At 29.5% G+C, this 68,633-nt stretch overlaps 4 protein-coding genes across 9 annotated transcripts; 3 read left to right on the forward strand and 1 right to left on the reverse strand.

Annotated features, from left to right (window-relative positions):
- Positions 1-6,970: 6,970 nt before the first annotated feature.
- LOC149878460 (steroid 17-alpha-hydroxylase/17,20 lyase-like) lies at positions 6,971-14,636 on the forward strand. 3 transcript variants are annotated; one of them, XM_090073281.1, is made up of 4 exons: positions 6,971-7,346; positions 11,014-11,217; positions 12,696-13,666; positions 14,263-14,636. In XM_090073281.1, exons 1-3 carry the CDS (start codon positions 7,037-7,039, stop codon positions 13,661-13,663), a joined length of 1,482 nt encoding a protein of 493 aa, XP_089929407.1. In that variant the 5' UTR covers positions 6,971-7,036; the 3' UTR covers positions 13,664-13,666; positions 14,263-14,636. The 3 variants fall into 3 exon arrangements, with proteins under 3 accessions (XP_089929407.1, XP_089929405.1, XP_089929406.1); XM_090073279.1 differs by lacking the exon at positions 6,971-7,346 and adding an exon at positions 8,054-8,608; XM_090073280.1 differs by lacking the exon at positions 6,971-7,346 and adding an exon at positions 9,877-10,284.
- Positions 14,637-30,724: 16,088 nt separating this feature from the next.
- On the forward strand, positions 30,725-37,823 carry LOC145192813 (steroid 17-alpha-hydroxylase/17,20 lyase-like). 3 transcript variants are annotated; one of them, XM_090072777.1, is made up of 4 exons: positions 30,725-30,744; positions 35,778-35,917; positions 36,038-36,517; positions 36,680-37,823. In XM_090072777.1, exons 3-4 carry the CDS (start codon positions 36,241-36,243, stop codon positions 37,645-37,647), a joined length of 1,245 nt encoding a protein of 414 aa, XP_089928903.1. In that variant the 5' UTR covers positions 30,725-30,744; positions 35,778-35,917; positions 36,038-36,240; the 3' UTR covers positions 37,648-37,823. The 3 variants fall into 3 exon arrangements, with proteins under 3 accessions (XP_089928903.1, XP_089928902.1, XP_089928901.1); XM_090072776.1 differs by having other exon boundaries at positions 35,778-36,517; XM_090072775.1 differs by lacking the exon at positions 30,725-30,744 and adding an exon at positions 31,636-31,973 and having other exon boundaries at positions 35,778-36,517.
- An 8,352-nt stretch (positions 37,824-46,175) lies between these two features.
- Positions 46,176-52,760, forward strand: LOC145192746 (steroid 17-alpha-hydroxylase/17,20 lyase-like). Of its 2 annotated transcripts, XM_090072774.1 has the most exons (4): positions 46,176-46,313; positions 47,115-47,434; positions 47,536-47,736; positions 51,746-52,760. In XM_090072774.1, exons 2-4 carry the CDS (start codon positions 47,125-47,127, stop codon positions 52,717-52,719), a joined length of 1,485 nt encoding a protein of 494 aa, XP_089928900.1. In that variant the 5' UTR covers positions 46,176-46,313; positions 47,115-47,124; the 3' UTR covers positions 52,720-52,760. The 2 variants fall into 2 exon arrangements, with proteins under 2 accessions (XP_089928900.1, XP_089928899.1); XM_090072773.1 differs by lacking the exon at positions 46,176-46,313 and having other exon boundaries at positions 46,664-47,434.
- A 1,852-nt stretch (positions 52,761-54,612) lies between these two features.
- LOC149878461 (uncharacterized) lies at positions 54,613-60,512 on the reverse strand. The gene is made up of 3 exons (XM_090072778.1): positions 60,347-60,512; positions 59,883-60,004; positions 54,613-59,486 (listed from the first exon to the last, which is right to left on the reverse strand). Exon 3 carries the CDS (start codon positions 59,468-59,470, stop codon positions 59,138-59,140), a length of 333 nt encoding a protein of 110 aa, XP_089928904.1. The 5' UTR covers positions 59,471-59,486; positions 59,883-60,004; positions 60,347-60,512; the 3' UTR covers positions 54,613-59,137.
- Positions 60,513-68,633: the final 8,121 nt, after the last annotated feature.

Consider the following 68,633-nt stretch of genomic DNA (forward strand, 5'->3'; position numbering starts at 1 on the left):
ATTTCAAGTGTAGAAACTTTCAGGCGTGTTGAATTTCAGAGTGTTGGGACATCATTTTTGAGCCCAAGCCTGTCAAAATTGTTCCTTTGAATTGCTCGTTATTTGTAAAGCTCAGAAGGAGTTGTAATGAGAAGCAAGAGTGCAAAGCTTTCAGCACTTTTCTATCAAGCTTACAACACTCTGAAGTGAAAAAAGTTTTTTTTGACCACGCAGGTTAAAGAGAACAATTAAGACACTCATCAGATTTGTAAACACACTCTGGTTCTTTGAAAACTTCTTTTTTATTTTCCGCATTTTCTCTTTAGCAGATTTTGATCTTGTCTTTTAGCTCCCACTCTTTGCAACATTCTAAAATATTTGAAAAATATTTGAAGTAATATGTACTTTATTAAACTAAGAACATGAAAGGCAGAATTTGATTCGCTATTAACTGTCTGAAATGTAGTGTGCTATCATGCCTAAGTATCCATGATGAAAAGATGACCTAGCGTCAGGACAGATGGAAACTGTTTTCGTTCATATTTTTTTTTTTTTGTTGAACATATTTTTTGTTGCAAGATTTAATTTTTCATATGCTGGATTAAGCATGCTGCAGTAGTATTTTTCACTTCCAATGTTAAAGCTTGGTGTAAAAATTGTATCGTGACGTAAAAATCTCAGATTGTTCATTACTGACCAAGGCTGTAAGTTGAAAACAATCCTTTCAAATATAGACCGATAAAATTCCAGACCTTTTTCTGAGTTTAAATCAATTTTTAAACTATAATCAGCCTAGCCAGCCATTGTAGAGTTTAACATTTCAGTCCTCTACCGTTTTTATTTGATGTCAAAAAAGGGTATTGCCCTTATTTTAATTGTAAGACATTCTGGCTGACCTGAAGTTGGGGTATTTTCAGGGCTATTGTTATTTGTAAATTAAGCTTTTCCTGTTAAGAAATTTTTTGAAGTAAGCTGTGGGAGCCGAATTCTTAAATGAGATGAAAGTCTGCTAAGTGATTGAAGTTTTTGATCGATATGTAACGAAGTTTCAATTAAAATTACTACAATTATGGTTAAAAATTGTTTTACCCCCAAATGATTAAATCACCAATAAGAAAATATCATGGTCACACACAATGTTAAATACAAGTTATCTAATTTAAAAAAAAAACTACAAAAAAAGTTTCAAAACAAAAACGAGTTTTTTCAAAAACAAAAACGAGTTATTCGTTATGAACCGTTCTTCGACTAAAAAAAAAAGGAATATGCGGTTAGAAAAAAGAAAGCCTGGTTAATGAATGAAACCAGTGCTTGTTTCTACAGGTTTTCTTAAACAATTTATACAAAATACAAAACAGCACATTAAAGACTTTAAATTTGAAACTGTGACCTTAACGCTTAATAGAAAAATTTATCATGCAACACCAAACCATAAAAAACAAGAAACTAAACAAAAACCTATATCAAACCATTAAAAAATTTTAATTGATTTTGTAGAATAAAAACTTACCAAACAAGATCTGCAATTAACCAAACTGAGATCGATGTAATCGTGGTTTAGCTGCAGATTTTTCAATTAAAATGTTTCAAGTAAACAAAGTCTCTTACATTGAGATTAAACTCAGTTGTCATTTGTTTTTAAACAGGTGTCAGATTTTTATATTTTACGTAACGATGGCCATCGATGAGTTACAGTCTCAAGCAAATAATAGAATTGAATAATATTTTAAAAGCGTAAAATATGTAGAAGGAAGTATTCTTATTGAAACGGACTATTTGTAGCTAAGGAGGATTGCCAAGAAATCCATTTATAAACTTCATAGAAAAATATTTTTGTTAATTAAGTTGGTAAGTTATAATAATGTTAATTAACATCAAAACATGCTTTTTTACAGTTAATAACAAATAAGTATGAATATATGTAATAACAAATAAAAATGAAATTGAAACAACATTTTTGAGGAAAAGTTTTAAAGGAAAAATCTGGAGGGAGAATTTTGAAGAAGAAATTAGAGAGAAAAAAAAAAGTTTAAAGAATTAGAGTAAAAGTTTAAAGAATTAGAATAAAGTAAAAAAAAAAGCTATAAGAATTTAGAGAAGAAAGAAAAGAAGAAATTTTGAAAAAGAATTTTTGGTAAGAAATCTAAAAAAGAAACACATAGAGAGAATTTAAGAAAAGAAATTTAAAAAATAATTTTTATAAAAAATTTGAGGAGGAAATTTAGAGATGCATATTAGAGATGAAATTAGTCGAAGATATTTCAAAAAGACATATAGAGAAGAAACTTAAAGAAGAATTATAAAGAAGAAACTTAAAGAAGTTATTTAAAGAAAAAATTTAATGGAAAAATTTAAAGAAGAAATTTAAAGAAAAATTTTAGAGAAGAAATTTAATGAACGAATTTAATGAGAAAATCTGAACAGGAAATTTGATAAAGAAATTTACATTAGGAAATAAAAAAAAGAAACTCTATTTAGAACTGTTAACAAAAGATAAGAAGAAATTCTGTTAAAAAATTTAAGTAAGAAATCTAATAGCAGAAAATAAAAGAATTTTGAAGAAGGAATTTACACAAGGTATTGACCAGAGAATATTAAAGAAGAAATTTAAATGTTCCTCTTATTTGAAATTTTTTTAAGAACTTATATCTTTTAAAATAAAGCTCTGAGATCGGATTGTCGGAGATTCTAAGGGGTTGATATGTAAAACTGTTGGGATTGCTCAAGAATTTGCATATGGTCACACTCTGACTTATTTCTGCTACATTTGTACTTTTGTTTATTATTGATTGTTTCTGATATATCTAATGAAAATTTTTCTTATACAACCATTCCTCCTCCTAATTTAACCCCTAGCATCAAACTTTAATGATAAAACATTTCTTTTATATCTGTTTGTTCATATTATCGTTCTTAATGAGTAAAATATTATTGGTATTTCGTACGGCTCCTTAAACCTAATTAGTGGGTATTAACTGATATATAGGGCTCAAATTTATCAGTAAGACCCATTAGATTATGTTTAAGGAGGCATGTAATTAACTCCAATTAAGCATTTTATTGTCATACAGAATAGTGTATCTAAGTTAAAGTTGGCAAATAACTTTAAGGCAAGTGTAACGATTCTATTGTAACTGAGATATCTGCCCATCACCCGTTACAACTTTTATGTGGCCGGTGTATCTAATGCTACTTACAATTACTAAAGTTACTTACAGTTTTTTATAATTGCTTGTAATTATTGCAATTATCGTAATGCCAGGTAAAATTCATAATAAATAGCATTTAAATGAAAAAGCAAATAACAATTTATGTTAAATCGACTAACTATTGGAGATCTGAGCAAAAAATATTGGAAATTACTTACTTTAAGAAACTTTGAATTTTCGAAATTTTAGAAGAAAAAAAAAAAAGAAAGAAAAGAACGATTATTAATAATGATTCCTAAAAAATATAACGAAAGTATTATTTATTTATTTTTTTTGATAATTGAAATTTTCTCTTATCTAACAAACTTAATTATATTAAAAAAGTCAAACTTATTTAATCAGATTTAATATAAATTAATAAAACTTATTTAATACAATCAGATTTCTTAGATTAGACATAATCAAGGACGATTCTAAATCAAAATTCTATTCGCAACAAATTTTGGAGTACAGATACTGTATATTGCATTATTGAATCCATTCAGCACTAATTGCTGAGAGATTAGGCAACCTCATTAACGAGTTTCAATTTCACTAATTTTCATTTGACCTGTTTTTTTACATGAGCAGGTCCAAAAACCTTTGAACCGAAGCTTCAATGTCAATTTATTTCCGCGGACGTAATACATGTATTTCAAAATCTCCGCTACACGATGTGGGTACACGTCTACTATCATCCTACATGGGTGGCGCTCTCGGGTCAGCTACTCGGACCCTATCCCCCAAAAAAACAGTGCTTCGAGAGTTGACTCAAATTTGGTATAATCTACCTACATAATGGCAAGACAATACTTGTTTAACTTTTATTGTGAATTTAAATGAAGTTAAAATGTCGTCCTGTTGGTCTTTTGCTCTTCTGTAAATCTGTAAAAAATTTTTTTGTCGAAATTAGAGGTACAAAAGTCCAAAATAACTACAGACGGCCTTATTCTTTTGCCAAATTTTTTTTTTTGCTTATTTACCGTCAACCGGGGTAACTTTGGTCGCTGGGGTAACTTTGGTCAATTGTTGATTTTTTTTTAAACTCCTAAAATTTAACAAAGATATGTTTTAATTTTTTTACAGATACCAACAATAAATCAACTATGAAATCAACAATTCGTATCAATAATTCATATCAACAATTTTGGTATATCAACAATTTTTGTAAGTATAGCACAATTACTTCAAAGACTACATTGACATTATTTTGGCGTTTTTTGACATTTCTGATACATTTATTGAACCATTTGGATTCTTAGCTGGTGAAAATGCCGAGGAAATATAAGCGAAAGCCTGGTTCAAGAGCATGTGCAACTACATACAGTCAAGAAGCGTTGTCCAATGGTATGAAAGAATGTTTAGCTGAAAGAATGAGTGTGCAAAAGGCTAATCGACAGTTTGGAATTTCAACACCTAGCAAAGCGATAACACCGCAAGATCTGGTGAATAACACAACTCCTACCACATCAAAGAATAAAAATAACACCAAGAATAACAAGAAAAGGGCAAGAGTTAAACAAATATAAAAGTCATTTTCTAGTAAGTCATCATCCTCAGATGACGATAATGACTTACTAGAAAATGACTTTTAATCACTTTTGCACAATAACAGGGAGCTAGTTGTAAAATTTTTTGTTCATTTAAATATTTATTTCATGTTTCTTTAAGTGTTTAAGGACTGATAATTTTTTAAAAATCCAAAAAAGTGACCATTGTTACCCCATAGCAAGGGCATTATTGATCAAACATGATAAATAATAAATGACCAATGCTACCCCAAAACCTGGGGTAAAATTGGTCACTTTTTGGCGTTTAAAAATAAATGTTTGTAATAAAAAAATAAAAAAAAAAAAATATAGAGGTCTATAGCCAAGACCTATAATGTTATTACCACAAGAGAAACCTGTAAAAAAATTAATAAGATTCAGAGATCTTTAAAAAAAACTACCGAAACTGACCATAGTTACCCCGGTTGACGGTAACTGGTATTGTTTATGGTAATATCTTGAGAATGAATGTTCACCTTCTCGAACAATAGATTAATCGTATTATCAAATCAAGGCATCGTTTAAGAAAATTAATATTTTGATATTTCTGAATTTTTGGTAGAAGCAGCCTGACAATTCCTGTTATTAAGTAATTGCGGTTCTTTTGCATCACTTTCGATATCAAAACATAAGTACAAATCCAAATTAATGATTTTTACAAAAAAAGGTATCAGCATAACTAATCTGTCCCCCAAAGAATACAAAGAGTCCCCTGCCATCTTCGTTGCCTTCAAGGTATTAGCAATATATTTGTATAAAAACTGTTTGTATTGATAAAAATAATGGTTTCGTTCGTTGATAAATGATTTACGCAAAAGGTCTTAATTAAGCAAGAACTTTATTTGAATAAAGAAAATGCGGTAATATGGAAACCAGTGTGCGTATGATGGTAAAGAGGAAAAACATTTAAAATTTCTTAATAATAGAGATGGAATAAGTAAAAACTCCCCACAAAATGTGTTTCAATTATTTCTCTCAATCAGCGTAGGAACTAACGCGTAGAACTAACGCGTAGAGCAATCAGCGTAGAACTAACGCGTGGGAATAGTAAAATAAAAGGTCGTTAATAGACGTCGTAAAAAACAAAGATGTAGTTTATTTAACTGATATGCATCATTCTTTGGATGAAACGGAAAGACACTAGCATTTTGAAATGGTTGAACACACATGATTCTCACTCCCTTTTGAGAGATTTAAATTTCGCAATCTAGGCGCAATACATCACGTTCGATTCTAGTAAATGGTTTTTACTATCAAAAGGCATTTCTTCGTAAAATATCCCAGAGCACTTTGTTAAAAATGGGTATGAAAGTGAAGATTTTTAAACGTTTCTCATCAGCTTCTACACTCATTCATTTCTGAAAGCAGTTATCCACAATTGCTTTAATACAGGTCAAAGTTTTATTTTTCGTTTTAAAATAACCAGAAAAAAGATTAAGTGATACTTTCGCACGCTGTTTAATTTATTTATAGAATTTAAAGTGCATCTGGAGTAAATGGAAGTTACAGATCTTACTTGATAAATTAGAACCGGTTTTATCTTTGATAATGTAACGCACAAGGTACAGTAACCACAAGTTGCAGCCTCCGCTCTTGCAGTCAACAATTATCCAATAAATGATAAAAACAAATAAAAAATATAATGTAAATAAAAAAAAACCGAAAACCTTTTATTGTTTAATATTGTATATTGTATATTTTTATTGAGCGCTTGAAAGAGAAGCAAGAAGAAAAAAATGGAATCGAGGCCGAAAAAATCACGGATTCTTATTTTGGTTTAGTCACATGATTTTTTAATTTTTAAATGTCTTTGTTTTTTTAGAAAAAGGAAATCTTTCTCCCTTTGTCTCCCTTTATTGTCCTTTTTGTTTTTCTTTATTGTTTGTTAGAATTGTTTAACTGCTATAAGCAATTTTTTTTTACTTCGCTCTTTTGAAAACGACGGTTAGGTATAAATACAATTTTATGTAGCATTTCGGCCGAATTTTTTTATTTGAATTTATTTACTTGAATTTGATACAATTAAGTGTGGGTGCATAAAGTAATTGTAGGAAAAATTTGCCGAGCAAAAAAGCCTTCTGTTAAATTTTCTTTTTAAGAGAAATTTACCCAAACCCTAACCTAAACAGAAAAAAACATTTTCTTGATTCCGTGTAAAGTAGTCATTAATTCGTAATCATCAACGAAAACTATTGCTAAGCTGAACAGATTTTTAGAACGATAAAACCGTCTTTGGTTAAAAATATATAAATTTCTAACTTGTAGCACGTTTTTTTCAATTATATTTTGATTAAACAGAACAAAGAATAGAAGATAATTATGCTTCTTGAAGTCGCTGGCGCTCTTCTGCTTCCACCGTTAATTTACATTGTTTTCATTTACATCAAACATCTTATCGACTGTTGGAGCTATCCGCAAGGGCCATTACCTCTACCAATAATCGGAAACATCCATTTGTTAGGTAAAGTTGAATCTTATAAAAAGTTTGTTGAACTTGGAAAAACATATGGCGATGTTTTTGGTTTCAGTATTGGCTCAATCAGATACGTGGTTGTAAACAGCTTCGAAGGTATTCAAGAAGTTTTGATTAAGAAAGGCTCACAATTTGCTGGTCGTCCAAGGATTTCAAGTAACTTTATTTATGTTTAAGTGAATGTAATACGTTAGCTTTTTATCTTTTCTATAACCATATATTCTATAACCATATATTCTTCTGCTTGAAATCGAAGAAAGAATTATAAGAACGAGTAACGCAATGAACCACTTTTTCAAAAGTATTTAGGTTATTAATTTGCTTGAGTTCTTGAAAATTTCAAAGCCGAAAATTCAATTTGTACCAAGTGCTTTAAAGACTTTAATAAAACGCCTTTAAAAAAGAGAAACTGCAGTTTGAATTTTATTTTGACTTTTATGAGAGACTTTTATGGTGTCTGAATAAAAAAAAAAGCTAAAGTTTCTCTTTTATTCAGACACCATAAAACTCTCAAAAGCACTTAAAAAAAACTTTAATTTTCAGTTCGTGATCTTTTTCAAGAACTTTAAAAGATAACTGATTTTTTCAGTAATTTTTGAACGAAAATCCATCAGGTTATAACAAGAACAAAGAGTTACAAAAAAGTCCTTAAGTCACATAATTTCTGTAAAAATACAAGGGACTTTTTTTTTCGGTTGATGTTTTAATAGAAATTAAAAATATATTTAGAATATCAAAAACTTTATTTGTGTATTACATTAGTGATGAGCAAGGAACGATCAGTTTCAACTTATTTTAAAGAAGTCATGATTTTATTTTACGGCCTCGGATGCGGATAAATTTATTTTCATGATACGCCACTTGTCTTATTTACTCTCGCTAAGTGGAGTGAAAGCAATGAACTTCTAAAGATGCTTTTTGTATAAAAAGTTTTATTATGAAAAGTTATGTTTAAAATAAATATGAAAAGTTAAAATTTTACAATTTATTTTTTTTTAATATGACCATCAAGATCTCATGTGATAACTTAATACGAAGTCTTTATAAACTTTACTTCTATTCAATTCATAAATTAAGAGTGAATATGCTAAGACTTAAATCGTTTTAAATGAAGTCATAAAATCTCACAGCAAAGTTCAAAGATCTGAGGATTTTCAGAAGGTTTACATTCAGAATTTTTTTAATAAAAAATTACAATCAGATTTTCTAATGTAAACCAAATAACTAGAGGAGGAATTAGGAATCAAAGCTCCGAGGAATGTGACACTGGATAGAAATACTCAAACCTAACACGTTAACTGATTTTCTGAAACTTATAATAATGGAAACTTTAATAATGCTTCAGTCATAAAACATATACAGGGAAAGCTTTTCGATGAATTGGGTACATAACAAAAATGTCATATACCATCTTCAAGGTATTGTTTTTATTTTATTAGCATGTTAAAGATAAGTTCAAAAAAGTTTTCTAGGATCATCAGCTATTATTTATTTTTTGTAACATGTTTACCATATTTTTACAGAAGATATTTAGCCTAAAAAGGAAAGAGTTAAATGCTTAATTGGCATAAAAAATTAAGAAAAGTTATTGGTTTAATTTTCTTAAAATATTTTTAAAAAGTTATACACAAACCTATGCTAAGAGTAATTATATCCTATTAAAATTTCTATATAACATTCCAAATCTTAACAAAAAACAATACATTTTTTTCTACATCTTTACTGTATATACAAAAAAACAAATAACTGTTGCCCAAATTTTTCCATTCAGGAATATTTTGTACAAACTTCTTTCTTTTTTGAATAATATCCTAGATGTTGCAGGTAATAGAGATTTTCCTTAAAATAAATTATTTCTGAAAATTCATTAATATATTTTGTCTATCTTTTATATGATTGATTAGTACTTCTTCAAAAATTCAATTTTTTTTTCAAATAAGAACTAGAAGTTGGTTTAAATTATATAATAGTAAAGAAAGTTATATTGCTTTAAAGCTAAAAGCTGACTGATTTTTATATAAGAGTTGTAAAAGAGGAGGCTTGATTACATTCATTCTAAATTTTCTTTTGACATATGCTAACACAAATATGAAAAACTCCATAGAAATGTTTTGATTTTTTATGAAAAGAAAAGCCAACAATTAACAATCTGGTTTGTGCAACTGAATATAAATAATTTTAAGGTGTTAAAAGTAATAATAAAGTAAAAATAGTACCCTATGAAAGCATTGACTTCTTTTTTCATCTTAAATCAAATTTTAATAACACTAGGGTAAAAGATTTGTTTTTTGCTTTTTTTTTTGTTTTGTTTTTTGCTTTTTTGTGGTATTCTTTTTTTTTTATGGAGAATTGCATAAAAATCCATGTAAAGCCTTTTTAAACAAATATTGAACATTTATCATATCATTTTAATTTAATTTTAATGATTGGAATTTTCATTTGATAAAACTAAATTTGTAATTATTCAGAGTTTTTCTTTTTCTACACATAATGGAAATTCTTATAAAATGACAATAAATATTTGAGAATACTAAATTATCTTTAATATTTTTGAATTATCAACAGGAATAAGTTGTTGGTTTATTTGATAAATGGCTATAACATTATATAAACATTGAATCTGTTTTTTGCAAGAGGAAAAAAATTTTGAAGACCATTTTTAATTGAAATAATTTAAGTGATTTATATCCTAATCATGGAAAATTATAACAGTTTTGAAGATGAAACAACAATTGCTACTGTGAATTGAAAATGTAAGAAGCTCTCAAAAAAAAAAAAAAAAAAAAAAATCTGAAAAGAGAATGATACCAGAGAAAATAAGTAGTTGGCATTTAAAGAAGAAACAGAAGAACAAAACAGAAAAGGTTTGTGAAAAAGTGGTCCTGAAAATGTGTTAACTAAATTTGAAGAACAATTGGTTGAATGGTTTGATGATTTAATTCAAATTTGAAGAACAATTGGTTCAATGGCTTGATGATTTAACAATTGGTTCAATGGTTTGATGATTTAATAAAAGGCTGCTTCAGATGAATGAAAACTTCATATATCTTCAGTTACTCAAAAGTTTGAAAATGGACTTTTACCTGAATATTAGGTAAAATAGATAATAATTTCAAAAAATTGTTTGAATATTTTTTCATACCCCTTAGTCTACTAACAGAGTACCAGTAATAGTTTAAGCCAGGATGAATTTGCTTCATTTACTTGACTGTCCAGATGACTTTAATTTATGAGACAAGTTTTGAATTAAATCATGAAAAAAAGCTCTTTTAACAGTTTAAAAAGCAGATTCATCAAGACTTAAAGAGTTAAATATAATGCCAGAGAAAAAATATATTGCCGGAGCATATCAAACAAATAAACATGGAAAAAGTGAAAGCAAAATTAAAGTCATCTGAATGTTAAACAGAAACATAGAAGACCAGCTAAAAATATTCAATAATGTGCATTTTCTGCTTATAGTGTAACTTTAAATATTTTGAGAAACAAAATTAGCATTTCTTTCATTCTTGTAAGCTAAAATGCAATAAACTACATTTAATCTTGATGTTTTAACTTTATTGCATTTTTTAAAATACAGTATAAAACTTTTTTTACTGCAAAAAAACAGATTTCATGCAAATAGAGATTGGTTAGTTAACTTCCTTTTTTTATTAAGATTATTAAGGTGAAAATTAATGGGATACACACTTTTTACACTTAAAAACTTAGGCCAATATTTAATACAGCTGCAAGATAAATTTTTTTTTTGAGTTTATTTATCTAAGTATATGATTGGTTAGTTTTTGAGTTTGTTGTTTGAAAGCTTTAAGTTTTGTTTTAGGTAATGACAGAAGTATGAGTGGCCTCATAAACAGTGACCTAAACCCACATTTTAAAACGTTACGCAAGTTAGCATCATCTTCTCTAAAGGTCTATGCAGAAGGTTTAATGGGAATGGAAAAAATGGCTATTGAAGAAAGTAGTCACTTACATGAAAAGCTGTTAAAAACAAAGGGGAAGCCATTAGATCCACACAAAATGATGGGTTAGTGAGTAAAAACATTTTTTAGTCAATCTTGCACAATAAAGGAGTCAATGTTTTATATATTACAATTTATTTTTTTACATTGTAAAAATGGTAAAAATAACTCTTTTTCCCAGATAAAAATTAGCATATATTTCAATATTCAAAAAATAATTTTTTTTAAATATTGAAAAAAAGAAAGTGCTCTTTTAAAAAAATTTAATCACAACAAAAGTTGTACTTAAAACATTTAAAATTCTTTCTTTAAGTTTAATTTTTAAGTATTTGTTTTAAAATAAAACATAATTTATAAAATATTTACACAATATTTATAAAAATAAGTTATTAGTTTCATAGACACCAATTAATAGCTACTTATGTGACTATTAGAATAAACCAAAAGTTTAAAGTAACATTTTCATAATAAAAATGACTTAATTTAAACTTGAATAATTTTGTTGCATAATTTCTTTCATCTTCAAAATTACTGGAGCTTTCATTTTAGATGTTAAGATCTCTAAGTTTCAGAGTATTAAAGTCAATCAAGGTTTTCAAAACATTGCATTTGAAACTCAACAAAAGTTTTATTTTAAATTTGTGTCTTTTCTGGATATCTTCTATACATTTTTGTTTTTGTTTTGGTGATGATGAATGAAGAAGTTATTTGTTTTTAAACCACAACTCTCCATTTCAATTCTTGAACTTCTCCAACTAGAACAAGATTAAGATTCTTGAAAACATGGAAGAAGTACTAGTAGTAATTTAAAGAATCTAATAGTTAACACTTTCAAAAAATCAAAAAAATTCACTTAAGTTGACAATGATTTTCTTTTCATTTTTCTATGCTTAAATGAAAATAGGAATTTAAAAATATATATATAAAAATTATATAATGAATTACTTTTCTCAATAGTTTGTTCCGTTCAATTTAAATAGCATATTCTTGTTCACAATTAGTCTGGATTCCTTGATTAAATACAGCCATTTAATTTTAAAAAAACCTAAAAATTTTGCAATAAAAAATGAAATTACTATTTTTCCAAGGTGAGAGATTTTGTCTGCGTTGGTCTTTGTAAACCAGCATTAGTTTTACAAATAATGTCCTCTACTATTGGTTGATTTTAATTCCCATTCAGGTATGGTTGTGCAATAAATAGCTGTTCTGTTAGTGGCATCAGTTGTGTCATTTTGTTGTAATGAACTGTAATGAATCCTGCACCATTAAGCACTGCCAAAGTTTCAAAAGTTCCAGCATCAAATTGCAGAGAACTTTTAAATTCCTAACTTTAGTAACTAAAAATGAAGGCTAAAAATCATTATTTTATTTTTCAGAAACTGTTTTCAGCCAACTTTTCATTACTTTTGGTAGTGTAAATAATAAGTTTTGGCATTATGCAGATTTCCTAATCGTTCTCAATGAACTAATATAAATATCGTTTTAACAATTTCGCTGAATTATGAAGTATATTTTCTTTGCAATTTTTCTTTTTTTTTTAAAGAAATGAGTACCTTCAACATCATTTGCTCCATCCTTTTCTTTCATCGGTATGATGAAGATAATCAAGAGTTTCAGGATATCATTAAATATTTAAACTTATTCATTAAAACCTTTAATGAAACCAGTTTAATATCTTCAGTTCCATGGCTGCGCTACTTTCCTTCGTCTGCTGCTAGGAACATACGTGAAATTGAAAGGCTACGCGACCCAATTCTCCGAAGAAAACTTCAGGAACATAGAAATACTTATGACGAAAACAACTTACGTGACTTGACTGATGCTCTAATAAAAGTCTCATCGGATGCAGAAATGGGAAAAGGTCGCGTGGAGAAAATTACCGACGATAATATTGAGTTTCTTTTAAACGATTTTATGATAGCTGGATCAGAAACATCGTCACACACAGTTCTTTGGTTTATTGTATACCTCTTGCATTGGCCTAAATACCAAGATAAGCTTTACGATGAAATTGTTGAAGCAACAGGGGGTGAGCGGTATCCGTGTTTAGATGATCGTTCAATGCTTCACCTTATGCAAGCCGCAATTCATGAAACACTGAGACTCTCGTCCGTAGCACCATTAGGTTTGTGTCATAGAGCAATGGAAAACAGTAGCATTTGTGGCATATACATTCCAAAGGGAGCTCTTGTACTAACAAACTTATGGAGTATTCATCACGACGAAAATCATTGGAAAGACGCCATGAGTTTTTATCCTGAACGTTGGCTGGACGAATCCGGGAAGTTCAATTATAAACTAGGAAATGCATTTTTGCCGTTTTCAGGCGGACCACGTAGTTGCTTAGGGGAGACGTTAGCGAAGATAGAGTTGTTCATCTTTATCTCACGACTAGTAAAAGACTTTCGATTTGAGAAACCAATTGACGAAGAGTTACCACGCTTAGATGGTCGTTCTGGTATCACTTGCACTCCTTACGATTTTAAAGTTGCGATCGTTCCTAGGATTTAAACTGTAAGTATATTTTTGTTATTCATATTTTTTTTGTTGCATTTTAGGGAAATCAGTTCTCAATCTTTAAAACTTTATTTGGGTAAAATTGACGCGCAGATGGTGATACTTAATGTAATTTTTCGGATTTGTTTTCCATTTTGAAAGTGTTCAAAATAACTTGTTTTCAAGCCTTATTTAGTTGCATACAAATCCTACTCCATTAATTACTACTCCACTCTGTATTATAGAACATATTACAGAGTGGAGTAGTAATAACAATGAGACTAATAACTTAGATATAATAACGAAGATAAAATGTCAAATAATAATCCAAAGTCTTACAGTTCTACTCTTAACTCTACATTACAATGGCAACATTTGTAGACTTTTTTCAAGTTCAATAAAAACACGACTATAGGAAAAGTTAAATGAAAAGTAAGGTCACTGGACAGTCAGAAAATTTTTGCGTAAGAAGTTGATATACAAGTGTAATCTAAATTAATAAAACAAAGTATTACATTAGCCAAACGTTTAAGTTTCAACTTACATTTAACAACGCTCTTAGTGTTTTTCGTCACTCTCTCCCTACTTTAAATGTTTCGCTGTTCTTTTTTTAGGCTTCGAATCTTACGATGGTATTATTCCTACGTGAACTGTTTTTACAACATTGATATACATTCGTTATTTGAAGCATTTCGAGTTAAGTATTTGGACACGAGTGTAAAAACGTGTATCTTTCAATTGTCTAAAAGGAATAGTTCTTCGCCAGATTCAGAGGGAGCTGAGTTTGATCATTCATGCTAGTCCGCATGTGAAACTCTTCATTATTTTTATGTAGTATAAAGAAAATATTTTTTCGTTCTTAAATTTTGTCAATTTTTTAGCTTAGTTTTTTTGCTATGTCGAGATTGTGGAATGTTTATTAACTTAAATGTTGAAATAATTTGTTTCATTTGATCTCAAAGAAGCTGCGCATGATCTCAAAGATAAATGTATGTAATCTTTGTAATTTGAGTCTATCCAAGGTATTTTGATTCTATCCAAGGATACCCAAAAGTAACATTGAAGTTAGCGTTTAACGTTGTGCAACGTTGTGATAGTTTGTCACATCCGTATATAATTTTGAATATAGGTTTTATTGATGTAATTCTTTAGGAAAATAATTAGTTTTTTCTTTTTATGAGAGTAGTATAAAATTATTAAGACTCCGAACGAAAAAGATGTTTGAGAGGATACCTTAAAAAAACGCATCAGGGGCTAATGCACAGTGATCAGGAATAACTTAAAATTAGGCCAAAATTAGTTTTGTCAAAAATATTTATTCAAAATTGCTGAAAATTTACTCTAAGATGTAAAAAAAGTAGACAAGGAAAGGAGACTCAAAATATTTTAAAAATGGTTAAGTATGGTCAGGGGTAGCAAATTTTACTTGGCCCCCCTCCCCACCACTTTGCCCCTGAGTAATTTTAACTAATTAAGTTTTAAACTAATTATCATTTGAAAACCAAATGAAAAATTATGAAAATAATTAGTTAACATGATCTATACGTTTTATATTTCACCTAAATTGAAAAATAAGCTTAAAAATAAATCAGCATCGTCTTATTCATTAGAACTTTGAAAATATTTCAGAACTGTGAAGCAATGACTTATGCATAGATACAGGCATATAAAACCAATTATATTTTTCACAATAAAGCTTTGCTGCTTTAGTGCAATATTCACTGAATTTATTTGTATCTATTTCATAACTTGAATTTATTATGTTCAAAATGTTTGCTAAACGCTCTATTAATTCTTTATCTATGCCTGTAATTTAAGAAAATAAATCAAAATGTTTAAATGCTCGTCTGGCAGTATTACCATCATTTGAAGTTCCAGAACCACCTTGCCTAGGAAATCTACTCTTAACCCTAATTCTCCAATGAATTTATTTTGTATGATTCGTTTTTTTTTCCACTAACTTCTTTGTCGTCATTACCAAGAATTTGCCATTTTTTTTATTTCAAGTCTGTAAGAAATGTGTGACAAACATTCAAAACACCTTATCCGAGCATGCAATAGAGAAAGGCCTAATTCAATGTTATCTATATTATAAGTTGGAGTTGGTTTTGAGCCACATGCAATAGAGTTCATTTGTTTAGGAGAATCTGAACATATATTACAAACTTGTTGTGAAGAAATTGAGCATATTGCATTGGCAGCCTTACCGTCAATCATTGTTAATTTTAAATTAAATTTAACTTTAGTTACAACTACTTCTAAACCATTTATCAAATCAAACTCTGAATCCTCTAGTAAATTTATTTGAATATGTTCTTTTTCAAAATTCAAAGAAGCTGCTGATTCCTTTAGATATTGAACTCGTATTGGTCGACAAAATCTAGTTGACGATGGTTTAGGGTTTGTCCAAACAGAAATGTTTCCAAATGAAAGATCCAAAGGAACAAAAGTGGTACTAAATAAATCAGAGTCTTTCGAACTATCATTGTCAAATTTTTGCTTACATTCACTTTGAGCAGATGCACCATCAAACCCCCATTTACAACTTAGTATTCTTTTTGTTTTATCGTTATTCTCTAGTTGCCTATTTTGAGTTATGATTGAATCCATTTGAAAAAAACGATTTAATGTGTGATCAAGAAGACTTTGAAGTTTAATTTCAGCACTTTGCTCACTAAATATAATGCCATCAGGATAGCATTCCTTTCTTGCTAATAAAATATCACTATATAAAGGATTTATATTTGCATTTCTTTCTCAGCTGTAATCCTTATTTTCTGATAAGCTCTTTGGGACAAACCAGCTGAGATCATCAAAGCCAAACCTTCTTTTGGAGAATTTTATAATAGGCTTTTCATTTTTAATCATATTAGCGACTTTATTGGGTGGACTGGGAGAAGTAACCAATTGGTTTCGCAAGTCTGTCTGATTAACTTCCAAAATGTAATCAAAAAGTAAATTTTGAAGCAATTCATTTTTATAGGTTAAAACTCTGTCTTTAATAACTAAATAAAGCTGATGTTTGGTAAACTTTATATTCATTTTAAACTAAAAAGAGAGATAAATTATTTTAACTTTTGCATGCATATATATATATAAATATATATACAGTACTGTGAATAAGTTTTAGCCCACTTATCAAAACTCATGTTTTTTTAACATATTTTGAATAATAGCTTCTGAATATTTTTTGATGTAAAATAATGTCTTACTTTAAACAATACTAAACACTATTTTAACAAACAAAAGCATTATTTATCAAAATTTTAAATAGATTTTTGTATTTACATATCTAACGTGTTAATTTTTATTATATGCTGATCTGAACCCAATTCGTATCAGCTCGTTTGTTTTTAGTTTGCTCTTGCATTTTTGTTTATTTATTTTCGTGAAGGCTTCATTTTAGATGATAGTACAGTTTAGAAAGATATTTCATAGATGCTGTGTGTTTAATATCATTTTTTATTTTTCTAAGAGCAAAACTTATTCTAATTCAAGTTTTTTTTTCTTTTTTCTTTTTCAAAAGTTGTTTTTCATGAAGAAGGTTATTCTCAACTACAAATTGTCTGAAAAGCAAAATATTCAAGGACAGCCGTTAGAGGAAAATTATAAAAATTAATAACACGGGATCTCTTGAGGATAAAATCTGAAATGCAAGACCTCTAAAGCTTACAAAACATGACATGAAGTATTTTTAAAATGTGTCTTTGCGAAATCGGAAAAAAAACTCCAGTGAACTAGCCCAAGACATTCAGGCTGTGACTGGGACCAATGTTTCCTCATCTTGAACTCGACAACATTTACTAAAAGCTGGCTTAAGGGGGTGTGTTATTGCCCTGATTGTCTACATCCAACAATCAAGCATGGGGGAGGTTCTGTTTTAGTTTGGTGTTGTATTTCATTATATGGAGTAGGTGATTTTATCAGAATTGATGGCAAACTGATAGGAGAACAATGTATATAAATTTTAAGACATGATGCAATGCCATCTGGAATGAGACTAATTGGTAATAATTTCATTCTACAGCAAGATAATGATCCCAAACATTGTTCCCGAGTGGTAAAAAAATATTTACAGGACATGTGTGATGAGGGAGTTCTCAAAGTAATGAACTGGCCTCCTCAAAGTCCAGATTTAAACATTATTGAACATGTTTGGGATTATTTGGATAAAAAAAAGGCTGATTATAACCGCAAAAATGTCGAAGAATGTTTCCGAATATTGAAATGTTTCCGAATATTAAAACTACATTATTTCCAAATGGGGCAAGTTGGGTAGCTAACTTTTTTGGTTTTTTATAGAATGATACAGACTCTCATTAAAAAAAGAATTGGCTTCGTGAAGGAAGTCTAAGGTAAAAAGTCCTAGCACCATGAAAAACAGTTTAAAATCCTTAATCCCTTAATGACCCCAGGTATCAGATCTGATACACAAATTTTAAACCACTGTATTTTTTAAATGGAAGCTTGTTTTTATCTGAAAACACCCATTGTTACAAATGTGAGAAGTGAGTATTCGATTTTGTACAATTAGTACTTTTTATCCAAGTAGATTTTTCAGTTTGTAAACATTTGAAAACGGCAATTGCGAGGAGTGGTTCACGTGGTGTTTACCAAGTGTTGTTTTTACTTCTATTTCATATTGGTTTTATAAATTTTTGTGCTGTTTTTTACTTTTTTTTTTTAGAATCAAGGTGCAGGAAAACTTTATAAACTATTTCATGCCTTTTGGTTATCAAAAATGCATAACATTTGCTAATTGCATTTGTATGTATCAAATTTGATACAATTGCCGTTTAAGTATGAAAGCTTTTTCAAAAAAGTTCAAGTTTTTATTTTTATTCATTTAAACAAATATAGAAAAAAGTTTTATTGTATATTTGTTTAGATGAATGGAAATAAAAAGATAACTGTCTCTGATATTTTAAACTATGTATTTGATGGAGAAAGTGATTTTAGGGAGAGTGATGAAAGTGACAATGAGTTTGATTTGGGAAATGATGAAGCCAATACTAATATTGAAGAAGTAAGTGAGAATGAATATGATTCAACAAGTGGTGATGAGCCATTAGCATGTATAGCATCAAGGCCAGTTGAGAATGCTAATGAGACACCTATTAACAAAAATAATACTACACCAACTACTTTTATATGGAGAAGTAAGAACTTTGAACCCCTAGATGACGTAAACTTCAAGGAGCCTGGAATGACACCAACACCAGATATGGAAAAAACACCCTTTCAATATTTTAAATTGTTTGTTAGTGATGAGATGCTGAAAAACACCACAGAGCAAACAAATATTTATATTTTGCAATCAAAAGGTACAGAAAAAAGCATACTAAGAAAGGATATTGAGAAGTTTATTGGTGTATTTCTCAGGATGGGTTTGGTAAGGCTTCCAAGTCGAAGATCATATTGGGAAACATTTATGACCTATGATGGGGTTTCTTCAGTTATGGGAAGGAACAAATTTGAAATGATTCTTTGGAATATTCATTTTGTAAACAGTTTAGAAATAGCCGAGGAAGAAAAAGCAAATGACCGCATATGGAAGTTACAAAAATGGGTGAAAGAGCTTCGCCAAAACTTTCTGAGAGTTTCACCAGAAGAGTTTCACGCTGTTGATGAGATAATGGTTCCTTTTAAAGGGAAGTCCCTGCTGCGTCAGTACTTGCCTAAAAAGTCACATAAGTAGAGGTTCAAGCTTTGGGGTCGTAGTGGCATTTCAGGCTTTTTGTATGACTTTGATATTAATCAAGGGAAGTTAAAAAGCATTTCTGATACAAGTTTAGCTGTCAGTGCAGATGTAGCACTCATTTTGACTTCTTCACTGCCTGATAAACACAACTTCAATGATGTTTGAATAGTTTGATAGTCGAATTGAGGAAGCGTAACATTTACTTTGTAGGAACAATTAAAGGTTCACGAATAAAGAAGACACTTCTTCATTCGTGAACCTCTAACTGTTGAGTGTAATTATTTATCTTTATTCCTTAAATTCCCTGGCCCTACAATTTGAGTATCTACAATCATTTGAAATCTGCTTCAACGTAGGACCTTAAATAGGCTAGAACACTTAAGATAAAGTCAAAAAAATTAAAGTTGTTTAAAATATTAGTACAATTATGCCCGTTGTATCAGATTTGATACAACTCAAAAAAGTGCATTGCCGTTGTTTTTATGACAAGGAAAATTTTTCCCACTTTTCTATAGCAAGTAGGATTACTTGTACCAAAAATCAGAATTTTTTGAGCATTTTATGCTGCTTTGGGCATTTAAGGGTTAAAAAAGCATTTTTTAAATGCATTTTTTACAACTTGTATAAATACATATTTAAATTTTTTTTATAAATTAAAATAGAATTATTTTTTATCTTTGCATCTTATAAAAACTAAAATAAAAAACTTTGTATATAGGGAGAAAATTAAGTTTTAATAATGATAAAATTTTAATTATAAAAAAAAGCTGTTTTCGATAATAGTTCTAAAAAATAGTTAGCTAACAACATTATTGAAATAACTCTACTCAAAATCTATATTTTGGCCAAATTTTTAGTGTTTCTGAATCACTGTGCACTGCTATAAACAATTCGAAGTTTTTTTCGAGAAAAAAATTTTTTAAGTGAACTATTTTTTCGTAAAAAAATTCGAAAACTCAAAGAATTTATCGCTGTTTGTTTTTTTTTCGGCAATTGCTATAAAGCATAAAACGTATACGTCACTAAAATTCACGCACTTTTTTTATCCGTTATGCGTTATTGATAACAACAATTTTTTTAAAATTTTTATTAAGTAGGCCTACTTAATAAATTTTATTAGTTATTAAGTAGGCTGTGCTGTCTAAATACTCCACTAAATATTCTATAATAATATATTATTTTATGATTAGAATCATACCTAATAAAGCTTACCTATATTTTATATATATATATATATATATATATATATATATATATATATATATATATATATATATATATATATATATATATATATATATATATATATATATATATATATATATATATATATATATATGTATATATGTATATACATACATACATACATACATACATACATACATACATACATACATACATACATACATACATACATACATACATACATACATACATACATACATACATACATACATACATACATACATACATACATACATACATACATACATACATACATACATACATACATACATACATACATACATACATACATATATATATATATATATATATATATATATATATATATATATATATATATATATATATATATATATATATATATATATATATATATATATATATATAAAATATAATGTAATTATGCATATTTTTATTTAAATAGTTTTGCTAATTAAAACCATAGTCATAAGAAATAGATAGTCTGGTCACTTGGGCCGTAATATCTGGATTTTTCTTATAATCATACGAAACACTTGAAATTTGTCGGGCGGCCAGGAACTGAGTGCACAAAAAATGGAAACGCAGAAAGAACTATATGGTGAATTTGATAAAGAAGCATTATTTTTTTCTTTGGAGAATGATATTCTTTTTGAAGACGAAAATTTTGTTAAAGATTTAGATGCTTTGGTGTTGGAGTTATCTAGTGAACAAGTTGATTGCACATTTTCTTGCACAATTTGTTCTAAGAAGTGCATATCTCAAAGAGGACTTACAAGGCATACAAATTCAAAGCATCAAAGTATTCCTTTAGATTTAACGATGCAAAGTCCTAAACCACCTATTCTTCTTGATGAATTTAAAAATCTGCTTGATAAAAGTATTACTACCTTAATCAACGACGAATGCTATCCTGATTTGTATAGAGATGAGTTAAGGATTAATCATGCAATAATTTTAGATACTTCACAACAAACTCTATCTCTATTAGAGACAGTAATAGCTGGTTTTAAAGCTGATGGTGATGCTGGAAGATTTTATCCTAAATTTTACAAAACTGTTAATCAAGGAATTTTATTTAGCAATCTGACTAAAAAATCAACTAGACTTCTTGGCTATGAACTATGCAATCATGTTTTAGCATTTCTCACAAACTCACTTTACAATACTTCTTTTTTAAATTTAAATGGTTTATCACCTGTTGAATTTTCTGATAGAGACAAAGAAATTATCTTTTATCTAACTGGTTATGTATTTAGCACATTTTATTGCAGAATTCGCAGTTCTCGATTATGGCAGCAAAAGTTAAGCACAGACTGCCTTTCACTTCTTAATGCTGGTAAAACAGAACAATTATTTGAGAGTCCAGAAACATGCACTGAAGCTTATGATAAATTTGTGAATGCTAAAAATCGTGGTGGTTTGTGGAAAGTGTCTCCTCCAGTTTTAGAAATTTTTACAAAAGTTGAGTTTCTCTTTCGCCATCAAAGTAAAAGTTTTGTAAAAAAAATTGATTCAGAGTTAATTGTAGCTGAAACCTTAAAAAACAGTGGAGTTTTGGCTAACATATCTGAACTTCGTAGTCTTTGCACAAATCGAGTTTCCAAAGAACTGTCTTTAAACTTATTTTATCATCTGATTACACTTTATGTCAGAGTAAGATCTTTTTCGTATGCAAAAGAAAAACTAAGTATCCACAAAATCAAAGAGAATCAAACAAAGTCAAAATCCCTCCGCTCAAAAATGAAAAAAACATCAATTGGATTATAGAAGTTTAGTAGAATATTACACTTAAAAACGGTTATTTTCATAGCCACAAATCTCATGAAAGCATGCTTGGCATAGTAACTTTAGCAACTATTTGTCATTAAAAAGATTAGTTTTTAAAATTTTTGTTATTTGTTTATAGAAATAAAAGCTAGGTAAGGGACCCTCCCTTATCTAAAAGAAAACAAAGAATAGTTAAAAATGAAGTCCAAAATTAACTATGCACACTAGTTTTATATTTATAATAAACAACTAATAACTCATAGATCAAAAACAACTCAAAGATCAATTCTACCCCTAATATATATATATATATATATATATATATATATATATATATATATATATATATATATATATATATATATATATATATATATATATATATATATATATATATATATGCATACATCAACTAATCTTAACTTAGATCTGCCTGTGAAATCACTAGTTTTTTTGGGGGAAGTGGATACCTGTGGAGGTTTTATAAAAAGAATAATAGGTGCCTGTTTATATTGTAACAAAAGTAAATGTAAGGAAATGTCTACAAAATTAACTGAAATTTAGTTTATTACAAATATAAAAAAAATTCTAATGTAACTAATCAATATTTTATGCCATTTAACATTTTTAATAAGATTTGTGGCTATGAAAATAGCCGTTTTTATGTATGTTCTTTTTCTTTATTTTCAGCAGTACAAGGAGACATAAGGGAAATTTTTATTGAATCACTTGAAAAGTCAACTTTTCATATTAATACATTTTTCAGAGTTGGTCCATTTTCTGCGTGGTATACGTGTTGTACTCTCCCTTGATATTTTGTTTGATTCATTGACATTTTGACAGTTACCTGCAATTGGGTGAAATATAAGTTGATTTCGAATGGTATTATCATTGAAACCAAAATCAAACAAGGAAGGATTATCTTTTCTTCTACCAATTGACCGTTGTTGTCCAAAGTAATTTTCTAAAGGATCCTGACAAAACCTTTTAGTTAATACATAACTTACATTGTTGTTAATTAAAAATTTGACAAGTTCAATAACAGAATTAACTGTGATTTTTAAACCTTCATGAGTTTGCCAAGTAATAAACATATTACTTCTCTCACTTTTTGAAAAATTTCCAGATCTTGATTCAATAGAAAAAAGCCAATCAGAAAGATACTTTAAAAATGTTTCTCTAAGCCATGTAAATCGAACATCATTTGTGTCAGAAAATGGTTTCAAAAAAGAGTTGCATTTTAATATACAATCATTTGTATTCCGAACATTTAAGCAATAAAAAAAATCATTAAAATATTTGCAAAATTGTGCTGTCCCAGCTGTATCTGATGGTGCATAGATTTTTAATGCAGTACTACATGAATCACTTAAAACTTGTGCAGCTAAACGAACATTCATAGCTGAAAATGGAGTTATTTTAATGTGCTCAACAGTTAGCTTTGGACATGCATGTAGTTGACATTTTAAATCTTCATAAAATAAATCAGAAATATGGGACCATAAAATATGTTGACCCTGATTCCACATATAACGATTGCTTTTACCAGCTCCAGAATGGTAAAGGTTGTTCCTTGCTGTTTTAATTAAATGAGGAACATCAGAAATAAAATATATAAATCTTTTATCATCATCATCAGCAAATAGATTATCAGTGCGGTAAGTCACATCAACATTACCATTAATATCTTCTTCTTCAGTCAGATTAAAATGCATTTTAAAAAATTTTCTATTCGATGATGCTCCATCACAAGTAACAGCAACTACTTTTAAACCAACAGAGATTTCTAAAATTCCTACAGCTTTCCAAAATAGAGAAAATAATTGCACTGATGTAATATTTGTAGTAGCAAAATTTGCAAAACTGTATTTAAAAGGATTTACAATACTTCTAATTAAAAAAACTAAAACATGAGAAGCAAGCTTATCAGCTTGTTGTAACTTTGCAAAATTAACACTAGGATCACCCAAATCAACATAACCAATTAATTCTCCAGAATGTTTGTCCCAAACAAGATTTTCTTGAATTTTCATTTCATCAAGAACTAGGACTATAAATTTCTCTTGAACTGAAAAATTAATGACTTTATCTTTTAATTCTTCTATTATGTTTTTATTGAATCCCAACTTGGGCTTTACATAGTTTTTATAGTCACGCAATCGCCTACGACTTGGTAAAATTAAAAAACCAGAATGAGTTTTCTCATTTAACCTTATTGCTTCATAAGCAGCTGGTGATTTTGCAGCTAATCCCAAACAGTAACGTATTATTGCTGGATGATAACGAATCCCTTGCTTTGAGCATTTTAAATATTTTTGCTGCTCCTCCCAAAACAGGTTCATAAATGGAGAAATCTGACTTTTATCAGCTTCTGCCATTATTTGAACTAAATCACTTTCAATATTTTTACTAATAGCTAGTGATGAATTTTCAATCTCTTGCTTCATCAAAGCTAATTCTTTTTTTAATTCTTTATTTTCTAGACGAACACTCTGTAATGTAAGCTTCAGACGATCTGGAGATGTAAATGTAATTGGTGCATTTAATTTAGCAGGGATACTAGAAGTAGCTAATCTTTTTTTCAAACATTTAATTTCAATTTTTTCAATACTTTTACATTGTGAACAGCATAACATCCACTCAATCAGCATAATACATGACTGAGATCGAAAATACTCTGTCTGGTTTAAGGGAAACTCACTCCTAGATTAAAATAAATCAAATTTTTTTGAAATACAATGTTTAATATAAAGATTTGATTTTAATGCAAAGACATCAGTTATTCCAGAACAAAGGTTAAAAGAAGTAACAATAGATAAAAGATTAGATGCTGAAATATGTCGCATAGATCTTCTGTATTTTGTATATATTAAATGATCATCTGGAATGAGCCAAGAATATACACGAATGGTGAAAGCAAGACTATCATCAACATATATTTCATATCGAGGACATGTGTGGATTGTATCATAAAGTTTAAACTCTGCCACAACAGGACTCACACTCATGGTCCAGTCACTAATTTTTAACTTGCTAATACGATTTAAGAACTCTTCAAATGATTTATATATAGGCTTAAAGGCAGTAATGTTATTTGAAGTCGTTAAAGCATCTTTTTTAGCAATGATGGCAGAGGCAGATTTTCTTTGTATAGGAATTGATGGTGTGAAAGATTTTTTTGGTAAGCACAGAGTCGGCAATGATCCAGGTTTTAATGTCTTTTTTTTATCATTATAAAGTATCATTTCTGGAAGATAATGCTTTTCACAAATAAACAGACGCTTATTTTCTATTTGAGTCTTCAAACTTAAATCTTCATAACGATCTTTGAGAATAATGGCAATCAGACTTTCCCTCCAAGACGTATTAAAACTGTCGTTAGAAGCAGGAACTTTAAATATTGAGACTCCCTTATGCCTCCTAGAAGTACTGCATCCATAAATAGAACAATTAGCACCAGGCATTCAAAATATTGGATGAAAAAGATGTAATTTAAACAAGCAGTTCGTAGATAAACAATCGATGAAAACAAATTTTGTGCACTCTGAAGCGGACTGGACACGAAAAAAATGCGAACAAAGAGTTGATCAAAGGAATACCGCAAGTGGCCAGACTATCTATTTCTTATGACTATGTTAAAACATACTAAGCTTCCCAAGAAGGACCTCTTTGTTTTCTCTGATCTTTATTGCTAGTAGCATTTTAAGTTCTTTAGACAGCATTTTATTTTGTTGTGTATTTGTGTATTATATGGCATATTTGTCGACTATTTATACTTTTCTTTAGTCAAACATTATGAAAAATTTATTTAACCAAAAATACTATCGAAAACCTTCATAAATAAGCATGGAATGTTAAATACATGCATGCATTGTTAACGAAACACAACAAGGAACTGAAAAAACTGAATAAATGCAGATTTTAAGTAATTAGTTTATTATGGAGTTACCAAAATCCTTTTCAGTGTTATCTACAAAGTATCTACATAAAAGCACAAAGAATGTTCAATGATTTTGAAGCGCTAACGTTGTTCCATGAATGGCCGCTAAAAATCACGAAGAAAATATCTAAAATAGTAGGTATGTGTGCAAAACTTTTAAACTATTCAGCTATTTAATTATTTTACATCATTGTAAAGAGCTTTAAATCAGTATAACGATGGTGAAAATTTCATAAAAAACTAATGATTCTACTAAAAGTTATGCTCACTTAAGTGATAAAAATTCATTATAAAGAATGCTTAAGAAAACTGCAACCAACTTAAAAAATTAGCGTTCGGCTTACGGTGGTTTTATAATAGAACTTCATTGTTTAGTTTTTAGCGCATTACTTTGCCTCGGTTATATTTTTATTCAACTAATAACAGAATATGGTTGTTTTTTTTTGTGTTTTTGTGTGTAAATCATGTTTTGAATACTTTAAAAAAATCACCAATATTTTAAATAAAGTTTCATTTTTCTAAAAAAACAATTTTTTAATGAATAAAAAAGTCAAATATACAAAAGGTTCATAATCTTGAATCCCCCCCCCAACCTCTCCAACAGAAGAATATTCGGTACCTTTACTGCGTGCAAAAATAGAATATGAGCGTGTCATTATTTTTTAATAAAATTTGGCAGGTACATAGAAAATAGATATATAAAATTGATTCAAAAGTTAGAAAAAAAACCCATCATCCCTTCAATGTCAATTCACTTCCAGAACAGGAATGAAGTTTTCAATAGCAATGAAATCACTAAAAACGTTAGTAACTGCAAAAAAAAAACAAACTGCAATAAACTTACAATACTCTACTTTTAAAATATTATCTAAGTCAATATAAAATTCTAAAAAAAAGACGAGAAAAATCCATCCTCATGACACCTACCTCGAGCACGCGGTGAAAAAATGGTCACAGATTTTAACTTTAAAATCGGTGCCGTCAATCGCAGATACGCACATACCTAAAAATAGAGATCAAAAATCTATCTGAAGTTTTTTTTCGAAAACACGCATTTTTTATCTGAAAAAGCGATTCGCTTGTTCGTTTATAGCATTGGATTTAATAGCGAAGTTTTTATCTTAAAAATGGAATTTTTTGAATGGGTTTCTTTTTTCTTCGCTTTTTACGATTTTAAAAATTTCGTGTTTTACGGAAAAAACTTTTTCTTTCTTCTATTTAAAAGATTGCTGGGTTATTTGCTTGCTAAATAAATAAAAACTACGACATTAAGCAAACAATGCTCAAACTGTTTAATCTATTTGTTTTGTCTAAATGCCAAAATGAATATACTTGTAACATGTATATTTATTTCTTGCATTTAGAGGATATTTTACATAGAGAATCTTTAATAAGGATTGCCATTATAATTTAGAAAAAAGTCATTTAATCTTTTTTAACTTTTATTGGAATAAGTGATAGCTTATTTATTCATGATAACTTATAAGTTTATCAAACCTTTTTGTAGGAGAAACATGTTGTTGTTTCAATGATCGTTTGTGATCCATATCTATATATATTAATACACACACACACACACACACACACACACACACACACACACACACACACACACATATAAAATATTTATTTCAAACAAAAATGTTGTTTAAAATAAAATTAGAATATATATGCACAATATTGTACATATATATTCTAAATTTATTTCAATAAATAAATAGGCACAAGTTCACCTTTTGCCTATTTATATTTAGATGTTGTAAACATGTCAATATAAATAGGTATATGTACCTATTTATATATTGAATTAAATTTAGAAAATATATGTATATCAATTTATATGACCTTAAAGGTCCATAGATACAATTATATAGAAATAAAGAATAAATAAAAAGAATTAAATAAACCATATATAAAAACTTATTATCCAGTTAATCTTCTTCTGTTAATAGAATTCATTGTTAAATTTTTTAAAATAGTTGAGTTTTTTAGTATAAATTGACCTTCCTAAATATTTTTTGTACCATGTTTAAAATGATTTACATTTACGCATGTGTAAAAGTAGAACACGGAGAAGATAATATACCTCCTTTAGATGTGGACGTCCTATGGACGTTCTAGGACGTACTATTTTGGAAGTATTATTACTTAGACTATTTCGGACGTCCATAGACGTCCTGTGCCCACTGGGAGGTCTTTTCTATCATCCAGAGCTGTAATAGCTCCTATTCGTCTAAGCTTACCAACCCTTTATTACGTAATATTAAATCATTTTTAACTAAGCTTTACATTTCTAACTGATTTTATTGTTTTTACAAGATTTATATTGACAGATTATAGTTTTCTTAAATGACTTATGTCCTGTATAAATATTTGTTAAATAAATAAATACTGATGGGGGTGCTTGGAAAGCATATAGACCAAGCAGTGTTGAAATGACCAATTGATGAAATTGCAGATTAAATTTTTGAGTAAAAGATGGAATCAATGAATTTAGTGATGATTATTGTGTCACCACAAGGTTACATATTTACGCTGTTGTTGCGAAATGCAAAAAACTCCCTTACTAAAAAAACACTGAGGAATTTACTTGCGTTTCTTAAATATCAACTTATGATCAAATTGAACATGGTATATTTACAATATATTTAAAATATTTTAACCCTGCTAAATATTATCGTGCCTGACACAACTAACTAATAACTAATTTCTTTTCATTATTGCATATTACAATCGAACACAGTCGAAGTCGAACACAGTGTCGGGGAAATCGACTATTTAGAGAAAGCTCTGGTCTTTGAGAGTAAAAAAAAAAAAAATCAAAGAAGATCAGTTTGAAGAATCATATTGTAGATTAATTCTCCTTTCTTGTCCCTTAAATGGTTTATTGTTTTTTAATGACTCAAAGTTTTGACTGGTCGGTCGTTCTTCAGTTATTTTCCAAAGTTTTCCTTAGTTCGCATTTTAAATAAATATAATCAAGTTAAATCCCCTTCAACCACTGAGGTATTCTAAATACGACCACTAAGGGCATCATGATTACAGGACATCTGTAATGCCCCAACACCCCCTCACCAACTTAAATCTAGTTTCCCAGCAGCACTCTTTCCCAAGAATGAAGTTTTTTACTTTATCGATTTGCTTATGATGTGCAATTCTCATTATTCTTTTTGCCTCTGACAAAAAGAATAATGAGCAATAATACAAAAAGAATAATGAGCAATGATTTGTTGAGAAAATGATTAAATCCCTCCTCATTGTCATTTTCAAGCTTTCACTTTCAGAAAGGTCAAGTACAGGTGTTTGCAAAAGTTAAACGATTTCTGATGACAAAGACCTTTTTTTCTTAGCCTTGTTTTTGTGCTTTTCAGAAGACATCCTTTGATTTCCTATATCACTCACACCTAGCAATCTGTTAAACGAGACATTTCATCAAACCAACAAGTTCTTTTTGAATGGTACATTCAAAAATTCCGAAGGGTTTTGTTGTTTTCTTCACCTGCTTCCTCAGGTAGAACAGATTTTTTAGGTTGTTTTTTTTCCGTTAAAAAAAGATTTTGTGGAGTGTAGGTTTTGAGTGTTGAGTGTGGGATTATAAACCGTGAAATTGTTTTGTCAAAATTAATTCTTGAGGTTTTACAAAAGAAATTTCTAAACTTTTCAGCATCAACAGCAAGGCCACAAGACAAAACTCCCCAATCGATTGAAATGTTTTCATCAATCTTACATTAAAGATTTCTGCTGTTACTTCGACATTCCCATGGGAAACTCAGGCCGCATTTACAGTGGTAATGTTTCCAGCTCCACCGTCTCTTCTCTGTTCAACAATTAAACCCAAATTTTCTCGAAATAGAGCTTAAACTTGATTTTCTCTGGTTTCAATTATTTCTCTTTCCTTTTTTTTTTTTTTTTTTTTTTTTTCAGTTCTCTTTCTTAATAACAAAGTGGAACATATGGTTTCTTAACATCTTGCCTATAACCGTATAACTATTTAGCGCAACAGCCACAAAGTTGCGCGCAACTTTGCATTTAATTAAGTTTGTCTTCAAGTGCTTCATGCGGGATCACCAGCTCATGATACCTTTCTACAAAGAAATGAAGCAATATTGAGGCTGATAATAATTGAAGAGATAAAGAGTAGATTTGAAATTCGTTGACCACGTGACTTTACTTTTCATATGAGCGGTTTAATTGAGAAAAATTGGTCCTTTGTAAAATGTTCATAGGGCTGTTTGATAATCTTGACCATTTATAACTTTTTCGTTTTTAATAAACGTCTCATTACGTATTTCAAAAATCTCATTACAAATCGAAAGTATCTCTTAAATGACTAATAAAACAGAGAGAGGGGGAGGGTGTTTTACGAAAGCATTTTTTCGAGCATGTAAAATCTGGTATAAAAACGTCATACAAGTTAATTTTGATTAAAACCAGATCAAAACAACGAGGTTATAAAACAAGGTTGTATTTTTTTATTTAAATAACAGAAAAAAAATTTTTTTGATGATTTTGTAAAATTTTAACCAATTTTCATATAATGTTTAATGAAATCATCAAATATATATATATATAAATATATATGTATGTATATATATATATACATATATATATATATATATATATATATATATATATATATATATATATATATATATATATATATATATATATATATATATATTCGTTTAATAATTTTTATATAATTCGCGTTAATTAACCTATAAATTTTGTTTATTTTGGAACCTGATTCTTATCAACAGAAGAAATTAACATTTTATATTTTTCTGAAATGTAGAAATTTTAAAATTTTATAGTTGATTTTAAAAAAATGTATCAAAATCTGTTGTAAAATAGAGGCTTTTTTCAAAAAATCTTACTTTACAATCCTACTGAGAATTGTGGTTGTGGTTGGTGAGGGTGGTGTTTATGTTGGTGAGGGTGGTGTTTACGTTGTTTTTCTTAAGAAAAACATTCTTAAAATACCGCGGTGTGACCAAAGTCCGATGCTTAAAGAAAGTCCTAATTTAAGAAATGACAAGCTTCGTATATATAACAGAAACATTTGCGGAAAATAAATTTGTTGTTTTAACTAGATATCTAATTAGATAAAATAACTAAACTTTTTTCTCTAAATGTTTATTCTTATGTACACGAAATTTGTCATTTCTTAAATTAGGACTTTCTTAAAGCATAGGACTTTGTTAGGTCACACCGCGGTAATTTTGTTTTCAATTTCTTTTTTTTTTTTTTTTTTTCTGACTGAAATGGATTAAATAGATGTTTAAAAAAAAGAATTAGTAAAATATTTACATCATATTCATTCTGTTTTTAAACATGAGATTTCCAAAAAAAATCTAGAAAAAAACCGTCAATTTAGACGTCGACACTTCTAGGAAATATTAAAAAAATATTTTTTATGTTTGTGATGAAAGGGGACAGTTTTTATGAAAATAATCTTAATCTAAAAGCAATAGCACCGTCATAAATGACGTATGTTGATTTTGACGGATACTGACGGAAGACCATGGTGCTGAAGCGTTTACTGAAAGAATGCTAAATTATAAAACTTAGTCAAGTTGTGTAACATTTGAACTTTAGCACTCCTCATGTAAAAGTCCGTTTGCTTTAGAGACACATTTGCTTAAAGCGAAAAGTTCAAGTTAACTGTTTCATAACTTCAACTTCTAAAGGTGATTTTTTACTTTGACAGCTTTGCTCATTGGTGTCATTAAAGTGTTTAGAATTTTACCAAAGCTTTGCGTTCGCTTTAATGTTTGAATAAAATTATTATTCGATGTTTGAATATTGTCATTTTTTGCTATCAGCAAAAAAACACATTTTTTGATGATTTTACAAATTTTAGCGATATTTTATGTATAATATCATTTTATATAATTTGTTCAACGTGCGAAGGGCATTAAAAAAAGTTTTACAAGAAGAAAAATTAATTCTGAACCATAAAGAGTTAAGAAGTGAATTCGGAAAAATATTTTTTTTTTTGGTAAAAAGTTTAAAGTATTACTCTATTATGTAAGTTATTTTTTATTTTTTTATTATTTTAATAAAGCAACAAACATTTTATTTATATAACACAACATTCATTTATTTGCTAAAGAATTTTCATTCGGAAAATTTTGCTTCAAAAAGTTGAAGAAATTTTTCAGAATTTCGCATCGAATCTTTTAAAGAAACATTTTCAAACATTGAAATTTTTATTGCACCGAGGTTCTAGTTCTTGTTGTCTAATGCTTGGCCTATTTTATTGTTGAATTGTACTACGCACAGTAACATACAAAAGTTTCAGGCCAGTGATATTTCTTACTCTAACTTATTTAAAAAAAAAAAAAGAATAAAAGTTCATTATCACAATGAGATTTTAGTATGAGAAAAAGTAGGAAACAAAATAACATAGCAAAAGAATAATATTTACGTTTGTGAATGTTTGTATTACAGTTATTGTTATATTAACCAAAAGTTTCCCGCCATTTTGTACTATAAGGAAACTTATTCACCCACATGTTTTATAATAGATTTAAATTAGTTTTCTATGCTAACGTTTTCTAGCTCATACCCTTTGCAATGATAACAGCTACACAACGATGTGAAATTGACTTGATTAATACAACTAAGTGAAACTTTGTCTCATTCTTCCTTTAATGACTTGAATAATTTTATTATTTGCTTTATTGAATATTTATGGTTTTTCACTTGACAATCTATAAGTTTATAAGCACTTTCTATAAGTTTCTTATTGGGTTAAAGTCCCCTGATTGAGATGAATAGCTTAAAACTCTCCTTGATGTAGAAAACTACTGTTTTTAACAAATTGGATGTGTGTTTAGATCATTATCCTGCTGAAATCTTAAACTCTGTAGTATAAGATAAGAAATTGATTTCTGAAATATCCATGTCAATTGCAGCATTCATATTTCAATTCATCATGATCAAGGGACTTATTGCACAGAGAAAATTTCCTAAACCGTCATATTTCCAACACCGTGTTTTACTTTGGATTTTGAGAGCAAATTTTATTTCTCTTGCCAACAGGATGTCGTACAAGTTGTGTACCGACTTTATCAAAAAAATTAAACTTTAATTCGTCTGAGAAAACTACTTTTTAACAATCTTCCTTTAATTTAGGTGCTATAAAGCAACTTTTAAGTGGGTTTTCTTATTCTTCTTACTGATTAATGATTTTTCAATGCCTACAGTACCAAAAAGTCCCACATCATTGATCGCAGTGCTACGACTAAAATTAGCTGGGCTTTCCTCCTTTTTGCTATTTCGGCAGTTTTTTGACATGTGCAGTTGGTTTGCGTTTAATGATACAATCTACTTTTTTGATTTTTTCCTTGGTCTTTTACAACATAGACGGTCTTTTAAACCACAATGATATATCCACTATGATATTTTGTAATAATATCATTCAGGCTTGATTTACCCATCGATAATAGTGAAGCAATTTCACGAGGACGTTTTTACATACAATGAAAGTTTTATTATCCTCTCACGAATTCGGATTTGCGTATATCGAGCCACGTTTATGCTCTCATGACCTTCTATGAACTCGATGTAAACATTCAACGCGCTATTATTCGTAAATAAGTCTTTAACATCCTACTGAGTCAACAGTGGCTGATCCAGGAAAAATATTGACTGTTGCAAAAGTAAAACCAGAGAACCACAACAACAGTGGCGTAACTAGGTGACGGAGGACCTTGTTTTTTGTTGTTTTTCCTAAGATATAGATACCCTTCAAAAATTTAAAAAGTTTTGCTGGCAGAAATTGTTTAATTTGGCGGTGTTACATAATTTAATCTGATCTATTAAATAATGATTGTTTGCTTTTAACGCTTGATACAGCTCCCTTTCTTTCATTAAAAAAGTTTATAAACCATATACAAAGTAATATTAATTCAACCAAGTACAATTTTAGTTTTTTGCTACACTTGCTACAAGTTCTCGGTTAATGACTTTTAGTTCTTATATAAGATCTCCTCGTTAATAAAAAGGTGATACTAATTATCTATTCACTATTATAAATGCACGGGGGTAAGCTTAGAGTTGTTTGAAAATATGACAAACAGGATTTTGCTACATTTGCAACACATAGTTTGCCATTTTATTTCACTCCCAGTCAAAATTAAGTAGCTACGCTGCGAAATGTTTGACATTCTTACAAAAATTTATGAACAGGAGAGACAAAACCCTATAAAAACTCGGTTTTTTTTTAACGAAAATTTTATTTTTCGATTTAGTGAAATTAGTTAAGCTATGACAACGGCCAAAATTTGATCTAAAGTTTTTCTGTTATTTTACATATACAAATAAAGTTATATATATATATATATATATATATATATATATATATATATATATATATATATATATATAATTTTTTATAGATGTGTGTAAAAAATAATAATAAGTGTAGTCCGAATTGACTGTGGCAATTGCTTCACTTGCTACACCCTGGATCCGCTCCTAGTCAATGTATATTATGTGGCCGGAAAAGTTTTTTCATGTAAATATAACAATAATAAACTAAATATATTGTTAAGCAATCATTTTAAATTCACGTTTTAATTTTTGCCGAGTTGACACGAAGCTGACATCTAAGGCTTTGAACGCATTCAAACAGTTAAATAAGAAAATTGACGAAATTCAGTTGGAGAGCTCCTGCTCATTGGTCATTTGGTTGATTACTCTTAATGCAATCATCTGATACAAAGATGAAAAAAAGCTGACAAAAAAGCACAACTTAAAAAGGATATGTTACCCACAAGCAAAAGCGAATCAAAAAGTCTAACCCATAAAAAAATTTACTACAAGGATGGTGACCGGAAAAATAACCTTACCCCTCCTTCATGTAACCATATGTGGGCTATACAAGCTCACTATATTAAGTTGGCCCTGTTTTTATAGTCTCTACTGGCCTGAGAAAACCATCAATAATTAAAGAAACTTTGAAATAAATGGAGCAAAACTTAAACGTCACAATTTTTAAAAACTTTGATAATCTTTTTGATAAACAGTTTCGGAAAAAGAAAAATTTTTAAATTTCTCTAAAAATAAAAACCGGTGAGCTGTGATCAGTGGAAAATGAAAGTATTAATTATAAAATGGTTAATAAATATAACATGATCAACAACAGCAACTCCATTTTCGGTTAAGTAACCGCTACAAACTATCATATGAAAATTGAAAATTTCAATTCCCGTTAGAATAATCTGACCATAGATATAGGTATGTTGTATAAGAATGTTGTATAGATATGTTGTATAGGTATGTTCTATAGTTATGCTGTATAGGTATGCTCTATTGGTATGTTGTATAGGTATACTATATTATTTGCTTGTTACTCTTTTATTTGTTTTTTAAAGTACAATTTTCGATAAAGACTGATTCCCTATATTGGCACATAAAAATGCAACTCCTTTTCATAAATACTCTTTATTTTCTGTTATGACAAAAGTTTTATTTTATCTTTTAAGGATTGAAAGACTTAGGCAGGCAGATAAATTGGCAAAAGATTGATGCATAAGTGCAGGAGGCAGACCGAGAGAAGATAAGTATGCAAATAGTGCGGTCAAACAAGTCAGATAATAAGTCAAAGAAGATAAATTTTTAACAGGTAGAAAAGTATTACACACTGTTATACGTTTCCTTAAAACCTTTTTACTGTGGCTGAACGTTTACAAACAATAAGAAAAAAAAATGATATCGCAAGTAATATGCATTACTCTAATTCCAGTGTGCTTATGTCTTCTGTTTGATTATTTGCGTCATTTATGGAATTGTACTAAATACCCCCGGGGATTATTTCCGTTACCTTTGATAGGAAACCTTCATCAGTTTGGTAAAAACCCATCCAAAACGTTTGCATCTTTAGCCAAATATTATGGAGACGTGTTTAGCGTGAGCATCGGTACGCAGAGGTTAATTATACTCAATAGTATGGAAAGCATACACGAAGCTTTGATAACTAAGGGTTCCACGTTTGGTGGTAGACCGAACGAACATTCTTCAAACGCTTTCACAGGGGGGTATAAAAATTTATCGCACACAGATTATGGACCATCTTTAAAAGCGATGAGAAAAGCTATGCACACCTCATTTCAAAAGTATGCAGGCGGGCTGTGTAAACAGGAGCAAATGATGGCGTTGGAGAGAGAGCAACTTTGTAAGCGACTTTTATGTTCGGAAAAAGAAGTTAATTTGCGAAGCGAAGTCGGTAGGTTTGATTGCTTTTGTTGTCTTTCTTTATTCAAAACCAACTCGGGAAATAAAAAAATAGATCATCCCGAAATTATGTTACATTTTTGATGTAGTAAACAGTAAAAGATCTTTTTATGATACCAAATTTTCAGGAAACTTTTTGTTTCTTTTTGTTTAGATTTTTGTATCATTAATGTAGTTTGTGGATACTTGTTTAATGAGCGCTTTTTAAAACACGACTCTGAGTTTCAAAATGTGGTCAAAAGTATTCAACTGCTGCTCGACAACTCTGGCATTACAGACAAAACAACTTTTATACAGTGGTTGCGTTATTTGCCTTTGCAAGAATGGAAAGAAATTGAACAAGCTAGAAATTTTTTGAATCCATGGGTTGAAAAAAAAGTTGAAGCTCATTGGAGAAAGTTTAACAAAGTAGACATTGGCGATGTTACTGACAGCATGCTTCAATTTTTCTCAGCAAACAAAGAGAGCTTTGAGGGTGATTTTGCGAAGGAATACATTACTTTATTGCTAATAGAACTGCTTGTTGCAAGCACCGAGACCACGGCTTTAACAGTTTGTTGGATGGCTTTATATCTTATTCACTCGCCTGAGTATCAGCAAGCACTTTATGAAGAAATCATTAAAGCTGTAGGTTACAAATATCCGTCACTAGCTGAAAAACATTCCCTACACTTGCTACAAGCATTTATTCAAGAAACTCTACGAATGGTATCAGTTGTTCCACTAAGTTTGGCTCATAAAGCGTTGAAGGATGGTAATATTTGTGGTAAAAATATTCCAAAAGACTCAATAGTGGTAACAAACTTATGGGCTTTACACCACGACGAAAGATACTTTAATAATCCAAATAAGTTTGATCCCAAACGTTGGCTAGATGAGAATGGACACTTTAAATCTACTTCCCCAAAGTATTTTAAACCTTTTTCGGCCGGCGCAAGGGTTTGTTTGGGAGAGAACTTAGCTAAAAACCAGCTGTTTTTAATAATCTCTGGTTTAATAATAAACTTTGTTTTCAAGTCTGTCCAAGGGAAAGACTTACCAAGTCTCGAAGGCCAGTTTGGTATCACATTGCGTCCATATGATTTTAAAGTTATTCTCGAAAAAAGAAAGACGAAAATATAGCTTTCAAAAGTATTTCGAAAAACAAAAAGAAGACGCAGGCTTGAACGATAATAAAAACGACATCTATTAACATTTGTTAAATAAAAATGACGTTATTTAAGGACGACATCTTACAAGAATTCGGTTTGTAACTTACAATGCTTTATTAGTATTTATACCATATAACAGTATGTAAACATTTGTGTTATTTTTATCGCAGTGGTTTATGATGATGTATAATGACAGTGATGGTACGACACTATTAGTCGTTTTTGTCACTAGCGAGTGAGTGCTTTATTTCTCTTTACTAAGAATATCTAAAACTCAATTAAAACAATTTTAAGCTAGCTTTAAACAAAAATTTCTTGAACGTTTTTGGATAAAATGTGGGGAATATCGTAAATGCTTCTTCTCAATGATCAGTATAACGGTCTTAGGCAGTGTTGAGTTTCCTTAAGAATGGATTGTTTCTACTAAAAATATTGCGAATGATAACAAAAATAGTACAAACTTCTTTTTCATTCATTTACAATTGTTTATAATGCTTAAGCATTTAATCTGAATTGTTTATACATTTAGACAAAATTTCAAGAAAAAAATAACAACACATTATTTCTTTTTAACCTTTCAATACAGAAATCTTATTCAATTAAACGCGTTAAACACATTTTTCAAAAATGACAAACTACGTATTGTATACAAATGTGTTGATAGTTCATAAGCAACATTGTGAGAAATGTTTTTTTTACGATTATTAGTTTTAGGTAATTTTAATTAAGAACCCGAGTAGCAAACCATAATGGCGCGATAATGTTAATCAATATTGGCCCGATATTGGTAATCAATATTGACGCAAATTTTCGCTTCATTATTGCATCAATACTATTTGTTAATCGGGACATAGTTGCATGGAAAAGGATTATAAACTTCGAGATGGCAACATTTTCTCAAGGTAAACAAATTTTATATTTGGGAATAAAATAATGTTCATACATAGAAAAACTAAAAAACCGTAATTACTCGTAAAAACACTAAATGAGCATTTAAGTTAATCACGGAAAAAGGTAATGTTAGGGTCATGTTATCATGCGTTTCAGAATTGCTTGAGTTTTAGAAACCTGAGATATATTGATAAAAACAAAAAAAATCGGAACAATTCGATAATCCAGTTCTTATTCGCTATGGAGATGGGGTTGAATCAACATGGCAGTCTCAATTGCTGTTGCCGTAAAAAAGAAATTTGTCCTTTTATCAATAACTTTTTAAAGAATTTCTCTGATTAGCTCGAAGTTAGTATGAACGAGTGAATTCGAAGTCATGAAATCTGTTATAATTGCTTAAATTGAAAAGAAGGAAATAAAAAACTGTATATTTAGTTTTAGTATTTAAAATTAGCTTTACCCAGCCTTTCGTTGGTTTTATCAAAGTCAATTTTGACAACAGCCAAAATCACTTTGCAATTATGATTATATATCTATTTATGTATAAAAAGTTTTTCTATTACAAAGTATAGCGAAACTCTCTCTCTAAAGGCTGAGAAATGGTTTAGTTGCTCACACTCACATCATAAAGATTTCACATCGCACTCACATCACAAGGGTTTCCTATTGTTACTTTCTTAAGCTAAAAAAAAAGGTGTTTTTAAATGAATTCATTTTTACAATCACGGTTTTTTTCTTATAATTATTATTTTTCATTATATATTTGAAATCAACGAATTGTTTGTTAATATATTCTTTATGGCATTTTTATTTAAAGTGTACACAATCCCATTTATGGTAGTTGGTGCTTCAAAAGAAATGGTATGTTATTTACAGAGACCAAGCGAACAACTGCTGTAATAAGAAAATATGTCTTTTAACTCTTTTTTAACAAAGTCGGTCTCTTTCACCACTCCAAGAAGAGGAATGAAAATGGTTTAAATAGAAAACATTCAGTTTCAATGTATTGATTTTAAATTTGCATCGCTTTTTCTCACACTCTTTAATGTAAAACACCCTGATATACTTTGACTCTCGCGTGTTCGTGTAAAGCTTACAGTATCATTAGATGATTGGGCGAAACTGATGAAATCGTCTTGTTTTTTGGATTGTCTTTTTAAAAAGCACACCTAAAGGTTTTCATAAACGTCAATCAACTTCACTTTTTAAATATTGCTAAAAATAATGATATGAATATTTCGAATACAAAAGTAAAACATTACATCTATATATAACCGTTTAAAGGTCTTTACAAACATTTGCTGCTGACCTTTTTGTAATCCCTCGTAATTCCGTCGCATAACAACCTTGCGTGATTTATGAAAAAAATGTGCACTCTGCATCAATATTGAATTTAGGACATGTGCCAGAAAAAATCTGCGCGGACATTACAAAGGATATTTATCTAACAATTGTATTTCGATATTTAATGTTATGTATATTTTGAAAGTACATATATTAATATTTTTAAATTTCACTTAAGAAAGTTTGTGAAGTTTTGTACGTGAGAACGCACGCACTTTGCGTTTTACACTCGACATCAGCTTTTGCACAGTCTTCGGCTGGACTTTCTTGGTAGCTCTCATCCATTTATTTTTGAAGTCTTTAATATTTTTGGCTTCTTTTACATTGAACCTTAGTTTTCTTTTGACAAGAGCCCAATATCTTTCGATAGGACGTAGTTCGGGACAATCTGGTGGATTGCAGTGTTTTTCAACGAAATCTACTTTATGTTCTCTAAGCCAGTTTAAAGTTGTCCCAGAGTAGTGACATGATGCTAAATCGGGCCAAAATAACGGGTTACCCGTGTGTGTTCTTAATAACGGCAAAAGACGTTTCTTGAGGCATTCTTTTATGTATATTTTGGTGTTAATTGTTCCCGTAGTCACAAAACAAGAGCTTCTTTCACCACATTCACAAATTGCTTGCCAAACTAAGAATTTTTTAGCGAATTTTTGCATTCCAATGCATTTATATTTGGAATTCAGTTTCTTGCGATTAATTGCTGAATAATATTGGTGTCCTGGAAGAGATATGCAGCACAATAAGTTTCATCGTCAATAATCAAACAAGATTTTTTAGCACATAATTTTTTATAGAGCAGCTTTGAACATCGAATTGCGACATTTTCTTGCTTTTCTTCACGACGAGGAACTTTTTTCTTTATATAAGATTTATAACCACAATTTCTCTTTACTCTTTGTATAGAGGAAGCACTTGTCTTAAATTTATTCGCTAATGTTCGAACAGAAATCTCCGGTTTTCTGTCTAAGGCATCTTTTACCTTTTTACCAAGATCTCGTCTAACAAAACATTTTTTTCTTCCATTTCCTGATTTTCTTATGACTGTACCAGTGTCCTTAAATCGTTTCACAACGCTCTGCACTGTTCTCAAAGCAATCTGCAGCTCTTTAGAAATTGTTTTGTTTGATACACCAAGATTTTCAACGAGAAAATGCAAAATTTTTTCTCGCTTCTTATCTTGATTTGATGACATTTGAATTAAAGTTAATTGTTTTAATAACAGTTGTTTAAATTTTGAACAACATTAATACAATCACATTTTAAAACAATTAGCTATTTTAAATGATGTACGGTTTCCGTAAACACCACGTCAGAACACGCGCAGATTTTTTCTGGTTCATGTCTTATTATAGAATTTTATTTTGTTTTATTGCAATTTGCAGATTATTTTTCCAAAGAATGCTACTTTGGAAGACCAGAACATTCTTTCATGAATTCCTTTTTGGACTCAACGGTATCCTAAGAACATAAAAGTGTGAATAATTTGTAACAAATTGTTTTGTACTGTTTTTCCAAATTTATTTTAATTGATGCTTCAAGAAAATTCTCAGAAAAAAAGAAACGTGGTAACAATAAAAAGAAGAGGGATACAGCTACTCTTTTAAATGGGTATGGAAAAAACAACAGAAGATAACTTGGAATTATAAACAGATGCAAAAAAAGAAGGGGAAAACGAAAAAGAAAGAAAAAAGGAAAAAGAGTCATAAACATGGCATATGGAGATAAGATAGAATCTAAGGAAACAAATTTAGAGGGATGTACAAAAGCGATGGATTTTGATATAAATTCAGAACCCTGACACGGTGATGGATAAGAAGTCACTAAATTGTTTTCCGAACCGGCTATTTTGGAACAGTGCTTGCTGCAAGCTGAGTACTGCGTTTAAATCATTATTAGCCTCTGCTGGAGGCTGCTAGGTAGTGGAATTTATATTATAGAGTTCCTGAGCATAAAAAGAGTTATTGGTTTTGCAATTTTCCGTTCTCCTTCTTGTTAGAAACATTTAAAGCGAAAATAGTGGTCAAATGAGTTCTCATAACTTTTGTAATGGACCGAATATTTTATACTGAACTACGCATAGGCCAACAGGTAATACGTCAAACATATGCCATGGAAAATGCGTGTTACGGTCAATAGGTGTTTACGTCAATACGTGTTACTTGAATGTTACGGTCAACACGTGTTAAGGCAAAAACATATTCCAGCTAACACGTGTAAAGACCAACAAGTGTTACGGGTAACACGTGTAAAGACCAAAACGTGTAAAGGCTAACACGAGTTGCAATCAAGATATGCTAGCAGACGAAAGTATCACTGTAGAGACAGTCAAAGTTCAGTTTGAAATTCGGTATAACTTTCCGGTAACAAAAAAAGCACTTTAAAGAATAATTTGATTACTCACAAATTGGCAAATTATTAATTTTTTTTTAATACTGCTGTTTAAACAACTATTATGCAGTTTTTGCGATTATATGCAGTACTTTTTTTTGTTATTGCGATTATATGCAAATATAATGCAGTATTTGCGATTACGAGAATGGAAAGAAATAGAACAAGCAAGAAATTTTTTAAACCCATGGGTTGAGATATTGTCGAAGATCGTTGAAAATGATGTTGAAAAAATTCAATTTTTCATGTTTGATTTTCATCATTACAACTTCATTATTGTCATCAGGGATAAAAGCGTCTTCTTCGTGATAAGCTAAGATAGAATCTTCTTCATCAAAACCTGTGTCATCACTTGAAGATATTTAAACCAAAAAAAAGTTTATTATATTAAATGTTCCTTTTTTGATCGACTCTAATAATTAATCTGGAAAATTTATCAAACATTTTTGAATATACAGCATAAGCACACTAAAAAAGCATTACCATTTATGACTAAATAATTAGGGCTTCGAAAACACCTGAAAATTTTAACCCCGGTTTTCGGTATTTAAAATATTTCGATACCGATACTGGTATTGCGCGGTATGAGAAACATAAAAACTACCGTATATACTCGCGTATAAGTCGAGAAATTTTGGACGAAATATTTACAATAAAACAGCAATTCAATAAACATTTTTTAATCAAAAAATAAGAAATACGAAAAAAAATTTCTTGGAATAAATTTTTTTTTTTTTTCTGACCCGCATATAAGTCGAATTGCTGTTTTAGAGTAAATATTTCGTCCAAAATTTCTCGACTTACACGCGAGTATATACGGTAAATCATTAGAAAACTTTATTTAAAAATTTACAGGTTTGTTTTTCTTTTTTCATTACTTAATTTGTTTTATTTTTTAGTATTATTCAAAAACATTTATGAATATTTGAAGCTATAATTATTTTGTGATATATTTGAATTGGGTTTGCAAATATCTCATTAGTGACCCTAAATCTTTATTGCGCCGTTCATCATATCGCTATTTGAGTGAATCTAGCATCACTACACTAAAATTAAACGTTTTCTCATAAAGATTTTTCAATAAAAACGTGTGTAAACCTTCACTGGTTAAAATCATTGAGTTATCCTTACTAAGTTTCTTAACAACCAATTCAATAGGCTTTAACACTTTAATAATTCAATAGGCTTTAAAATATCTTCTAAATTTAAAATCGACTTCCTAGTAAAAACTATTTGTTCCAATATCCAAAATTGCTTTTTCAATGGATGGTTCCAATTTTACCATCATTTCAGTAATAGGAACTAATGAGTTCCACTGAGTTTTAATGTGAAGTTTTAGCATCAAGTTTTCATTTTCTTGTTCGAAAACATGCTCTTGTAGTATGGAGTTGCGAACGGTTAACAACTTAAAAAACATGATCACTTTACTTGAATTTTACAATACAGACTTTAGTGCGAAGATGGTACCTCGAAATACTCTGTTGCTGCTTTCGTGAGCAGTTTTCTCCATGATATTATAAAAAATGTCGCCGCGATTCGATAGCTTATAATATAATCGCTAAAATGAATCTGAATCATTATCTTCATCTGATTCGTTTGCTTCACCGCTTTTAAAAGCCCTCTTTTTCGTTTGATTAGTCACTCAAACATGTTTGGCTATTGCAGATTAATGATTTTTTTTGTAGTAAACATCGGTCACGGCCAGTTGAATACCGTGATTGTGGCACAGTTAAGTTTCTGTATGAGTTATACATCTATATTTTTGCATTACTGCAACTCCATCGTGAGTAGATGCATTTAACTTTTCACCACACTTTTTCAAAACAGAAACTTCGTTACACAGCTCTTAACTTTTTTATCCCATGAAACGAGATTTTTAGTTTTTCGACCGTGTTTTGAGTTTTAGGCATTAAAAAATAACGTTTTTTAATCAACTCACATACTGCAACGGATTTCGTTATCATGTTAATCAAATCCGTATTTTGCTAAAAAGGTTAATAATTTCATAAAAAAATAGTTTGAGTATAATTAAGACAATTTTTTTATTGGTATTTAAAAAAAAAACAGCAACAATAACAACAATTTAGTTAGTGGAAACTCATTTACTTTCTGGTAATATTTCAAAACAGTTTATCGCCCCGCTTACTCACCCTCTATTTTGAAATTTGCACAATTATTGGTCAATACTTTTAAAATAAACAGCTTTGAAAGATAAATAAAAAGTTCTGTTTTGTCATGTTTGTATTTAATGAAATCATTCTTCAAAGTTCTTCTGTCACTAGAATTGCTTGCGCAATAAGTATATTTAGTAAGCAAGTGGATTTTGATCGCCATTTAAGTGATACTTTTGCTGCTATCGCGTGTTAACTATAACTCGTGTTGGTCGTAACACGTCTTGGTCGTAAAAAGCGTCGGCTGTAGCACATGTCAGTAGTATTACGTATCTATGCGTTGCCCATTGAAAAAATATTCTGACGAATATAAGAACTATCAGAAATTATTTGAACTCTTATTTCGTTTCCATGATTTCAAACAGCTGGCATACTTTGCAATATCAAGTCTACGGAATAGCAAGTCTGCGGAGTATCAAGACTGCAAGCATTCTGTAAATCAGATTTTGACAGTTTAAGCAATTCATAATTTGCGTATCAGGAATGTTTAAGGAATCGTACTTATTCTAACAGATACATTCAAGTCAGAGAAAAATCATCATATTACCCGGAACCTTATACTACTATCTTTACTCTACATTTGCTAAAACTGGTATAGGATATCAATACAAAATCAATTTATAAAATTTCTAAAGTTTAAACAGGTTGGATTTTTAAGATTTCTATTGTAATACCATCAAATTATACTCTATTATCATAAAATATCACATTACATTATCGCATTATATTACAATATTAAACTACATTAAGTTATTTGAGAAATGTATTTACTAGAACTTTGCGCTACTATTTTTTAAGCTATACTTTGTTCTTCTAAGCTATAGTTCGTAATTTAAAAAAAAAAAAAATAATAGGTACGAACTATAGCTTAAATAATAGGTATGTATCTTAAAAAAAAGCAGAAACGCGTTTAGTTATTATACTATTAAAGATTATTTCAATATGATAAGGAACAGATATGAAAAAGTTTAATTTTCCTGCATCCACATTATCGATCTATCATAGGTGTAAGAGATTATAGTGCTTAAAAACCTCTAGATAATGGTCACGCACCAATTCATTGCTTTAGCAAAAATATGCTTTTTTATTCTCATTATGATTCTATTCTTCTCAAAACCCAACGCAATCTTAAAATTCAACCCAAGAAAACCTCTTCATAAGAAAAACTAAACAATTAACTTTTGTTAGTTTAACGAAGAGTTCATGGTAAAATTGAGGCAATTGTGAATCTAACTTATTTACTATAGGAGCCTCCCTGTCATGAAATAAATTTTCTGTCACCTTAAGGCGCAGTCAGAAGCTTCCAGAGTTGTTGGCAGCCAATTTGTACCTAATATTTTGAAACAAACACTAGAACATCTTGGTTTCGAAATGGTAGTTTTCACAGCTGTTGAAATGTGACTGGCAAACACACTACTTAGTTTAGGAACTTATGATTTAAATATCCTCGTCAATGATATAAATATCCTCTGAGATGATTTAAACATCCACCATCATAGTGTAAAACACCAAGCAAATATTTCGGAATGCCAAGCCAAGGGTTTAAATATACTTGGAATGACTAAATCAAGTGTAACAAACAGAGGCTCTTAACGTTTACTCACCCAAAAAAATGAAATTGCGCAGCAAGTTTCATAAGCTTTGTTAAACCCTCTTTGATTGTTTAAATAATATTATTATTCTGAGTTTTTTGTTTGTGATTGAACTGCGCATTTTATAACTAATTGTATTTTTTTTTTGCTTTTCGTAAGCACATGTTATAGCTTTTTGACAATGAAAACAAGCGTTTTACAAACAAGTCTCCATTTCGAAAAGAATTCTTAAAAAGGCTTTAGAATTTAAGGTGAGCAAAACTCTAAATCAGCCCATTTATTCTGATGCATACAAACGAGTTTATAGTATCCTTAATGAGGCAAAGTTTTAAAAAACTGCAGAAACTGCATTTTTCTAAAAACATTATTAAATTATACAATTTGGTTATATTTGGTTATATTTGGTTATATTTGGTTTTATTTGGTTATATTGGGTTATACTTGGTTAAATATGGTTATGGGTCAAATCCTCCGAATGACATGCTTCTGAACAAGTTTGTTTCCAAAATTTTTTTCCTTTGTAATTTTTTAGTTTTTTCGAATATTTGTAAACTAATCTTAACAAAAGTGATCATATACTTTTCAACTTTGATTTATAAACATTTTGTTCTGCTTTTTTTTTACGATTTTTTAAGATTATATAAATTACCTAGCGAACTCGCAGGTCACAAACCAAACTTCGACACGAGTAACAGTGCAGTATAATACTATGACACATTTTGTCCATTCCTTAGTCGAAAGAGAAAACATCGAACAACCTTTTCTAAACTTTATTATAAAATCTATTGAAATATTAAACCTTTAATAATCTCTGCCCATACTCCAATTCAACTATTAAAATTCTCACGCTTTTTGTTTGAGATTATAAAAGCGTTTTATAATCTCAAACAACAACTTTCTCAACAAATGACAAAGCTTAGGCTTGATGCTTGAAATAAACTGCTTATTAGTTATTTTTATGACTATTTGTGACTTTTTGTGACTTTCTGTGACTTCATGTGAATATTAAAGAAATTTTTATAAAAACATTTTTTTTTTGTTCTTGAGAAAAGAACTGAAATTATGTTTGTTGAAGTCGTTGGCGCTCTTCTGCTTCCACCGTTGATTTCCATTGTTTTCATTTACATCAAACATCTTATCGAATGTTGGAGCTATCCACAAGGACCAATACCTCTACCGATAATTGGAAACATCCATTTGTTACGTAAAGGAGAGCCGTATAAAAGGTTTATTGAACTTGGAAAAATATATGGCGATGTTTTTGGCTTCAGTATTGGCTCAACCAGATACGTTGTTGTAAACAACTTAGAAGGCATTCAAGAAGTTTTGATTAAGAAAGGCTCAATATTTGCTGGTCGTCGAAATCTTCCAAGTAAGCATGTTGAATAATCATGTTTTAATCTGTGTTTTTATTTGATTTAAATCAACTTTTTTTTTATCTTTTTATAAAATTTGTAAACATAACTTTTTCAGATAACAGAGCTGTTAACGGTATCATCAACAATAATCCTAGTCCTCATTTCAACACCTTAAGGAAACTCGCATCTTCTTCTTTAAAGACATACGCAGATGGGTTGACAGGAATGGAAAAACTGGCAGCGGATGAGAGCGGTCACTTACATAAGAAGTTGTTTAAAACAAATGGACAACCAGTAGCTTTACGTAAAATGTTAGGTGAGCATCAACCATTCTTTTGGCATTTGTTGTTAAACCATTAATCGTTAATCTAATAGTAATTGCTTATGCTCGCTTTCGGATATTTTTGATAAACATGACCAGCTGTCGATTGCCAGCAATTGGTATGCAAGATATGCAATGATTATACGGTCATGCTTGATGCCGAGCAATCTTGAATTTTCGTTTACAATTGTTTTTACAACTGATACTGATAGAGAACAATCAGTTGTATATCCTCACTTTGCTATTTATAAAAAAAAAATTGCTAAGTGCGGCAAGACTATTTCGGCCGAAATAACAATTTATCAAAAAAAAATAAAAGTTATGAATAATTGTTGATTCTTTATAAGCGCACTGATCCATGATTAATGCTTGTTATCGATATTCGTCGATTATCGGATAAGAAAAATAATTGCCAGCAAAAGCTTTTTGACTCGCCTTTGATCTTTTCCTACGCGCCATGTGATTGATTTTGTTGACATATTCACAATTGTAAGTAGGATGCTTAAACTTTCGAATGAAAAAACTTCTGAAGCCCAGAAGCGAGCTAAAATTGTTAACATGACCGGTTAACAACACTCTTCACGTTTGTAGGCGGTGTATCGGTATTTTAAAACTCATCCAGCTCACTAAATGAGCACAGCCAAGATAAAACATAAAGATATTAGCCGTTAGATTTCTATTCAAGAAAAATCTTGACTTTATTTTTGCTTTTAAAATGCTTTCATCATCTTCAAAGCTAATTTTACTAAAAAGTCGTTTTAAAGATTTCACTAAAATGAAGTTTTAAAGATTTCACTAAAATGACGTCTTAAAGATTTCACTAAAATGACGTCTTAAAGATTTCGCTAAAATGACGTCTTAAAGATTTCACTAAAGACTGGCAAATGCATTGTTGACACTGTTCCTAATTATCTGAGTTGAAGTAATCTGGCAGACCCGAGAAAACCCTTTGGTGGGTTAAAAATAGGATATACCCCTATGACTTCAAAAATGTAAATCCCAAAATTAGGCACTGGAAGATGCCGAAGAAAATTGAGTTCAAAACTTGGTAAGCTTTTGCCATTTTTAATTATTGATGAGAGCCGTTTTTTACCTTTTTACTAGATGAACTTTTCTCATAATAAATGAGGAGCTATAAAAATGAAGATATGCACCTTTGGAAAACTTTATTATTCTTTAACTAAAATTCTGAATTTTTCATAATAAATTATACGTTACATCATTAATGTTTGTTATACTCACTCATATCAGCTACAATGATAAACTAATAAATTTTTAAACCAGATAAATAATGAAGCACAATAACTCTAGATTTTGAAAATCAAGTTGAACATAATATTCTTATCACAATAATTACTTTTATCTCTCTCAAATCTCTGCCACTGACCTGCAAAAAAGTGGTGAAGAGTTTCAGTGCATTGTTCACTGTAGACTCCAAGCTGACCTCAATGAAAAGGTGGAAGTAAAATATGAATAGAAGACTTCACTGTAGACCTGCAAGCTGACCTCAATGAAAAGGTGGAGGTAAAATATGAATAGAAGTCAATAATTCAGTAATTTCAGGCCATTTTACTTTTAAGGCCTTGAGGACGTGGCTAACTACACCCATCATTAGGTGGAGCTCCATAAAAGAGCGACAGTATCAATGATTGGGAGACTGTCAAAATCTTTGAACAAAATTGGGGCTTGCACAGCATTAGATAAATTTCTGGCTCTTTTAACATCTCATCCAGACTTCAAAAAATCTTCATTGGCCCTTTTTAGTGTGCTTATTGTCCGAGAAGAGCCTGATTTTTCCAGCTCTTTGGCACTGATATTACACCAGCAGCATAGACGCATATTAAAATGAGACTGAAGGTCGCAAAGCATACAGGCCATTTTCACGTCACATGAAGCAACAAACTGAATTCCCTGTGCTTGAATAAGATTAGGAATGGTTTTGACATTATCATAAGTTTTGGCACATCTTCTCCTACGGCTACTAGCATTTGACACTTCTTATCAGAGTCTTTGGAAGACTTTTGATGCAACTAGAGGCCTGATGAATCAGCTTGATTATTTTCAGGTTTCTTTTTCATGATTCTAAAACTGACTTCAAAAACCCACGCGAACCATCTAATCCAATCTTTGTGATGAGGTCCACTGAAGAGTTCGATCTTTTTTCCAAAAGAAACTCACGGATGCGTTTTTATTTTTTATAACTAACGACGGTACGAAAAGATCTTTGCTCTTTATTGATGTCGCACAGAACAGTTGTTGCAGGAAATTTATCTGAGAGTTTTTTCCCGAGATTTTGAAACTTAGTTGGAAAATTAGCTTCAACAAGTCTTTCACTTGCAACAGAACTCAGAGTGGATGATTTATCATTTTGTTATTTGACAACCTAGTATTTAGTTGAACTTGTGCCAGGTCTTGTGCTGTTAGGTAAGTAGATATTGTTGGTATTTGCAAAGCTTGGGATAATCCTGGGAACGATTTGATAAAAAATTACAAAATTGAATTGTAGTCAGTTGAAATGAAACAGCTGACATATATCATTTTGTATATATTACTAAAGAAAACTGGAAAAAGACTTTCTCCTTGTGGTTGTTTCAGTTGAAGGGTACCCCGGGGAGATGATGGAGGTAAAAAAAGAGCCTTTTTTGCAATCAAGTTTGTTGCAAGCTGATTCTTTAAAGCATTTTCAGCTAGATATTCACGAAGAGTAGTTGTTGTGCAGTTGCGAAGTTTTCCTTTGCTAATTATCGAAAAATAAGAAGAGCATCTTTCCTTGGCTACAGATGACGGTTTTAGGCTCTCAAATAATGAGATCTAAGCTAATAGATCATTGAGTTTACCATTAACCCGTGCTGCTTCACTTATAACTTATTTACAATGAACAAAATACCGAGTTTGTTTAGAAATATTGGTTGTTGAAAAATCATAAAATTCCGTAATATTGCATTGAATTCCATCGATGTTGTTTCTCAGTGATATCCGACAAATCTCATAATATCCAGAGGGAAAACAGGGGTTTTCAAAATCGACCCCTTTTTTGATTACTTCTATAATTTTATGCCTCAAAAAGTCACTCAAAACTCTAGATGCATTTTTAAAACAGAGAATACAAATTACTTTTCTACTTTTCTCATGATTTCGTGAAGAAGACATTTTGAAAAATGAGGAAAAATGCACTTTGTTTGGTGTTTTTTTTTTATAATTCGTCAGGATTAACTTGATTTTACCAGTACTTTAGTGTTAAGTTAGGGCTGGGGTGATTTTTTAATAACTTTTATCTTTATTAAAATGTGTAGAGTTTATTGCTATAAAATGGCTTCTTTGCGTAAATCTAAGTGAATTCATATTGCTACTGTTGTTTATTGTCAAACTTGAATGAATAGTTATAAGATTTTCAGCGAAATATTGTAAAAAGGTGGCTAACTGATGGAATAGCTGAAGGAAATATACCAAATTTAGAACTAGACTTTCTCTCACATCTCCCAATTTCAGATATCAGGGGTTACATTTTTGAAGTCAGGGGAGTATGCTCTATCACCCCACCAAAGGGTTTTCTCGGGTAGCCAGGTTAGGGTAACTCCAAAAATTTGGAACAATGTTGAACAAAGAAAATTCATATGACGTCTTCTTCTTTTATTATCTATATCAATAATCGTTATGTTATTGATATAGATTATATTTTATTTATTTTTATATATATTATCTCTTCTAATAGTCGTTTTTATGGTTGTAACTATATAAATTTTGTGAAATTCTTTTTTTATAATATGATAATTTCCTTCTCATGCTACTTTTATTGACATTGATTAATAAATTCGCGATATCAAAAAAGTGAAGTATGTTTACATGTGACATCATACATTTTCTATTTTCAGAAAAAAATGAGTAAAATATTTATTTTCTAAACAACTTAATCAAAATATATCATTAAAAAATAAAAGTTTGTTTTTAAAAAATTATTTTTTTGACTTTTAAAAAAAGTAAAGAATTTCTCTTTTTTTTTAAGAACTATCTACCCTCAACATCATTTGCACCATCCTCATTTTTCATCGGTATGAAGAAGATGATCAAGAGTTTCAGGATATCATTAGATATTCAAACTTAATTGTCCGTACGTTTTATATAACCAGTCTGATTTCTTCAATTCCATGGCTGCGCTATCTTCCCACGGCTGCCTCAAAAAACATTGCCGAATATCAACGACTTCGTGACCCATTTCTGCGGCGAAAGCTTCAGGAACATAGAAATACTTATGACGAAAACAACTTACGTGACATGACTGATGCTTTAATAAAAGCCTCCTCAGATGCAGAAATGGGAAAAGGTCGCGTTGAGAAAATTACCGACGATAACATTGAGTTTTTTATAAACGATTTTATAATTGCTGGATCAGAAACATCGTCAAACACAGTTCTTTGGTTTATTGTATATCTATTACATTGGCCTGAGTACCAAGATAAGCTTTACAATGAAATTGCTAATATTACGGGAGGTCAGCGTTATCCGTGTTTAAATGATCGTCCAATGCTTCACCTTGTGCAAGCCGCAATTCATGAAACACTGAGACTCTCGTCCGTATCACCATTAGGAGTGTCACACAAGGCAATGGAAAACAGTAGCATTTGTGGTAAATCCGTTCCGAAAGGAGCTTTAATAATAACAAACTTATGGAGTATTCATCACGATGAGAATCATTGGACAAACGCCATGAGTTTTTATCCCGAACGTTGGCTGGACGAATCCGGGGAGTTCAATTATAAACTAGGGAAAGCATTTTTGCCATTTTCAAGCGGACCTCGCAATTGTTTAGGGGAGACGTTGGCAAAGATAGAGTTGTTTATCTTAATCTCACGACTAGTGAAAGACTTTCGGTTTGAAAAACCGATTGACGAAGAGTTACCACGCTTAGATGGTCGTCTTGGACTGACTTGCACACCTTATGACTTCAACGTCTTGGTCGTTCCGAGGAATGAAGTCTAAAAATGTTAAATGTTAGTTGCAAACAAATTTTGACTGTAAGACTTTCTTTCTTTTTCTTTAAATCTTCACAACTTTTAGAATCTTTAAAAAAGTTCCATAATTGAGCTTTCATAACTTTCATGAAGAAATTCAGAAAGGATAAATGTCCTTATGGAGTAATGTTAGAACCGAAAAAAACAAAATTTAATTACATTAAAGTTTCTATTTACAACAGCCTTGCATTTTCCCATACTTTTCTTTAACTCATCTCAAGGCTACTGTTTTATCTAAGTAATTAAAATCTTTTTTTATCTAAATAATCATATGATCCACACTATTAAGATGATTTAATTTAAAAACATTTTACTTTGTATTTTCGCTCCTATTTGAAAACAACCTCATAATTTTTTACCATTATGTTTTATGGAAGCTTTGTGCTTTTATAATAAAGACATATTTACTGTAATATATTACAAAATATCTTGCTATAAATTTTACTATTATTATTAAAGCCGTAAAAAGTCTGCCTCTTCCTTTAAAATTTTAAAACTTATTGAAGCAATCTAAATTCTTCTGCAAATGAACTGTGATGGCAAACCACTTCATGAAAAATGAACTTCTGCAAATGAACTGTCTCAATCTTTATAACAAATTCCAACATATAAACAACTATTTTTGAGCATTTTGTTATAATAAATAATAATGATATAACGTAAAAATCCTATGAACAATTTTTTTCGCAACAAATAATTCACCAGATTTAAGATGTAGGTTCGAATTCTTCCGTATTGATTTAGACTAGGAATTGCAATCCCTGAGGTCCTTTTCAATCCCGGGATTTCGGGATTGAAAAACATCAATCCCGGGATCCCGGGATTGAAAAGTAGATACAACATCTATATAGCATTAAGTAGAACTAGCAAAAAGCAACCCGTAATACGGGTTATGGTCGGTCTGTTAATTTATGGTGGCTGTTTTCCACAATTTAAAGTTGCGAAACCATTACTAATACTCTTTTAGAAAAACGCCTTCAAATTTAAAAAATTAAACCATTTTTAAAATTAAAATAAAAAGTATGCGGAGGTAAAATAATTTACCAATTATTTAACATTATTTGAGAAATTTTAAACTGACATGTCATATCAGTGTAAGGCAGAACCATTTTCCTCGACTTTACTAAGTTTAAAACAATACGTTTTTAGTTACTGACAGAAAATAATAACACTTCATCAGGCTTTAAATTGACGAAAAGAGCTAAATTTTTGTTATATTTTTTATAACATGAACTTTAATTAATAAGAGTAATAAAAAGCGAACGTTAATTATACATGACTTATTAATTTTTTGGTATCCCCTTGATACATGTTTCTTTAAAAAAGGAAATTGTCTTTAAAACGTTAAATGCACACAACTAAATAAATTTATTCAAAATAACTGAACATTTGACCATTACTATTTATGGCACTAATCTGACCATTTTTATATATGGCCTCTTTGTTTCAACAGTTTTTAATAAACGGTAATTTGCTACCATTTACTAAAAATTCCTTTTGTTACTCGAAATTTAATTCTCTTAAATATTTTGACACTAATAAAGGACCTCCCTTCCCCGTTTTTGCCTTAATGGTGGTCAGGAGAATAGAGCTATTTTTATTAAGAGTAATCAAGTTTTTGATGAAGACCTTTTACCAGAATAATAAAATGTGAAACAATGATTTAAGAATTTAACATATATAAGAATTTTTTTTTCCTCAAAGTTATGCTAATTAATTAGTTAAATACCTCATAAGATTTAAGTAACTCGATATTTGACAAATGCGCAAAACTACAATATTCACCTCCCGTTTAAAAAGATCCCCTAAGTTACGTACAACAAATATTATTAGGCATAAAATAGAGAAAATTAAAAAAAAATTGAACTAATTGCATCTATTTATATCATTTTAACTGACAAAAATTTACAATAAAAGGTAATCAGGTTTTCTTTTTATAAATCGTATAAATGCGTCAATCGTAAATCTTAAAGAAAAAAAAAAAACCACATAAAAACTGAAAATCGATTTACCTATTTATAGTAACCTATTTTGACATGGCAGTTAACACGTTCGCTGCCGAGCTATTTTTAACTACGCGTTATTTCTTTGCCGAGCCATAATGTCTGCAATGATTAATATTTGCCGAGGCTGTTTTGCGTGGTTTCATTCTCACTGCCAAGGCTAGATATCAACATTTCAATAAAAAAAAAAATTTTTAATCTGAAATAATTTTATACTATTTTTTATTCTGAATATAACTGACAAAAAAAAAAAGCACTACGAGTATACTCGTAGTTTGGCAATGGCGAAGGAATTTTTTTCTCCAGTGCCGAAGTACTCGTAACACCGAAATGAGTATAACTCATTGCGGTGACTACATCTTTTCAAGATGTAATTGAGAGCTTGAAAGTTGTAATTAAGAAACGTAAGATGTAATTGAGAAATACAACAGGTAATTTAGAAGTCGCAAAATGTAATTAAAAAACACAACATGTAGTTAAGAAGTTTTAAAATGTAACTGAGAAACCCAACATGTAAATAAGAAATCGCAATATGTAATTTGAAACATATATTATAAGCTTTTCTAAATTGCAACTTTCATCTTTTCAATTACATCTTTTGTTTCTTAATTACAACTTTCATCTTCTAAATTACATCTTTCGTTTCTTAATTACATCTTCCATGTTCTAAATTACATATTGTGACTTTTAAATTATATTTTGTATTTCTCAATTACATCTTATGTTTCTTAATTACAACTTTCAAGTTCTCACTTACATCTTGAAAAGGTGTAGTAATGTAGCTTATTTTATGCATTATTATTATAAATAGTGTTTCAATTTTTTTGCACATGCACATTGGCAGTTATCATGAGTAAACAAGGTAATTTATATTTTGTTTTCTTAATTCTAAATTGTTGTGTTTTTTAGACTAGAAGCTAAAATATATTTGACAACTACATTATACTGTATGTTATTGAAAATGTGAAAAAAAATTTGAAGTACACAATAAGATGTTTTTTAATACATTAAAAAATATTTTAGTGTGCACTTCAAATTTTTTACACAGTATACTAATTAATGTGTTTTATAGATGAGTAATTTCTTTTTTATAAATTGATAATTTATAAATTTATCTATCTCCTATTAGCTCAACACAGATATTCCACTATTGGATCAGCACATATGATTATGGAAGACTGTGAGGATAGTGAAGATGATGATATTGAAGATTCGGATTCATTTTTTGCTTATACTACTACCTCTTCGCGTTTGACTGCATCAGAATCAGATTCTGAAGATAATAACACTTAAGAAAGTGATGACATCAGTTAACAGACGTTCATCTAGCATCCACTGCAGAAGATTTTATTAATGCCGCCGAAAAGAGCTAAAACAACGGGTGGTCCATCTAGAAATTAAAACCAATCGAAAGATGAGCCGAGTATTGTAAAACAAATTCAATTTACTGCCGATCCTGGTTGAAGATAAATCAATAAACATACATTTGTGGTACTTTAAGAACTGACCGAAAGTCAAATCCAAAAGAGTGTACAAAAGCAAAACTGAAACAGGGAGACGTTATAAGCAGAAGCAGAGTGGGTGTAGTGGTTGCTAAATAGAACAACAAAAGAGACGTGCTAATGATTAGCAACTTGCATTCGTTGCAAATGATTGAAGTGACAAACAGGAGAGGAGAGAAGAAAATGAAACCCAACATTATTAAAGATTACAATCAATCTATGTCAGGAGTAGATAGGGCGGAATAAATGGTATCATACTATGATTGCCTAAGAAAGACAATTAGATGTTATAAAAAAGTAGCACTTCATCTCTTTGGTTTTGTTTAATACTTACTGTCTAAACAGCAAATATGGAGTAGATAACACAATTTTCTTGCTTAAGTTTAGAGATCTATTGAGTGAACATTTGAATGAAATTGTGCCTAGAATCACCAGTAATAGTACTTGTCTTCAATACCACTACTTGTCTTTAATACCACCGAATGAAAAGAAAAATTCCCAACCAAACCATGTCGAGTCTGCTCTAAAATAAAACGTAAAGAAACACGATATGAATGTGCTGTTTGTGAAAATAGACCTCCGTTATGTATTGGCGAATGTTTCAGAATGTATCATTCAACAGAATAGGTTTACACTTGAATTTTCATGAAATAAAATTAAATCAATATCAATGTTTTATTTTTATCTGTTTTAAGCTATTTCTGTCTTTATCCGCATTTTTTGTTAGGTTCCCTGGATTTTTAAAATAAAAACTTAAATGTAATATTTTCTGAAATCAAATATGAAGCTAAGAAAAAAAAAAAAAAAAGAACAGACAAAGCCAGTCATGCACAAATGATATTTGAAATAAGTTAGTATAACTACGAGTATTCTCGTAGTTGGCAAGCTCATGACGCCAGCTTACTACGAGTATTCTCGTAGTTGGCAAATAAATGACGCCAACTTACTACGAGTATACTCGTAGTTGGCAAATAAATGACGCCATCTTACTACGAGTATACTCGTAGTTGGCAGCGAACGTGTTAACAATACTTTAAAAAAAAATCAAATTAAGATATAAATTGCATTTTTAGCATAATGTTGTCTCGGCTTTTAGTAAATAAATAAGAGCAGCAAGTTCCAATAATGAAACTACCTGCTATTCATTTTTAACAATAGACACCAACGTGAAGGTAAGCCAAGCAGTCTATCAACACAAAACATCACAACAATAACACATAACAATAGAATATTTACACCCTTGATCCTAAAATCCAGCGAAAATAACAAACCAACTTAAAATATGAAAGGCAAAAGTAGAAAACCAATTTAAAGTTAACTATATATTTATCTTTTTACTAAACATATAACTACATAAAAGTATATTTGTTTTTATATTCAATATTAGTTATTCAATTACTTCAAATTTAGGACATTAAAACACCCTAGATTTAAAGATCAAGGTTGCATAATCTCCCATACACATTATCAATCTTGCTCAATATAATGCCAACTCACACCACTTTGAAAACATGGAAACAACATAATTTAAACATATATACAGCTATAAACAAATATGGTTTCATATAACACATATAAACATATTAAATGACAGGTATATTTATCAAAAACTATGGAAAAAATATTAAAGTAATAAAAAAAATATAACATTATTTGTGTAATACTTTTCACCTACCATACCTTGAATGAGATGTTTATCAATTTTGAAAAACAAACTATTAAATGCCCTAGAGTTCTTGAACATGCAACATATAGTTGACCATGAGAGAAACACAGTTTTTTGAGATATACCCTAACTCTATCAAATGTTTGACCTTGACTTTTATTAATTGTCATTGAATAAGCCAATCTGACAGGAAACTGACGACGTTTCAGAACAAAAGGTAAATTAGAATCTGATGGAGCCAACTAAATTCGAGGAACAAAAACCCATTAACCACCAGAAACACCTGTCAAAACCTCTGCATCAATATAATTATTTTAAAGAGCACAAACTTTCATTCGAGTACCATTACATAACCCAGCTTTGAGATCTAAATTTCTAAGTAGCGTAATTACACAACCAATTTTCAATTTTTAACAATGAGGTAGCATACCTGAAGGAGTTAAGCTGTTCAAAAACTCAACATTATTTCTTTATTTCTTTCATTAAGGTCATCAGTATCAATTTGATCAGCACTTAAATAAATTTTGACCTCACCCGGCAGACATTCAAGCACTTCTTCATTGATAATGAATCAACATTAGTTGGTGTTAAAATCACGAGTTTAGAATAATCATTTTGATCAGCATCTCCAAAAATCTTTTCAACAACTGATTCATTTTCTCTAATAATGCACTGATTTGGTATTTTAATACATCCTTTAAAAGGATCCTCCTCTTTGACAGGTATTGTTCCATTCCCAAGTTTTAGTAGCCATTGGGAAAATTCACCTTCCCCACCTTGTACTCTCATATTATCAGTTAATGCAAACTTCTGCACCCATTGCCAATGCAAAGAACATTTTACACACAATTCTACTATTTCAGCTGGTTGTGTTTGTACACAATTCTACTATTTCAGTTGTTGAACATTTTCATCAAAATTTTCTAGATTTAAGTCAATAAACTCATCAATAACAGGCAGATTGTAATCAGTCTGCATTTTACCACTTTGATTAATAATCTTTTCAATTTGATGAAGAGTAGCTTGTTCAGCTATTAGAAGTGGGATTGAGCGGTGAATGAAATCTTCCATCATAAAAGCTTTGCATGTATTCCAGAGATGTAAAGGATTGTCAGATTCACAAAAGGTCAAAATAATTGAAAACAACTGTCTAATTTGCTTTGGCGTACGTGTTAAAACCGCCTCAGAAAGAGTATTCTGCCATTCAGTGTCATCTTACAACAATTCTTTTAAAACACATGCTTCACGAAACATTTCAAGGACAATACCATTAACAGTACGCACATCCTCCCAAGATGTTGCTCCTTTTGCTTGCAAAAGTAAGAGTTTAAGAAAAAACAATTCTCCAGTTGGATTAACTTTATCCATTCTTACTATCACTTTATTACCACCCCTTTGTCTAACCTTCCATTTACAATGTTTATCATCAAATATAAAGTGATAAGGAATGTCTACATAAGAATAGCAATGTGCTCTTTCATTTTCAGTATTTAACTTAAACCATGCTGTTAGGTGCGTATCACGTTGAGCTGCATAATCTAAAGCCATTTGTTCTGCTCCTTCTCTAAAATACAATAATTGATTTTCAGGTAGATGTTTACCAAGTCACAGTACTTTGAAAACACAGAAACAACATAATATAAACATATGTACCAACTATAAACACAATAAATGTGTTTAAATATGTATATAAAGTTAAATATATACCTTATATACATATTTAAACACATTTTTAAAACAATTATATAACACATATAATACATACACAAACAATAAAAACACTTTACATTATTATAAAAACACATTGATAAAACAACTATAAAGCACTTATTACCAAATACACATACATATCAAATAAGCATATATGCAAACAATAAACGTGTGCAAACAAAAGTTTTAAAAATGATGCGAGAAAATTTAAAAAGATACAAAATATATATTTACAAACAATACTCTTTACCTTCTTTTTTTTCTTCATAAGAACTGTAATCCTCATAACAAAATTTAACCTTTTCATACAATAACATGTGACATGCCATGTAAGTGTTGGCACAAAAGTTTAATTTACTTTTTCTAAATTTTCTAAAAAAGAACAAAAATAGTTAATAGCATCACAGAAATTTCAATGTAGTAATAACCATTTTATGGAAATAGCATTAGTATAACTTTAAATAACATACATACCCCTATTTTCCTTCTAAAAAATAAGATAATAAAAACAAAACTGCAAAATGAAAAGCTAAAACAAAAAAAATATAAACGATTTAAAAAATTAAAATCCTTTCTACTCTATCTAATAAAAATTTAAATCCTTTCTAATTTATCTAATAAAAATTTAAATCCTTTCTACTTTATCTAAATAAAATTTAAATCCTTTCTATTTTATCTAATAAAAACGTATGTATAACTATTTTATATACTTACTTCAATTATAAGATGATCTTAACGATTATTATTTATCTTCATATGATTCTTTATGTAATATATCTAAACTAATAATTAAATTCCAAAAGGAAGAAAGTTTTAACTCGCTTCATGGATCTTTCTCCAATGGCCGCGTGCATTTTAAAAACGCGATCAATCAAAGCCTAGTAACTAATGACGAAACGACGTTAAACATTAAACATTAAACATTAAGCATTTCTGTACTAATTATATCGATGGCTCCGCGCAAAATCGGACTATCTGCAATCTCCGCCAAAAACAAAATTGGCATATCTGCAATCTCCGCGTAAAACAAAATTGGACTATCTGCATTTTCCGCCAGCTTTATTTTTGAACTATCTGCATTCTCCGGGCGTTCAAAGTTTTTATTGCATGAAATTATGCGCCTTGTCAAAATGTGATTTCACTACAAATGGCAGATCTCATGAAATAAGTTGTTAATAAGAAGACAGTAATTGCTTTATTTTCCATCTATTCCTGAGATATAAATCTGTTTAAGTTTTAACACAAAGTTTCACTTGCCACATTTGATTTCGTTTAGAAGTAATTATTTTAAATAGTTATATGACATATGGTATGTTAATGCAAATGAAAAATTTACAATATTTTTAGAACATCATTTTAGCAGCTAAAATAAGAACAGTCTGCATCTACTTTAATCTCAAGTCTGAACTTAGTAAGCGTATACACATCATGAATTGATCAAAGTGTAGCTGATCGCAAAACCAATTTTATGTATTCAAATTTAATTTGAAATTAAAATGCTGCTGGATTAAGAAAACGTTTTACAGTTTTACGAGGCTTATTCGAAACATTATTTGGTGTTTTTCAAGTTTGTCTATTTTCAACAGAAAAAAAAAAAGTAGTGTTACTGTGTTATCTATATTATATAGGTATACTATATAGCATATAGCAGTCAGTCATGTTTTGGTTAAATGTGAAAATAACAAGTTGGTTTGTTTAGCTTACAAAATTAATTAATTCAAGTGTATTATTGCTATCGTCAAATAAAATATGTTAGATCTTAAAAATATGTTAGGACTACAAAATTATAGATGTTTTTAGATAAGTTGTGTTTGTATGTTAAATTATAATTTTTAAAGTTAAAAGTTACCTAAATGTGACTATAATTTAAATTCAAGTAATTAATATTGTCTATTACAAATGTGATAATTTATTATATTGGGTATACTGTAAAAGTAATAAAAGCCTGATATTCAGATCAATGTGCAAGTTAAGGATATGTTTATTTAAAACAGCAGTTTTTTGTTATTTTGTAATTATTCTTTTATAGAAAAAATACAGCTATTTTTGATTGTATCATAGTTATTACTATCATAGTAAAAAAATTACAACCCTTTTTTATATATCATTACATCCCAAAGTCTTGGATATGTAAAAATTATCAAATATAATTGGACCAAAATTGTTTGATCATCACTGCAGTTGAGGTGACATCTGATTAAACCAATGTTTAATGGTTTAGAGCTCAAATCCAACTGAACCTTAGGTTCAGTTTGATTTTGATCCTAATTATTGATAAACCAAGTTTAAGAAAAGTTGGAAACCATAATGTTTAATACTCATGTATGAGTTTTTAACTAGTTTGTGTTCAGTTAAGTGGCATCTCCAAAAAAGAATGGTTTTAAGTAGACAACAAAGAAAACTCCACATAGTTTGATTGCTTAATGAACAAAAATAGGTTAATAACAATAATTTTGTTAGTTACGATCTAGGTTACAATATTTATATATATATATATATATATATATATATATATATATATATATATATATATATATATATATATATATAATTAGCAAAAATACTTATCTAATTTTTTCTTTGACAGCTTGTTTTACCATCAGTAGGTTCATCAGGAAGTCTGATGAACCTAGTGATGGTGAAAGATAAGTTTATAAATATATAAGGTTAATATATAACATGTTAACTAATGATTAATTTGTTAACCTTCCTGATTACTTATTGATGGTAAAACAAGTTGTGGAAGAAAAAATTAGATAAGTGTTTTTACTAATTTATTACTGCTCTGCTCTTTAAGACCATTGAGCACTCTATTTATAGAATACACTAACATAGCTTTTATATATATATATATATATATATATATATATATATATATATATATATATATATATATATATATATATATACATATATATATATATATATATATATATATATATATATATATATATATATATATACATATATATATATATATATATATATATATATATATATATATATATACACAGGGTGTCTGCCAATATTATAAGTTGGATTTCCCTAGCTTTTCTCTGATATTTACCTATTTCTCGTTTAGAAAAATGCTCTTCAACTGCAAAAATATAAACAATAATACAACCCACATTAAATATATCAAGAGAAGTTCATAAAACTATCTGCCAAATAAACTTTTAGATTACGTGAACTATATACAACTTATTTAAGTTATATAAGTTTGATAAAGACTCATCTTTCCTGATTTTTCTAAAATTTAACCTAATTTCTCTGATAATCCCCTGATTTTTTTGAAGATATCCGAATCCCCTGGCATTTCCCTGATTTCGCAGACATCCTGTATATATTTATATGCAGATCTTGTGTATAAAGACCACTTAGCAACATTGCAACATAACATAACAAGAATTTAATTTGATCTAAACTTATTAGTCACAACAGCAAGGCTAAATAAAATTGACAAAGTATGTATGATGAATTTAGCAATTAGTATGTAACATAACAATGTTTTGTTACATATGCTATATTATTATTAACAATAACATAAGTTATTTTTAACATATTTATCTTAACTAAAACTACTTGATTACTCACAAACTTAATCAAGTTATGATCAAGGTTTTGTGTTTAAATAATCGCTATTAATAAATGTTTAAATAATCGCTATTATTTAAAAAATTGTAGAATTTTATAAGAAACTTCAAATATTTAAAGAAACACCACCAAAAATTTATGCACCCGAAAAACGCAGATAGTCCAAAAATGTATCTGGCAAAAATGCAGATAGTCCAATTTTGTTTTTCGCGGAGATTGCAGATATGCCAATTTTGTTTTTGGCGGAGATTGCAGATATGCCAAATTTGTTTTCCGCGGAGATTGCAGATAGTCCGATTTTGCGCGGAGCCATCGATATTATAGATAAGACGCCGTTAAACGAGCAAGTGTAGCACGAAGTGTTTTATCTTCCCTTTCACAAATCGAAAAGTATTCTGTTACTCGGGTGATTTAAGGCTTGTCTCGCTTTTATGAGTGTTCGGTTGCACCACTAAACATTTCTTTTGAGCATAACTTTTTTGGCAAACAATTCACTAAAATGAATGTTACCAGGCAAAAGCTGTTAAAAATTAAGATATTAATTTTTTACAGCTTTTGGCCTGGTCTATTCACCGTGCTGATGACATCATAAACTGGAGGCGAGTTTTTTTGAACAGAAAAAAAAAAACCCTTGTTCTTTTTTTTTTTTTTTTAACAACAATACTTACAGTAATTTTTTTTATCAACAATATGCAGTAAAATAAAATATATGCATTAATGTATATATATTTCTACATACATTTTAATTAATCATATCTTCTTTACAAAATTTACCCAAATAATATTTAAACAACAATACTTCGACAGACGGACAATGCGTCACCTCTCCTTCACCGACGTGTCCGCCACAATGTTCAAACCTAAAAGGCGAATCAATGTTTTCTACTTTCGGAACTCAAAACGCTTCGATGTTAAAAGAGAGGATTTGGAGTTTATCGCAGAAACGTTTTTCGTGCGTTCCGCCTTTGTAAAAAACAATATCGTCATTCGAAATGTAATTTCGAACAAACTTTCCCATTTCTCTACATTTTTCAATTTTCAAGATTTTATTTTTGAGTGGATAAAAAGACAAACGATGCACTCGATCGAAACAATATTGAAACGCTTTTCGATGCGAAGCAGACAAGTCTTCATAATCCTCGTAAGGCACGCCGTGCACGTTGATGACTGAAGTGAAGGGAACAAACAGTCGAGTAATGGACATATCGCGAATGCAAGACTGATATTCTTTTGTAGTAATCGCTTCAATGTCCATTATCCACCAACACCTTCGTCCTAAAGAAGGAAAAGAATTAGTATCTCGCGTTTCTTCGTAAGTACCCACTTTCATGAATAACGTCTTCAAGATGCTACTGGCGTTTTAATGTGTGTAAGGTGTTAACGAGTGTAAGATGCTAGTGTGTGCAAGGTGTTAATGTATGTGAGGTGTTAATGCATGTGAGGTGTTAATGTATTTAATGTGTTAAAATGATGCAATTTTAAAACAATATACAAAGGAGCGGAGTTTGTAAAATGGAATGATTCGCAGTCAGACGCGAAAATAACATCAAATTCATATAGAAAACAGTGACTCAGTAGTGTCTCAATTTTAAAGATGTTATAAAATTGTTTAATGGTCTGAAAACAAACGTAGAAAACTAAAACTTTAATAGAGTTGGTGTACTATTTCATACAAAAACAGAGAATCAAATATTGATTCAACCATAAGAGTTCTTTCATAACATTGGTGTCATTATTTGTTCTGAAAGTAGATAATAATTCTCATTATAAATCATTTCATTGTGTAGTTAATTGTACTACACAATGAAATGATTCATAATGAAAATTATTATCTCTCTCTAAAAACAGAATTATCATATTGAATAGTTGGTCCCATATTGTAAAAGCTGTTCAATTTTTAAATACTTATGAGATAAGTAGTAAAAAAAATTATTATTCAGCAGCAACTTTTTTCAAAACTTGTTACCTATAAAAAGTATTCTGTTGAAACAATGGTTAGAGCATTTGAGTACTTTGCAATGTCACGTGCTACATATAACCATCTCAGAGAAGACTTTGAACTTCCTAGCATTACGAAATTAACAAGACTAATATCAAAAGTGAAGTCTATTCATGAGAATATTTATCTTCTATTGTTGATTAAAAAAAAAAGAACTAGATTATTTTTTTCTGTTCAAAAAAGCACGCCTCTAGTTTATGACGTCATCGGCACGGTGAACAGGCCTGTTATAAAGTACGCTATGGTTATGATGGATTTTGTCTTTTCTGAAAAAGGAGAATATCTTTAAAAATAAACAAAATGATCTCTATGCACATCTTTTCCAGTAATGTTCAGTCTATTACACTTCGATAATTGTTATCATCCACTTGTACAATTAGTGATTTGTGGTACGATTAGAAAATCCGACGTTTTTTATAACCTTCCGGCGTCGTCCCTAACACTACTAAAAGAAGCAATCATAATTAGCAATAAAGTTGATAAGAGTAATTAAGATTTTTTTTCTTTTAGCAGGTGAAACCATGTGATCAAGTTTACATTTTATTTGTCATGAAATTTTAGATTTTTAAATATTTTGCAGTTGTTTCAAGCAAAACAAAAATCATTTTCTAGTTTGAAAGTTTTACATGAAAATATGTTAAACCAGTTGTCTCGTTGATATGTTTATTTTTTTGTTTTTGGTTTTACTTGATAATGAATTTAATGTTTCACTTAATCTTTTCTAATTTTTATGATTCATTTTCTGTGTAATAAACTTGGTATATGTTGGAAGTACATACATGCATACATACATACATACATACATACATACATACATACATACATACATACATACATACATACATACATACATACATACATACATACATACATACATACATACATACATACATACATACATACATACATACATACATACATACATACATACATACATACATACATACATACATACATACATACATACATACATACATACATACATACATACATACATACATACATACATACATCTAAGTTGTTAATTTTTCAATTACTACTACAAGTTTTGTGAAATTTTCATTTTTCAGCAAATATAATAGTGATAAAAGACAAGATAAGTTTTGAAAGTACAAGGAAAAGTTGCAAAATCCAAATGTTTTTCATCAATTATTTGTCTTTAGTCAACCTTGAAGTTTTAATCTGTGGTGGGTCTAAATAAAATCTATACAAATATATATATTAATATATTGGGTCTAAATAAAACCTATACAAATATATATATTAAAAAAATTTTTTTAATTTCTTCCTGGAACTCCATTAAATTTTTTTTTTCATTATATATAACTACATTAGAATGTGTATAAAATACAAGGTGCTGGATTAATATTGACAAATTTTTAATCCTTGTTTCTCATAGGACAATGAAAAATAAATATCAAGCACTCTTCAAAATGCAATATATGGGAATGAGATCATAGTGTTAAGCAGATTGTTTCATCACAAAGGTAAGAAATGATAATATTAAATACTAATTAATCTTTTTTTACCAATAATTGATCACTTTAAATAACTGTGTTAAATCTCACAATAGGGTTTTGCTGAATTTCATTTTTTCATCCAGCTTCTCCGTTGTTAATTTTTGGAAAATACTTTAGAAAACTTTTGGAAGTTGACAAAGGCTGATTTATCCAAGGTTACGTAAAGCACATGGTGGATCAGACTGATGGCAGGGCCAGTAAACCAATTTTTAATGCAATTTAAAAGACAATCTTCAACTGTATTTTGTTTTAGAAAGAAAATATTTTACTACCTTATATTTTATCTATAAGTTTTTAGTTCCTAAACTCAAGTAAGCTATTATCTCCTGATTTGTTGGAGTCAAATGTTAAGATGTAGCCTGTGCATGGGGTAATGAAAAGTGAAAAAATAAAATTATAAGGAAAAATATACACCAGGGTCAACCTTTAGCCTTTTTGTATTATAGGCGAGTGGCAAATACCCATTAAAAAGTCAAAAGACTTTTAGGGGGTATTTTACTACGTTTTTCCTATTTCTACCGTGCAAATTTCGAATTTCGCAAAAAAAAAAAAAAATGTGTACAAAGTTGAATAAGTTTGGAACATTTAAATTCGAACCTAAGAACATAGCTAAACTCTATAAGTGTTTTTATACGAAAGCTAAAATTTTAGAAGGCCTAAAAAATCCATCATTCAAAAAAAGTATGAAGATTTTTAGTGCCAGTTTCATCACATTCCTATCGAAGAAAGATCTAGTAAAATTGTCTAATTTTTTCCTTAAGAAAAATTTGGTTCAATCAATAAAGGTATTTCTGAGCAGTATTCTCAAAAAGGATGTAATATTTTTGAACCTCAAGTTCAATAAGAACTTACACTTTAAATAGGTAAATATAATCATTTATATTTAATAGAAATAATGTACTATTTTTTGTTAAATATAAATGATTATTTCGGCTGTTTCTAGAAAAACAATGTCGGCCTTTGATAACAGTATACTTAACGTCTAACTCTGAATGCGATCAATCCCGCGAGGTGAAAACACCTCACACGCGTTTAAACAAAAATAACACGAAAAAAAACGAAATTTTTTCAGATTGGCCTTAAATCATCCGAGTTGTGGTTTAGATTTCGCTGTTTGGCATTTTTCATCCTGTAGAAAATATTTCCAAACAGCTGTTACTTTTAATAGTAAAATCCACATGCGACGTGCTAATTTAATTTTTAATCTTAAGATTCTACCTTATAACAAACGTGCTTTTCTTCAGTTTGAAAAAACTGACAATAGTAACTAAGCTATTAAAAATTATTAACAATAGTAATTATAATTATAATTATAATTAAATACGAATTATAATTCGTTATATAACACATATTTACGTTGTTTCTAAAAAGTTATTTACGCAAACACTTTAAATATTCGCGTTAAATCGGTTAGATTTTTTAATACCTTAGTTACTATTGTTAATAATTTTTAATAATTATTATTATAAAATTTAATTTATAATAATTATTATAAAATAAATATAAATCGTAATATATAATGATACAAAGTCTGATTAAAGCAAGCAAGCATATTATAATAATATTTTTCATTGCTTACAAATCTATTATTGAAATCAGATCGTATTCAATTTTTAGTGTATAAGCTAACCAACATGACATAGTGCGAAGATTTTCACTTTTGTTTTTCTCTAAATCAATCTTTTTCGATATCGTGTTTTATGAGGGTAAAGTAGGGTAATTTCGGCAGGGAGATAATTTCGGTACCTCTTCAAAAAACACCTAAAAATATTTATTCATTGGAATATTTAAATCATAGTTGGGTATTGTAGTAAGATAAACAATTTTCCTAAAAATATTGCTTTAAACTTTTATTTTTACATTACAGGTGCATTAGTTTATGATTATT

This window comes from Hydra viridissima, unplaced genomic scaffold (assembly GCF_058129835.1).
Source record: "Hydra viridissima isolate aposymbiotic clone 2 unplaced genomic scaffold, HvirCarnegie_v1 scaffold_15, whole genome shotgun sequence".
Classification (NCBI taxonomy): Eukaryota; Metazoa; Cnidaria; class Hydrozoa; order Anthoathecata; family Hydridae; genus Hydra; species Hydra viridissima.

Coding starts and splice junctions, on each gene's coding strand:
- LOC145192813 (XM_090072776.1), top strand. CDS start 36,001: ATGATATCGCAAGTAATATGCATTACTCTAATTCCAGTGTGCTTATGT. Junction 36,518..36,679: donor TAATTTGCGAAGCGAAGTCG/GTAGGTTTGATT, acceptor CTTTTTGTTTAG/ATTTTTGTATCATTAATGTA.
- LOC149878460 (XM_090073281.1), top strand. CDS start 7,037: ATGCTTCTTGAAGTCGCTGGCGCTCTTCTGCTTCCACCGTTAATTTAC. Junction 7,347..11,013: donor TGGTCGTCCAAGGATTTCAA/GTAACTTTATTT, acceptor GTTTTGTTTTAG/GTAATGACAGAAGTATGAGT. Junction 11,218..12,695: donor AGATCCACACAAAATGATGG/GTTAGTGAGTAA, acceptor TTTTTTTTAAAG/AAATGAGTACCTTCAACATC.
- LOC149878461 (XM_090072778.1), bottom strand. CDS start 59,470: ATGGCTTTAGATTATGCAGCTCAACGTGATACGCACCTAACAGCATGG.
- LOC145192746 (XM_090072774.1), top strand. CDS start 47,125: ATGTTTGTTGAAGTCGTTGGCGCTCTTCTGCTTCCACCGTTGATTTCC. Junction 47,435..47,535: donor TGGTCGTCGAAATCTTCCAA/GTAAGCATGTTG, acceptor TAACTTTTTCAG/ATAACAGAGCTGTTAACGGT. Junction 47,737..51,745: donor AGCTTTACGTAAAATGTTAG/GTGAGCATCAAC, acceptor TTTTTTTTTAAG/AACTATCTACCCTCAACATC.